The 72,089-nt window shown below is 41.1% G+C and overlaps 1 pseudogene; it reads left to right on the top strand.

The window, feature by feature from the left end:
• Positions 1-33,179: 33,179 nt before the first annotated feature.
• LOC147451501 (WD-40 repeat-containing protein MSI3-like) lies at positions 33,180-34,432 on the top strand (annotated as a pseudogene).
• Positions 34,433-72,089: the final 37,657 nt, after the last annotated feature.

Below are 72,089 nucleotides of genomic sequence, written 5' to 3'. Positions count from 1 at the left end.
GCCAAGATGTAAAGTGCCACTAAGGTAGCGGAAAATCCTCTTGACAGCCTGCCAATGCTTAGACCCTGGGCTATGCATAAATCTGCTGACCTGCGAGACTGCAAACTGAATATCTGGCCTCGTGTTGCATACATAAATGAGGCAGCCAACAGCAGTTTGGTAAAGAGTGACATCAGCAGGATCGCCAGCATCATGTAGACTCAACTTCAAACCTGTTTCCATGGGAGTGGCAATAGTTTTGCAATCCTCAAGTCCAAACTTACATAGCAATGTCTCTATGTAACTTTTCAGACACAAGGCAATACCACCATCACACTGCTTAAACTGTATACCCAAGTAATGATGCAACAACCCGAAATCTTTCATCTTGAAAGTAGCATTCAAATCAGCCTTAAATTCAGCAATATGTCTCTCATTTGGTCCAGTGATCAGCAAATCATCAACATAAAGAACCACAATGAGAAATACATCATCCTCAAACTTTACATACAATGTGCTTTCTGTTGGACTATTACGAAAGCCTCGTTTAACCAAAGGAGTGTAAGCTTTCTCATACCAAGCACGAGGAGATTGCTTCAACCCATACAAAGCCTTCTTACATTTGCACACTTTGTCCTCTTGTCCTTTTATGACAAAACCGCGAGGCTGCGTTACATAAACTTCCTCAAATATGTCACCATTCAAGAAAGCAGTAACAATGTCTGATTGATGTACATCCCAACCAAAATGAGCTGCCAATGCACATAGAAAACGCACAATAGTCATACGACAAGTGGGAGCAAAAGTCTCTTCATAATCTATGCCTTTTTGTTGTGCATAACCCTTTGCAACAAGTCGAGCCTTATGGCGATCGATCTCACCATCCGGCTTGCGTTTCAACTTGTAAACCCACTTCGTACCAATGGCCTTTTTGCCAGGAGGCAAATCACATAAAGTCCATGTGTCATTCTCTATAAGTGCATCATATTCTGATTTCATGGCAGCAATCCAATTTTCTGAATTCTGTGCTTCATCAAAAGACAGAGGCTCCTCAACATCATATAAACTAGACACAGCCAAAGCATAACAATCTGATGCATAAGATGCATGGCGAGAGCCTGAACGAGTACGACTAGATAAAGGTGCATCCAATTTATTGTCACGCAAAGTGTGCACCAGCCATTTTGGCATACCTCTAGCCTGCTCATTTTCAGCCCTTTCCTCATCAAGTACATCATGTACATCTGCATCAGTAATAGGCTGTTCTAAAACATTTTCAGAAACCCCCATAGGCTGTACATTTGCCTCATTGGAACTTACATTCGTATTTCCACCACTGAAAAGAGGCAACAAAGTGTCATAAATGTCCTGTGAGCTTACATTACTGTCTCTAGTACATGACAGCAAGGGCTGAACAGAGTCTTCCACAAACACTACATCCCGTGAAACCAGAATACGTTTTGTTTGTGGATGATACAACCTGTAACCTTTGCTTTCAGCACTATAACCAACAAAAATACATTTGACAGCCTTATCATCCAATTTTCTGCGCTGCACTTGTGGCACCAAAGCATATGCCAAACAGCCAAAAACACGCATGTGCTCAATAGAAGGTTTTCTATCATGCCATGCTTCATATGGAGTAATAGACTGGAAAGCTTTCGTAGGACACTTGTTAAGTACATAAGTGGCACGCATGATGGCCTCAAGCCAAAAAGAATGCGGCAAAGCCTTACTTTTGACCATACATCGTGCCATTTCCGTTAGTGACCTGTTTTTCCTCTCAGCAACACCATTTTGCTGAGGTGTATAAGGCACTGTACATTGGTGTTTTATCCCACGACTAGCCAGAAATGCATTAAATTCATGAGATATATACTCCCCCCCTCGATCGGAACGGAGGGTGCGCATAGTACATTTTGAGACATTTTCAGCCATAGCCAAAAATTGTTTGAAGCACATAAAAACTTTGGACTTCGCTTTAAGCAGAAATACCCATGCATGCCTGGAGTAATCATTAATGAAAGTCACGAAGTACAGGTTATTGCCCAACGACGGAGTTTGCATGGGCCCACAAACATCACTATGCACAAGCTGCAACCTGCATGTGGCCCTAACTGAACCATCCTTTGGAAACTTAGAACGCTGCATTTTACCCAGAATACAGCCTTCACAAACATGTTTGACAGGTGCTTCAAGAGGCGGCAAAGAAGCAACCATATCAGATTTTTGCAAACGCAGCAAACTGGCAAAATTCAGATGACCAAAACGTGCATGCCAAAGTTTTGCATCTTAAATAGCCCTTGAATCTGCAACAGCATTTGCAAAATTTTGTCCACACTTGTCATACAAAGTGAGGCTATACACCCCACGGCACAAAAGCCCAGATGCAACAATTTCATCACCAAAACTGAGATCATGAACTGTACATCTGTCATCCACAAATTTGACTAAGTCCAAGTCTAGCAAGTGCGGATACAGACAAGAGATTCTTCTTGATCCCAGGTACATAAAGTGCATCAACAAGTGTGAAGGAACTGCCATTAGCAGCAGTGAGCACAATCTTTCCAACTCCTTGAACTGGATCAGAGGCGTTGTTGGCACAAGTGACTGAATTCCCATGAGGGACAGACTCGAGAGAGGTAAACAATTCACGATGTGAGGTAATGTGCTTTGTAGCACCACTGTCGAAATACCACAGATTTGAATCTGCAGCAACTGACAAGCATCCATCATGGACAGCAGGGTTGTAAGTGCACTCTGCGCTAAAAGCCCATTCTGCATCAACATCAACATCACAATCTCCTTTCACAGAAGACTCAACAATGGCTGCATTTGTAGTGGAAACAGCATTTGCAGTGGAACCACCCTCTTTCTTCTTAGCCTCTTTGGCCTTCAACTTAGGACACGACTTGATCAAGTGATCATTGGCTTTACAATAATGGCAACGCATCTTCTTTTTTCCCTTATCACCAGAATTGCTAGACGAAGTGCTGCCAGCAGAAGCATTAGGAACAGAATTTTTGCCACTCGCAGCAGAACCATAAGAAGTGGCTGCATTACTGTTACCACCCTTTCTTTGAGAAGGAATAAAAGCCTGTTCAACTGCACGTTGCCTAGTCCTGTTTTTTCTAGAAAGTGACTCTTGCAACAGCAATGTGCATAATGCATCAAACTTGACAACTTCAGGATTTCCTTGGGTCATCAGTCTCCAGGTACTAGCAAAAGTCTGGTAGGAATCTGGTAAGGCATCAAGAACAGTCTGCACAAGGGAACTGTCTGAAATGACTTCACCTGCAGAAATGAGTTGCTCATTGATATACTTGACACTAGCAAGGAAAGTGTCCATATCATCTTCCTCATGCATAATCTTCGACTCTAGCTCTTTACGTAGCAAAGCAATTTTAGCCTCATTGCGGCTTGCATAAAGACCTGCTAGAATATCCCAAGCCTGTTTTGCAGATTTTGCTGAACGGATGTGAGGAATAATGGTGCGCTTCACAGACAACGCAATCAATGCATGAGCCTACGCATCCTTAACATCCCAACGAGCTTGTTCTGCCGTAGGCAAAACAACTCTAACAGCTGCAATCCTTGCAGCAAGACCTGCAACATCCTCAACATCGCCTACATCTTCAGAACCAGGACGTACATCAATGCCCTGCACAATGTTCCAGACACCTTTTGACACAAGAACATGTTGCATCATATAAGCCCACATAGGGTAGTTGTCCCCATCCAACCTGTCCTCAGCAGCAAACATCTTGAACACATCTGTGTTGTTGTTGTCAGCCATGGTAAATGCTGCACCTGATGTGAAAACTGCCCGAAAATAGGAGAAATGGAGCGGGAACAACTTGTGCTATATAGCACAAACCGTAGAAGACTATAAGGCACCTGTTATGCAGAAAACGGCGCTGACAGAAAATCTGCACAAAATGACGAAATAGCCTGTGCAGTACTGCCCGTAGTGGAAACGGAGGCCGAAATGAGCCCAAATCAAAATTCTGAGCAGACCGAGCTCTTCGAGTTTGCCCAAAATATTTGTCGACCTGCGAACGCTCGCCAAAGCTCACTGAAATCGGAGAAAGTGAGCAGGCGTGTGCTAGAGCAGCTGGCGACTAAGCCCGGGAGGACGTGACCTGCTCTGATACCAATTGTTGGAATTAGGGTTGCAGAGAAACACACACAGCTTGGAGAAGACGAAGGAAGCTCAAGGCACACAATAGAGAGTGTGTTACTTAGTGTGCAATGGAAAGATAGATAGCCCTAGAGTGATGGGCGTATATACAATGCACGGGGGAAAAAACCTCCTAAAGAGGGAAAAAATGCCCCGGCGGTCCTAGTGTGTTCACACACATCACTACCACATGTATATGGTAATAGGATTCTCCCTCTTTCTTCTTGAACTTATGGATTTGTGAGACTGTATTATGAGCTACAACTCTTTGAGAGAATTCTTTGATAAACTCATCAAACACCTCGTCCATTGATTCAAAATCTCTACCTTCAATAGAGTCGAACCAAGTTGCGGCATCCTTCTCTAGGGTTAACCCAAATCCTGTGAACTATGTGGAAATGTCCAATACTTCCTCAGCCTTGATGGCACGCATAAAGGTTGCCACATGATCGTTTGGACCCCTATTTCTCGAATATTTCTTGTTAACCCATTTTTGCACTTGAGAAGGCCTAATCCTCCGGTTATCTACCATTCTAAACATAGGATCCTCTATTCCTCCTCTATGAGCAAAATATGGCCTCGGATATGGTACACGATCCTCCTCTAGGGGTGCTCCTAATCCATAGTTCCTGATTGTTCTAGCAAGTGTTTGTTCTTCTGCTCGGCTTCTTTCTTCTCGTTCTTGTTGTGGTATTTCCATCCTAATTGGATTTAGTGTTCTTGTCGTACTCTCATCTTGATGTTTCCAATGGAGTGGTGGTTTTGGTGGTGGTTCTAGCCCTGACACGGCGTGATATCTACCCCCTTTCGTGTTCATGTATGTTGTAGCAAATTGTTTGAGCCACGCTTGAAATGATAGTGGCAATGCTTGTGAGTTATGAGGGGGTTAGGAAGTGGTTTTTTATTTGATTGTGATGTGGTGTCGTAATCATCTGTGAAGGGATTTGTAGATTTTCTCGGGGTTTCTATGGGCTTTTGGCTCCCTATCAAAGCTTGTGCCATCAGTTTTGGTGTTATCACTCTCCCTACATTGTCCGAGTGAATTGGCTCATATTCTCATCCGTACTTATCAACAAAAATAATATTGTTTCCTGTTATAGACTCATATAAAAACAAGTACAAGAACTTGTATATGCTTAACTCATTCATGTGGGGTTCCTGTTACCATATACATGTGGTAGTGATGTGTGTGAACACACTAGGACCGCCGGGGCATTTTTTCACTCTTTAGGAGTTTTATTCCCCCGTGCATTGTATATACGCCCATCACTCTAGGGCTATCTATCTTTCCATTGCACACTAAGTAACACACTCTCTATTGTGTGCCTTGAGCTTCCTTCGTCTTCTCCAAGCTGTGTGCATTTCTCTGCAACCCTAATTCCAACAATTGGTATCAGAGTAGGTCACGTCCTCTCGGGCTTAGTCGCCAGCTGCTCCAGCACACGCCTGCTCACTTTCTCCAATTTCATTGAGCTTTGGCAAACGTTCGTAGGTCGACAAATATTTTGGGAAGGCTCGAAGAGCTTGGTCTGCTCAAAATTTTGATTTGGGCTCATTTCGGCCTCCGTTTCCACTACAGACAGTACTGCACAGGCTATTTCGTCATTTTGTGCAAAATTTTTGTTAGTGCCGTTTTCTGCATAAAAGGTGCCTTATAGTCTTCTACGGTTTGTGCTATATAGCACAGGTTGTTCCCGCTCCCTTTCTCCTATTTTCGGGCAGTTTTCACATTAGGTGCAACATTTACCATGGCTGACAACAACAACACAGATGTGTTCAAGATGTTTGCTGCTGAGGACAGGTTGGATGGGGACAACTACCCTATGTGGGCTTATATGATGCAACATGTTCTTGTGTCAAAGGGTGTCTGGAACATTGTGCAGGGCATTGATGTGCGTCTTGGTTCTGAGGATGTAGGTGATGTTGAGGATGTTGCAAGTCTTGCTGCAAGGATTGCATATATTAGAGTTGTTTTGCCTACGGCAGAACAAGCTCGTTGGGATGTTAAGGATGCGCAGGCTCATGCATTGATTGCGTTGTCTGTGAAGCGCACCATTGTTCCTCACATCCGTTCAACAAAATCTACAAAACAGGCTTGGGATATTCTAGCAGGTCTTTATGCAAGCCGCAATGAGGCTAAAATTGCTTTGCTGCGTAAAGAGCTAGAGTCGAAGATTATGCATGAGGAAGATGATATGGACACTTTCCTTGCTAGTGTCAAGGACATCAATGAGAAACTTATTTCTGCAGGTGACGTTATTTCAGACATTTCCCTTGTGCAGACCGTTCTTGATGCCTTACCAGATTCTTACCAGACGTTTTCTAGTACATGGAGACTTATGACCCAAGGAGATCCAGAAGTTGTCAAGTTTGATGCATTATGCACATTGTTGTTGCAAGAATCACTTTCCCAAAAAAACAGGACTAGGCAGTGTGCAGTTGAACAGGCTTTTATTGCTTCTCAAAGAAAGGGTGGTAACAGCAATGCAGCCACTTCTTATGGTTCTGCCGCGAGTGGCAAAAATTATGTTCCTAATGCTTCTGCTGGCAGCAATTCGTGTGGAAATTCTGGTGATAAGGGCAAAAAGAAGATGCGTTGCCATTATTGTAAAGCCAATGATCACTTGATCAAGTCGTGTCCTAAGTTGAAGGCCAAAGAGGCTAAGAAGAAAGAGGGTGGTTCCACTACAAATGCAGCCATTGTTGAGTCTTCTGTGAAAGGAGACTATGTTGCTGATGTTGATGCAGAATGGGCTTTTAGCGTAGAGTGCACTTACAATCCTGCTGTCCATGATGCATGCTTGTCGGTTGTTGCAGATTCACATGTGTGGTATTTCGATAGTGGTGCTTCAAAGCACATTACCTCACATCGTGAATTGTTTACCTCTCTCGAGTCTGTCCCTCATGGGAAATCAGTCACTTGTGCCAACAATGCCTCTTATCCAGTTCAGGGAGTTGGAAAGATTGTGCTTACTGCTGCTAATGGCAGTTCTTTCACACTCGTTGATGCACTTTATGTACCTGGGATCAAGAAGAATCTCTTGTCTGTATCCACACTTGCTAGACTTGGACTTGTAGTCAAATTTGTGGATGACAGATGTATAGTTCATGATCTCAGTTTTGGTGATGAAATTGTTGCATCTGGCCTTTTGTGTCGTGGGCTGTATAAGCTCACTTTGTATGACAAGTGTGGACAAAATTTTGCAAATGCTGTTGCAGATTCAAGGGCTATTTCAGATGCAATACTTTGGCATGCACGTTTTGGTCATTTGAATTTTTCCAGTTTGCTGCGTTTGCAGAAATCTGATGTGGTTGCTTCTTTGCCGCCTCTTGAAGCACCTGTCAAACATGTTTGTGAAGGTTGTATTTTGGGTAAGATGCAGCGTTCTAAATTTCCAAAGGATGGTTCAGTTTGGGCCACATGCAGGTTGCAGCTTGTGCATAGTGATGTTTATGGGCCCATGAAAACTCCGTCCTTGGGCTATTACCTGTACTTCATGACTTTCATTGATGATTACTCCAGACATGCATGGGTATTTTCGCTTAAAGCGAAGTCCAAAGTTTTTATGTGCTTCAAACAATTTCTGGCTATGGCTGAAAATGTCTCGAAATGTACTATGGGCACCCTCCGTTCCGATCGAGGGGGGGAGTATATGTTTCATGAATTTAATGAGTTTCTGGCTAGTCGTGGGATAAAACACCAATGTACAGTGCCTTATACACCTTAGCAAAATGGTGTTGCTGAGAGGAAAAACAGGTCACTAACGGAAATGGCACGATGTACGATCAAAAGTCAAGCTTTGCCGCATTCTTTTTGTCTTGAGGCCATCATGTGTGCCACTTATGTATTTAAAAGGTGTCCTACGAAAGCTTTGCAGTCTATTACTCCATATGAAGCATGGCATGATAGAAAGCCTTCTATTGAGCACATGCATGTTTTTGGTTGTTTCGCATATGCTTTGGTGCCACAAGTGCAATGCAGAAAATTGGATGATAAGGCTGTCAAATGTATTTTTGTTGGTTATAGTGCTGAAAGCAAAGTTTACAGGTTGTATCATAAGCAAACAAAACGTATTCTGGTTTCACGGGATGTAGTGTTTGTGGAAGATTCTATTCAGCCCTTGTTGTCATGTACTAGAGACAATAATGTAAGCTCACAGGACATTTATGACACTTTGTTGCCTCTTTTCAGTGGTGGAAATACGAATGTAAGTTCCAATGAGGCAAATGTACAGCCTATGGGGGTTTCTGAAAATGTTTTAGATCAGCCAATTACTGATGCAGATGTACATGATGTACTTGATGAGGAAAGGGCTGAAAATGAGCAGGCTAGGGGTATGCCAAAATGGCAGGTGCACACTTTGCGTGATAGTAAATTGGATGCACCTTTGTCTAGTCGTACTCGTTCAGGCTCTCGCCATGCATCTTATGCATCAGATTGTTATGCTTTGGCTGTGTCTAGTTTACATGACATTGAGGAGCCTCTGTCTTTTGATGAAGCAAAGAATTCAGAAAATTGGATGGCTGCCATGCAATCAGAATATGATGCACTTATAGAAAATGACACATGGACTTTATGTGATTTGCCTCCTGGCAAAAAGGCCATTGGTACGAAGTGGGTTTACAAGTTGAAACGCAAGCCGGATGGTGAGATCGATCGCCATAAGGCTCGACTTGTTGCAAAGGGTTATGCACAGCAAAAAGGCATAGATTATGAAGAGACTTTTGCTCCCACTTGTCGTATGACTATTGTGCGTTTTCTATGTGCATTGGCAGCTCATTTTGGTTGGGATGTACATCAACCAGACATTGTTACTGCTTTCTTGAATGGTGACATATTTGAGGAAGTTTATGTAACGCAGCCTCGCAGTTTTGTCATAAAAGGACAAGAGGACAAAGTGTGCAGATGTAAGAAGGCTTTGTATGGGTTGAAGCAATTTACTCGTGCTTGGTATGAGAAAGCTGACACTCCTTTGGTTAAACGAGGCTTTCGTAACAGTCCAACAGAAAGCACATTGTATGTAAAGCATGAGGATGATGTATTTCTCATTGTGGTTCTTTATGTCGATGATTTGCTGATCACTGGACCAAATGAGAGACATATTGCTGAATTTAAGGCTGATTTGAATGCTACTTTCAAGATGAAAGATTTGGGACTGTTGCATCATTACTTGGGTATACAGTTTAAGCAGTGTGATGGTGGTAATGCCTTGTGTCAGAAAATTTACATCGAGACATTGCTATGTAAGTTTGGACTTGAGGATTGCAAACCTATTGCCACTCCCATGGAAACAGGTTTGAAGTTGAGTCTACATGATGCTGGCGATCTTGGTGATGTCACTCTTTACCAAACTGCTGTTGGCTGCCTCATTTGTGTATGCAACACAAGGCCAGATATTCAGTTTGCAGTCTCACAACTCAACAGATTTATGCATAGCCCAGGGTCTAAGCATTGGCAGGCTGTCAAGAGGATTTTCCGCTACCTTAGTGGTACTTTACATCTTGGCTTGTTTTATCCCAAGGGGGGATCATTGCTGCCAGACTTACATGCTTTTTCGGACTCAGATTGGGCTGGTTGTTTTGACACGCGAGTGTCCACAAGTGGTTTTTATTTCATGCTTGGCAGTTCATGTATATCATGGTTGAGAAAGAAGCAACCTACTGTGGCCACTTCGAGTTGTGAGGCTGAGTACAGGGCAGTCTTCACAGCTACGGTTGAGTGTGTATGGCTTAGACGCCTTATGGCTGGCTTGGGTGTTGGACAGGACACTGCCAACACTATCTACACTGACAGTTAGAGCGCATTGGCAGTTGTGAGGAACCCAGTGTTTCATGCTCGCACAAAGCACATTGAGGTGCATTACCACTATGTCAGGGAGAGGCTCTCAGCAGGAGAGATCAGCTTGGCTTATGTGCCAACACAGGACAACCTTGCAGATCTTTTCACAAAGGCATTGTCTCGTGAGAAGCTTGAAGATTTCCGCAAAGCTTTGGGCTTACTCCCCTTTGTGGACTGATCCTGTCCTCAGGGCATGGCACTTCTCTTTACTCATGTGCCAGCTCTCATTCACCGCATCACTCCAGGGGGGATTTGTTACCATATACATGTGGTGGTGATGTGTGTGAACACACTAGGACCGCCGGGGCATTTTTTCCCTCTTTAGGAGTTTTTTCCCCCCGTGCATTGTATATACGCCCATCACTCTAGGGCTATCTATCTTTCCATTGCACACTAAGTAACACACTCTTTATTGTGTGCCTTGAGCTTCCTTCGTCTTCTCCAAGCTGTGTGCGTTTCTCTGCAACCCTAATTCCAACAGTTCCATTCATCGGTAGTAAGAGGTGACTCTTCCTTCCTCGTGCTCGTAAATCCCGATGTTTTCATCGATCTTCTCTATTCTTTCCACTATCTTGTCACATGAATGTAGCAAGCTCCAAAAAGAGTGATTTTAGGAGGTATCTCTCAAGTCTCCATAAACATCTTCCCTTTTGCTACATTTTCTCCATATCAATTGTAATATTCAGGGTCGTTGACAATGAGATAGTGGTTTCCCTCCTCATCGCGAAGCCTATCACTATCATTAGTTACCATGACTACTACTAATCCTCTCGTTGGTCTTTCTTCAAAACATATGTATTGACGTCCTAGAACATCAGCATACATCATGGCTCTATGGTCATTGGTCCCCTTAAGAAAAATTGTAGTGTATTTTGGCATGTTTAAGGGTTTTTGAGAGGTACTATCCCCATGGTCCCTTGCTGTTAGTGTAAGGTCTCTACCGGCCCTAGAAGAGGGTTACCTATGTAAAATTTTAAGCCTAAATAATAGTTTGGCAAAAGATGCTAATTTTAGAAGGTTTCCCTGATCCGATGTCATTTTTATGTTGTGATTCTTGTAGAACTTTTAATTTTGGTCAAATTCAATTTTTATGAAAAATTTCCAAACATAGAAAGTTTTTGATCCCCGGTATGGTCTAGGGTCGACCGGCTCGTCATACTGTGCATCAACCCGGTTTCCTTAAAAATAGGGTCCGGACGTTGGAGGCTGCTGTTTATGGCAGGTATCCGTATCTCTTACCTGCAGGTCTGTCTCCAATTAGCAAGTTTCATAATTGAATTTGGGTTAGTATAGATCACGTTAGCTTAAGGTTAGCATTTTCTAAGGTATGTATGGCATGAATGTGGATGTGCATGCATGGGCATGGATGTGCATGCATGGTCATTGGTATGCATGGGGTTATATCCCCATCATGTATGGCCATGGGTCATGTGTATAGGTAGTCTTGTGACAAGTGTTAGGCTAGGCATGGAAAGTGTAGCATCGGAACTAAGCATGGCCTAGATAGGGTAGAGCATGGGCTAGATAGTGAGGTGTGGGCAATGGAGCATGGGACTAGGACACCACAAACCCTCAATTTGGAAAGAAGCTAGTGCTACCTTCCCTTGTGGAGTTCGATTTTTGCAAGTGTGTGTGTGTGTGTGTGTGTGTGTGTGAGAGAGAGAGAGAGAGAGAGAGAGAGAGAGAGAGAGAGAGAGAGAGAGAGAGAGAGAGAGAGAGAGAGAGAGAGAGAGAGAGAGAGAGAGAGAAAGCGATTATTAGACAAGTGAGGACACCTCACTAGAGAAAACCCCACACTTGGCATGGCACTTAGTGGTATGTGTGTGTGTGTGTGTGTGTGTGTGTGTGTGTGTATGGACCTTCTAATTCCTATTTTAGAAAGCCAAATCGACCCTCCTTGAGGGGGATGCCTATATAAGAGTAACTTAACCCTTTCTCGAGATAGACAATTCCCAAGACAATGCAAGGAAGTGTTGCTGCCGGAGCAATCTTTTGTGAAGCCTTTTCTACATCACATAACACACAAAGGAGATCTTAATTAAGGGTAATTAAATTATATTTATGCTAATCCTATTGCTCCATAGCCTCTTTTCTCTAGAGGATTCCTAGGTCGAGCTTAATTATGCTAGCTGGCTACATCATTAAATAATCTATTCTCTATTATATTCCATAATGGTTTCCATGTATTTCCATTGTTGGATTAAGGATGCACCTTGCTTCTTAAAGATATTTAATTTTCTTTTAATTAAGCATGAGTTTATGCATATAATCATCATTGTCAGTTATGCATGTTGTGCATAATTATGTGGTAAAGCTCTTCACCTATGATTCTCTAAGATATGGTGAGACTTTCTTCTCTTTTTATGCACCCAAATTGAGGATTAATCAAGGAATTAAACCCTTGATTTGCCCATGAAATTAGGGCATAATTATGAGACTTCTCGCATACAAAAAGATGCATAACTAGGGTATTGTGTTGCATTAAAGTAAATTGTGTATGATTATGTAGAAATTAATCATCTATTATATTTGGTATTTGCATGGTTATAGTCTACCATTGTATGTTATATTGATGCATCTAGTTAGTACATTAATCTTGATCTCATGTTGCATACGAGGGAAGTTTTGGTTATGATAGTCTTAGGATGAGTTTATGAGTAATTAAGGCATAATCATCTCGTTGCATCCTTGAGTTAGCTTCCATAATTGCGATTGCGAAGGCCTTGTTATTTAATCTAGTATTATTGTTGGAATTAGGGTTGCAGAGAAACGCACATAGCTTGGAGAAGACGAAGGAAGCTCAAGGCACACAATAGAGAGTGTGTTACTTAGTGTGAAATGGAAAGATGGATAGCCCTAGAGTGATGGGCGTATATACAATGCACGAGGGGAAAAAACCTCCTAAAGAGGGAAAAATTCCCCGGCGGTCCTAGTGTGTTCACACACATCACTACCACATGTATGTGGTAACAAATCCCCCCTGGAGTGATGCGGTGAACGAGAGCTGGCACATGCGTAAAGGGAAGTGCCATGCCCTAAGGACATGATGAGTCCACAAAGGGGAGTAAGCCCAAAGCTTTGCAAAAAGCTTCAAGCTTCTCACGAGACAATGCCTTTGTGAAAAGATCTGCAAGGTTGTCCTGTGTTGGCACATAAGCCAAGCTGATCTCTCCTGTTGAGAGCCTCTCCCTGACATAGTGGTAATGCACCTCAATGTGCTTTGTGCGAGCATGAAAAACTGGGTTCCTCGAACCTGCCAATGCGCTCTGACTGTCAGTGTAGATAGTGTTGGCAGTGTCCTGTCCAACACCCAAATCAGCCATAAGGCGTCTGAGCCATACACACTCAACCGTAGCTGTGAAGACTCCCCTGTACTCAGCCTCACAACTCGAAGTGGCCACGGTAGGTTGCTTCTTGCTCAACCATGATATACATGAACTGCCAAGCATGAAACAAAAACCACTTGTGGACACTCTCATGTCAAAACAACCAGCCTAATCTGAGTCTGAAAAAGCATGTAAGTCTGGCGGCAATGATCCCCCCTTGGGATAAAACATGCCAAGATGTAAAGTGCCACTAAGGTAGTGAAAAATCCTCTTGACAGCCTACCAATGCTTAGACCCTGGGCTATGCATAAATCTGCAGACCTATGAGATTGCAAACTGAATATTTGGCCTCGTGTTGCATACATAAATGAGGTAACTAACAGCAGTTTGGTAAAAAGTGACATCAGCAGGATCGCCAGCATCATGTAGACTCAACTTCAAACCTGTTTCCATGGGAGTGGCAATAGGTTTGCAATCCTCAAGTCCAAATTACATAGCAATGTCTTTATGTAACTTTTCTGACACAAGGCAATACCACCATCACACTGCTTAAACTGTATACCCAAGTAATGATGCAACAACCCGAAATCTTTCATCTTGAAAGTAGCATTCAAATCAGCCTTAAATTCAGCAATATGTCTCTCATTTGGTCCAGTGATCAGCAAATCATGTACATAAAGAACCACAATGAGATGTACATCACCCTCACGCTTTACATACAATGTGCTTTCTGTTGGACTGTTACGAAATCCTTGTTTGACCAAATGAGTGTCAGCTTTCTCATACCAAGCACGAGGAGATTGCTTAAGCCCATACAAAGCCTTGTTACATTTGCACACTTTGTCCTCTTGTCCTTTCTTGACAAAACCGCGAGGCTGCGTTACATAAATTACGAAAGCCTTGTTTGACCAACTGAGTGTCAGCTTTCTCATACCAAGCACAAGGAGATTGCTTCAACCCATACAAAGCCTTGTTACATTTGCACACTTTGTCCTCTTGTCCTTTCTTGACAAAACCGCGAGGCTGCGTTACATAAACTTCCTCAAATATGTCACCATTCAAGAAAGCAGTAATAATGTCTGATTGATGTACATCCCAACCAAAATGAGCTGCCAATGCACATAGAAAACGCACAATAGTCATACGACAAGTGGGAGCAAAAGTCTCTTCATAATCTATGCCTTTTTGTTGTGCATAACCCTTTGCAACAAGTCGAGCCTTATGGCGATCGATCTCACCATCCGGCTTGCGTTTCAACTTGTAAACCCACTTCGTACCAATGGCCTTTTTGCCAGGAGGCAAATCACATAAAGTCCATGCGTCATTTTCTATAAGTGCATCATATTCTGATTGCATGGCAGCCATCCTTTCTGAATTCTGTGCTTCATCAAAAGACAGAGGCTCCTCAACGTCATGTAAACTAGACACAACCAAAGCATAACAATCTGATGCATAAGATGCATGGCGAGAGCCTGAACGAGTACGACTAGACAAAGGTGCATCCAATTTACTGTCACGCAAAGTGTGCACCAGCCATTTTGGCATACCTCTAGCCTGCTCATTTTCAGCCCTTTCCTCATCAAGTACATCATGTATATCTGCATCAGTAATTGGCTATTCTAAAACATTTTCAGAAACCCCCATAGGCTGTACATTTGCCTCATTGGAACTTACATTCGTATTTCCACCACTGAAAAGAGGCAACAAAGTGTCATAAATGTCCTGTGAGCTTACATTACTGTCTCTAGTACATGACAGCAAGGGCTGAACAGAATCTTCCACAAAAACTACATCCCGTGAAACCAGAATACGTTTTTTTTGCGGATGATACAACTTGTAGCCTTTGCTTTCAGCACTATAACCAACAAAAATACATTTGACAGCCTTATCATCCAATTTTGTGTGCTGCACTTGTGGCACCAAAGCATATGCGAAACAGCCAAAAACACACATATACTCAATAGAAGGCTTTCTATCATGCCATGCTTCATATGGTGTAATAGACTGCAAAGCTTTTGTAGGACACCTGTTAAGTATATAAGTGGCACACATGATGGACTCAAGCCAAAAAGAATGCGGAAAAGCTTGACTTTTGACCATACATCGTGCCATTTCCGTTAGTGACCTGTTTTTCCTCTCAGCAACACCATTTTGCTGAGGTGTATAAGGCATTGTACATTGGTGTTTTATCCCACGACTAGCCAAAAATGCATTAAATTCATGAGATGTATAGTCCCCCCCTCGATCGAAACGGAGGGTGCCCATAGTACATTTCAAGACATTTTCAGCCATAGCCAGAAATTGTTTGACGCACATAAAAACGTCGGACTTCGCTTTAAGCGGAAATACGCATGCATGCCTGGAGTAATAATCTTTGAAAGTCACGAAGTAAAGGTAATTGCCCAAGGACGGAGTTTGCATGGGCCCACAAACATCACTATGCACAAGCTGCAACCTGCATGTGGCCCTAACTGAACCATCCTTTGGAAACTTAGAACGCTGCATTTTACCGAGAATATAGCCTTCACAAACATGTTTGGCAGGTGCTTCAAGAGGTGGCAAAGAAGCAACCATATCAAATTTCTGCATACGTAGCAAACTGGCAAAATTCAGATGACCAAAACGTGCATGCCAAAGTTTGCCATCTGAAATAGCCCTTGAATCTGCAATAGCATTTGCAAAATTTTGTCCACACTTGTCATACAAAGTGAGCTTATACAGCCCACGGCACAAAAGCCCAGATGCAACAATTTCATCACCAAAACTGAGATCATGAACTGTACATCTGTCATCCACAAATTTGACTACAAGTCCAAGTCTAGCAAGTGCGGATACAGACAAGAGATTCTTCTTGATCCCAAGTACATAAAGTGCATCAACAAGTGTGAAGGAACTGCCATTAGCAGCAGTGAGCACAATCTTTCCAACTCCCTGAACTGGATCAGAGGCGTTGTTGGCACAAGTGACTGAATTCCCATGAGGGACAGACTCGAGAGAGGTAAACAATTCACGATGTGAGGTAATGTGCTTTGTAGCACCACTGTCGAAATACCACACATGTGAATCTGCAGCAACGGACAAGCATGCATCATGGACAACAGGGTTGTAAGTGCACTCTGCGCTAAAAGCCCATTCTGCATCAACATCAACATTACAGTCTCCTTTCATAGAAGACTCAACAATGGCTGCATTTGTAGTGGAACCAGCATTTGCAGTGGAACCACCCTCTTTCTTCTTAGCCTCTTTGGCTTTCAACTTAGGACATGACTTGATCAAGTGATCATTAGCTTTACAATAATGGCAACGTATCTTCTTTTTTCCCTTGTTACTAGAATTTCCAGACAAATTGCTGCCAGCAGAAGGATTAGGAACAGAATTTTTGCCACTCGTAGCAGAACCATAAGAAGTGGCTGTATTACTGTTACCACCCTTTCTTTGAGAAGCAATAAAAGCCTACTTAACTGCACGCTGCCTAGTCCTGTTTTTTCTGGAAAGTAACTCTTGCAACAGTAATGTGCATAATGCATCAAACTTGACAACTTCTGGATTTCCTTGGGTCATAAGTCTCCAAGTACTAGCAAAAGTCTGGTAAGAATCTGGTAAGGCATCAAGAACAGTCTGCACAAGGGAATTGTCTGAAATGACTTCTCTTGCAGAAATAAGTTGCTCATTGATATCCTTGACACTAGCAAGGAAAGTGTCCATATCATCTTCCTCATGCATAATCTTCAACTCCAACTCTTTATGCAGCAGAGCAATTTTAGCCTCATTGCGACTTGCATAAAGACCAGCCAAAATATCCCAAGCCTGTTTTGCAGATTTTGTTGAACGGATTGTGAGGAACAATGGTGCGCTTCAGAGACAACGCGATTAATGCATGAGCCTCCGCATCCTTAACATCCCAACGAGCTTGTTCTGCCGTAGGCAAAACAACTCTAACAGCAGCAATCCTTGCAGCAAGACCTCCAACATCCTAAACATCGCCTACATCTTCAGAACCAGGACGTACATCAATGCCCTGCACAATGTTCCAGACGCCCTTTGGCACAAGAACATGTTGCATCATATAAGCCCACATAGGGTAGTTGTCCCCATCCAACCTGTCCTCAGCAGCAAACATCTTGAACACATCTGTGTTGTTGTTGTCAGCCATGGTAAATGTTGCACCTGATGTGAAAAATGCCCGAAAATAGGAGAAAGGAGTGGGAACAACACGTGCTATATAGCACAAACCTTAGAAGACTATAAGGGACATGTTATGCAGAAAACGGCACTGACAGAAATTCTGCACAAAATGACAAAATAGCCTGTGCACTACTGCCTGTAGTGGAAACGGAGAACGAAATGAGCCCAAATCAAAAATCTGAGCAGACCAAGCTCTACAAGGTTTCCCCAAGTATTTGTTGACCTGCGAACGCTCGCCAAACCTCACTGAAATCAGAGAAAGTGAGCAAGTGTGTGCTGGAGCAGCTGATGACTAAGCCCGGGAGGATGCAACCGGCTATGATACCAATTGTTGGAATTAGGGTTGCAGAGAAACGCACACGGCTTGGAGAAGACGAAGGAAGCTCAAGGCACACAATAGAGAGTGTGTTACTTAGTGTGCAATGGAAAGATGGATAGCCCTAGAGTGATGGGCGTATATACAATGCACGGGGGAAAAAACCTCCTAAAGAGGGAAAAAATGCCCCGGTGGTCCTAGTGTGTTCAGACACATCACTACCACGTGTATATGGTAACAATTATGTGTAAGAATAAGATTATTCCTTGTCAAGTTTTCTCATTGGTTGTTGTGGGAATTACGCCTAGTCTCTTTGTTTCTCCAAAAGAACTAATCCTAGTGGTGAGATATGGCCCCCAAGAGGACACATTATGGTGGTGCTAACAACCGTAAGGCAGGAACTAGTAACATGGTGAACAATGGTAAATCACCAATGAGAGAAGAAAATCCGGCCATCTCAAGAGGCATCAAAGAGGAAATTCATGAGGTAGGATGGGTTTTATTTTGTACTTTACATAATCATTGCATTACGGTAACATTAAGAATGTCTAAAATTCCCAGAAACATGTTGTTAACCCTCACGGCTCACGGACACCCTATCACCTACGAGACGGACGTTGTAACCTACGGTGGACATTGTATTATTTATTTGGTAGAGTCAGGTACCGGGCTTGTCGGTCCAATAGGAAAGGGGTAAGAGTGATCGCCGATGAGAGGCGCACTCTAACTGGGACATTCAAGGGATTAGTTGGCTAAGCATGGGCGCCCAAGTGTGAATGGGGTGAGCTCATATAAAAGCCAACTAAACCTAAAATTCCTCATTCTCTCATTTGTGCAATAGAAGAGTGCTCTTGCTCCATCTCCATCTCCATCTTCTTCTTCTTCACCTCCTTGTGTGTGTGTGTATGTGTGTGTGTGTGTGAGAGAGAGAGAGAGAGAGAGAGAGAGAGAGAGAGAGAGAGAGAGAGAGAGAGAGAGAGAGAGTGCGATCGAGCATTGCGGCGGCACGACGGCGGTGAAGCGGTTGAGCGTGACGTAGCAGCGTCTCCTTCTTCTTCGCGGCGAGGAATCCTCCACGGCAGGAGCATAGAGCGGTGAGTGACACACCATTGCCCTCTTTTGAGCTTACTAGTTAATCTAGTTGTGTGCTTGGAGCCGTCTGTGGCTCGCACACAGTGGTAGGCAAGTCCCTTGCTTCGACAGTGCGGCAAGGAGCGCACATTTTTGGCGCCGCTGCCGGGGAATCGCCCTGCACTAAGCCCAAGAGGCACTTTGTGCTTCTCCTATGAGTTGTTTGTAGTAGGAAAGAAGAGGAAGAGGAAGAGGAAGAGGAATGAGTTATTTTTCTGCAAGTTGTTAATTTTTGTATCGTCTGCAAGTTCTGTGATTTCTGCATAATGTTGTGTTTTCTGTTTGCATACAGTCTTTGCACGGTTAGTAGTCGTTAGCTTGTACGCAGTGAATGAATAAGTAGGAAGGCAGTTAGCAATTTCTGTTTGCACACAGTCTGTACACAGTTTTCTGTCAAGGTTTGCCTGCACACAGTCTTTGCACAGTAAGGTAGTGAGAGAGGAAGTAGGTGGACAGTTAGCCCAATGTCAGTAAGCAATTAGCAGAGTGGTTAACAGATTAGTTAGTGGTTAGCAGCACTGTTAGTAAGTAGCTAAGGTAGTGAGTTGTCTGTGAGCTGTTGACAGAGAGTTTAGGTAGGTGTTGACAGTGTGTGTGGCCAAGAAAGGGTCACCTAAACCGTGCGCGGTCGTCGACTGGGGGCTACACTAAAATTTTGATCGGGATCGGGATCGGGATCATTTCTTCAAGCCCAAGCCCAAGCTCAAGCTCAGGCCCAGGCCCAGGCCCAGGCCTCAGTCCTCAGACTTATGATATATACTAGACTCACTCTTATATATATACCCTACCCCCTCAAGAGGGAATGAGAGCATGTGGGGCAAGTCCTCCACTCTCCTCTCTTCTCTTCCCACTTACACCCTTAGACTTTCTAATTTGGGCCTAGTTCCCTACTAGAAATTGACGGTTTTAGGGATTCCGAGAGCATAAAGTGACCAAACGGAGGGCTGTAAAGCACGGCACGTCCCTCTGATCGAGACGCTCGTTTTGAGCTATCATACATTCTATTCTGTAGCTGGGTCAGAAAAAAAGGACCAAAAAATCAAAAAATAAATAAATAAGAAAAGACTTGGGTTGCAAAACACCCAAAATTACTAGGTGAGCAGCCTTCACGGGCACTCACTGACACTTCTAGGGGATCCAAGTCATATGAACCTACGCTCTGGACGAGTGTTAGAGCACGAGCATATTGGTAGTGCCTCCATTTACGCGGGCACCCATTATTCCTCCACCCTAGGTTCTGGACCTTCGGCTGGGACTCAAGGTAGCGCGACCCAAGATCCTCATATCGCGTCTAGTGATTCTTCCTCTGACTATGGAGTTATGGAGGGGTATCCTACACCAAAACCTGATAGTTCAAGTCAAGACATGCATGCCATGGGCCCACGGCTCGGGTCCAGCATGTTTAGCCGCTTAAAAGAGAACCTTAGTAGAGCTACTCGCTCCGAACATGCGGTTAATGAAATAAATGAAGGGACTGGGGAAGTAAATTCGTCATTCATGCCTAAAATAGACCCTATGCTTCTTGAGAGTGTGCATGTGAATGTTCCATCCACTGCACTTGCTGATCCTTTAGGACTATCTCCCTCTGAGGTTCTACTACCCGATGGTAGGAGTCTTGCCGAAGTGCAAGAGATCGAACGCTATATGCAAGCAACAAGGGAGAGGGAAATTGAAAACCTACGAAGGCTAGAACAAAGTCAAGCCCTGAAAGCAAAGGCTCCTATGACAACAATCATGCCAGCCGAGCAACCGAGTGCTCCCAAGGTAGCAGTCACGGAGGGGCAAGCGATGGGGAGCAATAATGCTTCCACTTCGAGGGAAACCTCCAGCACGCCAGGCCTATATGGGATATTCCTAAACGAAAATTGGGAGTATGACCTACAAGCAGAAGCTTTAACTGATCGGTACACAGGACACACCTATCATGTGGGTTGGTTAGATATTCTACAATCCACATCGGGTGCTACTAGCATAGATGAGCAACAACAGAAAGTCTGTGATGTCCTCCATAGGATTGTCGAGTTAGAAAGACAGAACACAGGGATCAACATGCCTTCAACAGGCCTAATGAGATTCTTGGATGCGGGAAAGGCCAACCAACCAACCCTGTCACAAATGGAGACTCCCTCAGTGAGCCCCATTGATCCTCCATATGTTCTTTCGCCAGGAGCCTCAGTACACTCTGAGCCCACAAGTGGCAGCTTTACCTTCCCAGATCTAGCTCATCTTTCTCTTAATGACACTACGGCTACCATGCATATCCCAGTAGTGAGCATGACAAGAAGTACACCATGGAGTTCATTTGTTAACACTGCGCCGATGCCTAGTAGCACAGTGCCCCCAACTATACCTACATGCATGTATCAATTGTGTGCACCTGTCGTACCTATGCCTCCTGTAGCTCCTACACCTCCGATGCCATATCAGGCACCCCCTATGCCTAGGGCCACGCCTGTAAACTTTGGACCACCGTCTGGTACACCACCATACGAAATATGGGACCCAAGAGCCGCGCGTATGCCAAGGCCAAGGCCAACTCCCATCTCACATGTGGTTCTAGGAGCACATACACCCATTATACCTGCTAAAATAGGAGATTTGGCAGCATTTGCTCAAACTATCGGTCGCTCTATTGCGGAAAACATGCGTAGTGCACCTGATAGAGAGCCTAGGAGCAAGGCAGTTCAAGTAGCTAAGCTCACTCAGAAATTCAGTGGAGACGGAGATGCTAGAAAGCATATGGAAGTCTTTGAACATGTGTGCGATTCCTTGGAAGAGCACAATGAGATACATAAGTGTAAGGCTTTGAGTTTGACCCTAAGCGGAAAGGCTGGAGATTGGTATAGAACCTTAAGAGTAGAAGAGAAAACGATCTACTCTACTCTTAGGAGACTGTTCTTAAAAGAATACATAGAGAGGGAGTACTTTGGGGTGTAGCCTCTCAGCTCTAGAAAGCCCAACGAGAAGAAGGTGAATCCGTGAGAGACTTCATTAGTCGCCTAAAGAATTTGAATTCTCGATGCAATCCAAACGAGCGATTCAACAACAACCAATTGCTCGATAGATTCATTAGGGGACTACGACATGAAAGTATCTATAATGGCCTAGTCATTAGAGGTATCACTACTTGGGAAGCAGTCACCATGAATGCAATCCAATTGGAGGATAATTTAATGATTGCAGGAGAAAGAGTGTCTGCCGAGCCGAAGTCTAGTAGCTCGCAAGCGTCAGGGCATGAGCCAATGAAGATAAAGCCAATCGTGAAAGAGAAAACGATATCTGAGATGACTTTGGCAGATCTCACCAAGGCCATCCAAGAAAGCCTTAGGGGTAATCGTGCTCCACAAAACACTCATATGTATCCAAGAAGGGAGCAACAATGGTGCTCAATTTGCTTGGGCCCACATACTACGAGTGAATGCCCTACTTTCAGAGTAAATTTTAACGGGACTTGTAACGCGTGTGGTAGGTATGGCCATCAAGCGAAGGATTGCCTAATGCTTAAATGCATCATGGAAAATATACCGCCTATAGCTTGGGCAGACTCACCTCGAGTTCCTGCATTGATGCCTACCCCACCCATGGAGCAACAGTTGCCATTACAGCACATGGTCCCTAGAACCCAAAATGTGGTCCAAACCACACCGTTGCCACCTCCAGTGCTAGGACCGCAACCCCCTCATCCAAGAGTTACACCTATGAACCAAATAGGTTGCGCGTCATCTAGTACTTATGTAGATTGCGAAGAGGACATAGACTCTAGTATCACCTATGGAGGCGACATGCTTGAGGAGTGTCCCATGTACTATATGGAAGACCATTGGGGACAAATCAAACCAGTATATCAAGCTACTGCGCTAGCAGCAAGAGGCCAAAACATTAATAGTTTTGCCAGGAGACCACCTCTTCAGTGCTACGAATGTGGTGGACCACATTGAGTAGCTGAGTGCCCCATTAGAATGCAAAAGAATGCTGCACTAATGCAAACAAGTCAAGGGAGTGCATTGGCAATGCCAATACTAATTTGTAATCGTTGTGGCATAGATCATTTGATCGCACAGTGTCCTAACAATCCAAACGCACCAAAAATCACACCATTGAACATAATAGAGATTGTTGATGGGACACCACGAACAATAAACATAGCACCAGTGAATGCACTCACACGGTCGATGCTCCAAAAGCAAAATTACATCCTCGAAGAGAGAGATGCTGCATCCATTGGCCGAGCGAGAAAGAAGAAAACACGAAGAAAGAAATCCCTTAATGCTTCTAGCTCAAAACCTAGTTCAAAGACTAACATAGGGACAGGAGAGGCTCCCGTGTATATGAATGACCCTGAGGATGACTCAGATTCGATAGAGACCACGGAGACCAAAACTGTTACTACAAAGGAAAAAGCCAGTGAGGAGGATCACGAGAGGGAATTACGACGAACACCAAAAGAGTATTCAAAGTTAAACCACCCAGTTGCGAACCCCCAAGATAACCCAAACATATCCAGATGTCGGACACAGTGTTTCCCACACAAGTTCAACCTCACAAGAACTACAGGCCGTTAGCTATACTCAGTATCATTCGGGAAGAGAGTGAGGGTAGGACATCTGAAAGTGGACACACACCTTTCCTACTAGAGAGAATGTTTGGTGAGGGAATGCCCGACCCCCTTGAGGAAGTGGAGATTCCATCTTCACCGTTCTCTTGTCAGGGTCCTACGTCCCACAAGATGCCATTAAATGTTGCCAAATTGATGAACTTCATGTCTTCAGAAGTTAGAACCACCATCATGTCCAAACTATATAAAGACCCCGAGCTAGTCTCAGCTCTTCGAACCTTCCTCAATGGAGAATTACAAGCGGGATTACCACAGTTTGCACATATGAACAAACCTGACTCGGTAATGAATGATGAGGAATATTTAGCACCACCATCTGACCTAGCGAGACATGAATCTGTAATTGAAGTACCCGTTAACAAGTTGGGGCAATACTTTGAAGGTGATGAATCTAATGCTACTCTACCAATCACTACTAAAGGATTAACTGTAAAGGGGGTTCTTGACGGTGATGCGGGAGTCAGCATGGTGACAAAGAGTTGTTGGGAGTCTATGGGGCGACCTCACCTTGAAGCCACAAGCGTAGTGGTAAAAATGGCTAATGGATCTATTGTTACGCCTATTGGAATGCTAAAGGATCTCAGAATCAAGGTCTTGGGACACAAGTTAAGGCAGACTTTCATTTTTATGGATTTTTCCAAGCATCCTATGTCATTTGAGATGATCTTAGGGCGTCCATTCATGAGGGAAGCAAAAATGGTGCATGACTGGTCCAAAAACCACGTCTACTTACAGTTCCAAGACTCTGTCATTCGAGTTGATCTTTTAAGTGGTCAAACGCATCCTCTAGGAAATAAATTCATCATTGATAATCGATCAGACACAACAATTCACTCAGCTCCATTACAGTATTGTTACACGTGTAACGAAGACACGAATATTGGAAAGAACTCTCCTTATATGGATATCCTACCCGGAATGGCCGAGTCAGACAATGTCGATTAGGTGCACCTAGCGGCAACTATAGATACATGGGGAGCTAGAGGAACAACCTGGGTAACACCACATGGGGAAGAGATACCACACATTGCACCAGTAAACATGTTAGGTGTAGCGCATGTAACATCCAATGATAAGAAAGAGGCACACCTACCTGAGAGTGAAACCGATGATTCCTCAAAGGCTTCAGGCCAATACACATCAAAAATAGAATCTCAGGGAGAAATGGATTCAGAACCCGAGGAAACATCGAGTGAACCAAGTATAGTAACTGAACACTCAAGGCCTAGTATGACCATCTATGGTAATTTATATGAGAGTGAAGAAGATACAAGCGAAGACCTATCAGGCGAGTCGAGTTCAAACATTTACCAAAATCAAAACCTTAACAAGAAACAAAGGTCATATAAGAGACGACGATATCGAGCAAATGTGAGAGCTAGGATAAACAAGGAAAGATCTACTCCAGAATGGCTTAGCTATCTAGGGGCATGTGATGCTCATCGAAAGCTAGTAGACAATTGGGGTGAACATCTCTGGAGTGTCATGTGGTGCAGCCCGCGACCCATTGACCTCGCTCAATTGGAGGTTACAGAGCCAAAATTGAGTCGAACTATAAGAAGACGTCAAAACCAAGAGTTAGCACAACAACAAAAGGAGGCAGAACTAAAAGAAAGGTCTCTGTCAGGACAAGAGCCTGCTGACTTACATACGGCTCCTGAACATTTTAAATCTTATACCACGGGGGAGCGAAAGGTTGTGTATGCCAAAGCCCAACGAATACCTACCAATCGAAGCAGTGGAGTCTATGATGGTCCAGCGGTAGTTAAAGAGATAGAATTAGATGAACCAGGTGAGGAGTCTAAACCAGTCTTTATTGCTCAAGACCTTACCGAAACTGAAGAGGCTGTACTTAAGGAGCTCCTCAAGTAATACAAGGATATCTTTGCTTGGACATATCATGACATGAAGGGCGTTCCACCTTCTATGGTGCAACATACAATTCCCATGATCAACACTGATAAACCCGTCCAGCAACGACCCTATCCAATGAATCCTAAGTACGCCAAAATTGTACAAGAGGAGATTTAAAAACTTATCCAATGTGGATTCATATACCCTATTGAGCATTCAGAATGGATTTCTCCAATAGTCATTGTGCCAAAAAAGAATGGGAAACTAAGAGTGTGTGTGGACCTCAAGAAAGTTAATGCAGCTACTAGGAGAGATCATTATCCCTTGCCATATTCAGAACATGTGCTTGAGAGAGTTGCAGGCAAGGAAGCTTATAGCTTTTTAGATGGGTACTCTGGTTACAATCAAATCAAAATTGCATTAGAGGACCAAGCTAAAAATGCTTTTATCACAGAGTTTGGAGTGTTTGCATTTCGTGTTATGGCTTTTGGCTTAACAAATGCCCCTGCTACATTCCAACGATTAATAAACACTGCGTTTAAAGAATTTCTAAGGGAGTTTTGTGAAGCTTTCCTAGACAACCTTTGTGTTTATTCTTCTTGGGAGAAGCATTTGTTATATCTACGAAAAATATTTGAAAGGTGTAGATTTTATCGCATCTCATTGAACCCTTTCAAATGCCAATTTTGGGTTAAGCATGGAGTCATTCTAGGGCATATAGTGTCCAAGAACGGGATATCCATAGATGAGAGTAAGATTAAAGCCATTGCCGATTTTCCACCACCTACAAACTATAAAGGAGTTCAAAGATTTATGGGCCATGTTGGTTATTATCGAAGGTTTATTTTAAACTTTGCCGAGATAGCGCGTCCATTGTACAAGCTTCTTATCGAGTTTCACTGGACGGAAGAATGTCATCAATCTTATGAGTTATTAAAGAAGGCCCTAACAAGTGCTCCAATCCTGCGAACACCTGATTGGAATGTACCTTTTCATGTGCATATTGATGCATCAAATTTTGCTATTGGGTGTGTTCTAACTCAACCAGGAGAACATAAATTGGACTACCCTATTAGCTTTGCAAGTCGCCAATTAAAGGTTGCCGAGATAAACTACACTACTACAGAGCGCGAAGGTCTAGCTATGATTTATGCAGTAAAGAAATTTCGCTATTACCTTCTTGCTACCAAGTTTGTGTTTTATGTTGATCATCAAGCATTGCTATATTTGGTAAACAAGCCGTGTTCCACAGGTCGAATTACACGATGGTTGTTAATTCTTCTTGAGTTTGACTTCACCGTTGTTGTGAGGCCTGGGAGGAAACATGTCATGGCGGATCATTTATCTCGTATCCCTAATAGCGAAGCTCCTACGGGGGTTGATGATGAATTGCCTGATACTCCTTTGTTCATTGTTGAGACAATGCCTGAATGGAGTGAAAAGATATAGCTCAAAAATTTATCAAGGAATGCGAACCCTATTGCTTACTGGCTGGAACTCTCTATAAGAGAGGAAAAGATGATGTTCTTAGACGCTGTGCCCGCGAGGATGAGTATTTATATATTCTATAAGAGGCACACATGGGCGTAGCGGGTGGTCACTTTTCAAGAAAGTTGACTGCCCGAAAGATCTTACAGTCAGGCTATTGGTGGCCCATTCTGTTTAAGGATCCATCACTTTTTGCAAAGGGATGTGATGAATGCCAACGCTTCAAGAAGCCACAAAGAAGTGATAGGATGCCTCTACATCCCATCAAGGTAACCCAACCATTTGAAAAGTGAGGCTTAGACTTTGTAGGACCGATTAGTCCGGCTGCACGTAACACGCAATCACGATATATCATTGTGGCTACCGACTATGTAACCAAATGGGCTGAAGCAAAAGCAACAAGAAAGGCGGATGCAAAAACAACAGCTAAGTTCCTCTTTGAGAACATTATCACACGTTTTCGATGCCCCTTTGAACTTGTGAGTGACAATGGAACTCATTTTATAAATGAAGTAATAAAAGAACTCACATCAAACTTCATGATATCTCACCACAAGTCTACACCCTATTATCCCCAAGCAAATGGCCAAGCTGAGAGTACCAACAAAACTCTCATCTCCATTTTGACAAAGACAGTTAAGGGTCATCGCACTGATTGGGACCTAAAGCTTACATTAGCTTTATGGGCTTATCGTACTGCGTATAAAGTTGCTATTAATTGCACACCGTTTAAGATGGTGTATGGCCAAGAAGCAGTTATGCCATGGGAGTTTGTCATTCCTAGCTTCTCAAGAAGGTTGGGATGGTAACCCCTTAGTGGAGCGATTATATATCCTGGAAAGGCTAGATGAAGAGAGGCAATTAGCTGTGCAAAATGCTCTAGTGGAGAAGGATAGGAGAAAGAAGTGGTTTGATAGCCATTTAAAGGATAAACACATCAAGGTTGGTGATAAAGTTCTTATGTATGGGGTACGTAATGAAAAGAAGAAATTGAAATACACTGGTAAGGCACCATATCGAGTGTGTGAAATTACCCCGCAAGGTACCATTCGTGTGGAGACTCTAGATGGAGTTGAAACCATTGGATTCCTTAATGGGAGTAAATTCAAAAGATATTATGATCCTCTAAGCCAGGAAGAGTTGCAAGCCATCCATCAAAAGAAGGCTGCCAAGGAACAAGCAAAGCTTTAAAAAATCCAAGCAAGAGTTGAGGCTCGAGAATGACAACAACGTCTTAGACGCCAACGAGAGGCTAATCTGGGAATCACACAAGCATTTTTCAAGGACACAGATGACGACTCATTAGAATCTGAGCCACCCCTACGATACCCAATTGAGCTAAATAGCCCCTATGGGAAAGTACTATACAATGCCTTATTAGATACGGGAGCTAAACACAATTTGTTATCCTATGGAGTTTCGTGTCAATTAGGGAAACCGACCCTATCCCCGAGTACGATGCAAGTCAAGGGCATTAATAAAAAGAAAACTGCTATTCTTGGAGTCCTTCAGACCCCTGTTGTCTATGACAATGGAAGCATAGTGCAGACGTTTCTAGTCATGCCCGCGGGAGCTATGGAGGGCAACGTAAACCTGGGACGCACGTGGATGTTGGCAACCAAATGCACTATTGATTGGGATACTGGTAGTGTCATGACGCGACCACCGACTCTTACCCCTATCATTCAAGCAAAGTCACCTACGTTGCAAACTCTAGCAAAGTTGAAGGATAGACAACATTCACAAGCCAAGGTGGTTAACTCGTCTTTGCCGGCTACCCATGAGCCTAACACTTCAACACTTGTAGTTGCAGCAAGCAGTAATATTGCAAGTACTCAACCTGCACGACCTAAGAGTACATATCAATGGGTCCCCAAGGCCTTACTTCCAACTACCTCAACCCTCCCATCTATTCCAAGAAAAAATTTCCCCGGAAAACCAAGAGCGCGCCCTAGAAGAATCAAGACCAAATCACGATGGATTCCAAAACAACTATTAGAAGCCCAAGGCTACTATGATGGAAATGGGAAAATTTGGGTACCTAAACGTAAAATGTGTCCTTCCCTATCGACAACAAACCCATATGAGTCAAACAGTGTAACGCTAAAGCCAATGGCAGACCGTGGGAAGGGAAAGATCACAGAATGCTACACACCTAGTCTAGAGCTAGTTTGGGCTCCAAGGCAAAACCAATTTATTCCACCTAGCTCAGGAAGGGGGGAGTTCCATGAAGCTTCTAGCTCCTCATGTAATACATCCATAGAGGTAAAAGCTTTTACACAGCCTCCATCTATAGTAGTGGACCTCCATGAAGCTACAAAAGAATCCACACCTCCCAGTGTTCAAGAATCACCTGATGAACCACTTCAAGTTCGATCCTGGGAGAGTACCTTACCACCCTTGCAACTTGACGAGGCACCTACGGTAATAGAAAACTACTGGCAAAAATCCTCACCTATTACCAACTGGAACAATTGGTTTCAAAGGGTGACGACATCATTTCAAACGGTATGATCTACCCAAGGAAGGGGGAGTGTTTGTGGATATCCATTATTCACTTGCTTCCCTCTCAACCTTTCTCCCTGACCTCTTAATCTCCAATCTTAGAGAATGTATATATAAAGCCTTATACTCACAAAAACGAGATAAAAAAGTAAAAGAGCAAGAGCCATAACACAAAATCATAAAAACAAATTATGCACAAGAACACGACCCTTGTAATATTTGCACTCTAACCATCATCTATTTGCGTGTACAGATATGGCTAGTACGCTAGAGTCATCCACTCCTGCCTTGGGTGAGAGGTACCCTCGTTACTTTTCACAAATATTTCACATGGTCTTTCCAGTGCTTGCATGTGAATGGGATTGATAGGTACGCTATCATGTGAGAGGAATTTTGAGGAGTTAGAATGGCTGATACGTCTCTTGACCACTTCTGATCCATACTTAGTAGAGAGTGTTTCTCCCATTGCACAAGCCTACCCTTTTGACCAAGATGACTATAGGCGTCTAGTGACCTTCTTAGTAAACATGGGCACCTATGATGAAGAAGAAAGTTTACAGGACTACACGGATGGCACATATGGTCTCATGGATGATGACTATGTTTATCTCGACGACGAGGATAGGGGTTTAGCCTTAGGGTTTCCCCCCAACCTCTACAATATCCTATTCCCTTGACTCTCTAGGGGGAGTGCAAATAATTAGGTTAGGGTTCCTTATGTTTTTTGTTGTGTTCAATAAGTGTTGGTACCTTTTCCCACTAATGTGCCTCCTGGAGGTATTCCTTTTGTTTCCTAGTGTGTACAGGAGCGTGTTGCTATTGATAGGATTTGGACCTTCATGAAATCTTTATCTCGACTCACTCTTCAAATCAAGAGCGACCATCGACACAAACAGGTGTTTCTTGTCCATTAGCATTGCCCCTTATCTTTTTTGCATCTATGATTGTCTGCTTTAATTGTGATTGGTAGCCTAATATTCACCGCATTTGCTTAGTATCAAACATTTAATTCAATGTAATACTTTGTTATAATCACTTGTCTAGGTTTAAAAATCAAGCAATCCGACTAAGCTAGTTTGACCAAGTTAGGTGTTAGAGATCTTCTCTTAATACCATGGGGAATGCCTTCCTAATAATCAATGGTTACTTAGGTTCTTAATCCGATTTAGTTATTATTTACATACAATGTCTTCCGGCACTCGCAAGGGTTCTTCTCCTTCAACAAGGTCCACAACCCTTGTGGAAAATGATCCTAAATCTCCTAAGTGTGGAGATAGCAACACAACAACCCAACCAACAACATTGGAAAGCATAATCATGGCATACTTGGTATCGTTGCAAGAGATTGTAAGAAAACAAGACCAAGACTTACGAGCACTTGCAATGGAGAATGGCACACTAAGGGTACTTGTGGTTGAGAATGAGAATCTCAAGAGAACACTTGAGATGCAAAAAACACGTTTGATGCAACTTGAAGAGGAAGTCAAGGAAATGTAAATACTCGCTTATGGACTTGAATGCTTTGAAGGAGCGCATGAGCAAAGTAGAGCATGACCATGTATGTAAAGAGGAGAAATTTGACACCATGATCCGGGATGTATGCGATAAGAAAAATGTATGCACAAACAAGTCTTGGGCTGATGTATGTGGTAACAATGTGGTTCCTAATTCCTCACTCATGCAAGCTATGGAGGAGTTGAAGAAATGGGAGCGTCGTTCCAAGAACATTGTTATTCGTGGAATTCCCAAAGAGAAGTTGGAGACACCTCCTTCTCTTGCCATTCTTATCCAAGATTTCTTCAAAACCCACTTTGGCATGTCCGGAGTTATGGTCTATGGAGCACATAAAGTGGGTAAGCAAGGAGCTCCTCACTCAAGAGCACGGCCAATTGTATGCACCATGCCGGATGAGACCAAACAAAAGATTATCCTTGATAATAGTTGGATCTATTTGAGGGATACAAAATGTTTTGTATGTGAATATTGCACTATTAAGCAACAAAACATGCATCACAAGACATATGAGGAAAAGAATAAGAAAAACAAGGAGATCTCTCACGAAGAAGATGTGCCCAAGGAGGAGCAAGTCCCTCGAGCAAATAGGGATGTGTGACCTATGAGACCGAGTTCCCGGGGGATTCACTATGGATTTCCATATGGTATCATGTGAGTGTACAAGAGGGGGGTTTTTAGAGGTCAGAAATAAGTGTATACAATAGGGGTAGCCCCCCATTATTTCATGCTTGTATCGTATGCATAAGGGAGGGGGGACCTACCCCGGGGGGGGGGGGGGGGGGGGGGGGGGGGGGGGGGGGGTGGGAGGGATATTAAGTGCTTATGCCATAAGATACGTGCCCTAACAAGCCAATTAAAGAATCTTTCACATGAGGGTGTTGTTCTTGGTATTTCAAAGAGTTCATTTACTCCACTAGCAAACTAAGATATCTATACCAATGAGAAAATAAGGTACCTCCGTGTCGTCTCCCTTAGCTAACATCTTTAAGACTTGTTGAACAAGATTCTAAATTTGTTGGGGTCGATGCTACCATAAACTTGACTAATCTTCTTCTATGTAGCCACTAGGCATCAATATCTTGGACATTCAGACCCTCATTAGCCTCTTCAACATCATCATCATCAATACCATCATCTGCATAGCCTTTGTCTCCACATCTGCACCCTCATTTTATTTATTGTTGTCTTCTTGCACATCATCCAAGTCACTCTTCTCTTCTTCTTCTTTGTATGCAAACTCAATAGCAACACCAATGGCATGATCAAGAGCTTCTCCTGCACCCACGATACCAGCTTTACAACCATAATTGTAATCAGCTCCTATTTGATACACCCACTCATTCGTACTTTCTGTGACAAAGGCTCAGAAAGCTCAGCACACCTTTTCCAGGTGCCCCCCAAGCTCCGCTAGGTCAGCTGTGTCCATTGCCTTGGTGTGATATGGGCTTACATTACAAAATGATAGAGCTTTATCTTAGGCCCGTGCCATACACGAACGATCGGACATGTCAGAAAGTGCAATATTGGGCAGCATGTGTGTCAATCACAAATCGAAAAAATTAAGAATGTGGAACAAATTGATTTTGACAGGAAACGACTATAGGTCCAAACATTCCTCCCAGCCCATCAGTGTTCGGTAAAAATATTTTTAAAAATTCTGGTTGAGTGCAAAAGGAGAATTTCCATCCCAAAATAGAGAGAAATAGTGTAAAAATTTGAAAAACTAAACTTATTTTTTTGATTTTCCTCTTGACAAATTCAAGAAAAGAAATTTTGTATGTTTGGGAAAATGGTTTTTCCCGCACATTGCAGCCCATGATCAATCTATCATTTGAACACACATCCAGGCGGACATGCGGACGTGTGTGATATGAGCCTTGGCCACAACCTCAATCTCTTAGATTTATAAGCTTACCACCAGTGCTCGAAAAAAATCTAGGTTTAGCCCCACCTAAAAATTATGAAATTTACCTCTGAATTGAACATTTGAAGGTGAGAAAACCTACAAAATTTTGAAAAAATTAGTGTAATTTGGTGTAAAAACCTTCAAATTTTGTCGATTTACCTTTGTTGTCTCACATATGCCTAATTGGGACTACTTAGGTTTTGTTTTGCATTTCTGTCAGGTGGGGATAACTCAGAAGATCTTTCATGCTGGCAAAAAACAAGCACGGTACATGCCCCAGAAGCCAATCATTATTGCAACAAAAACTGTCAGTGAAGAAATTCATGTGTGTGACTACACCATGTATCCACCTACGCCATTCGCGGACAACAACCCTAGCGCCCATACCTGAGGCTAGGTGGGCACATTGTAGAGGGCTATGGTTTAGCATGGAGTGCACGTAAAGAAGGATACTTGCTAAGTGGTTCTACTAATGCAAGGATTTTCTTGTAGTACAGGAATTGGGAATGTCGTTCATCCTCTGCAAGTTTTCCAGGTATGATCCTTTCGATTGTTACAACATTTTTTAAGATATGAAAGTTGCGTGTACGTAAAAGAATTGTTCATGCAGATTTGTAATAATTACTAACGAGGCTTAACACGTTACAAGTTTGTGAATGCAGGGTCTAGTGCGGTTACAGATGTGGGATGGCATTCAGATTCTGATGAGCTATTTGTATCTGTAGGAATTGATGGACAGCTTCTTATTTGGGACCACCATGCATCGACTAAGCCCACACAAACGATTAAAGTTAATGACAAATCATGGGTAACTAGATTTTTCTCTAGTCTTAATCTGGGATCTCTCAAGATTTGAAGGTCTACATATTTGTCTCTCTAGGTAAATTGTTTGGCTTTTGAACCAGTGAATAAAGAATTGGTTGTCATGGGATCTGGCGACGAGACTTTGGCCCTGCATGATTAGCGTCATCTTTTGCAACCTCTTCACAAGCTCTTAAACCACGGTTATATATGCTAATTTACATTGTCATGTTCTGCTTTGGATACGTCAAGAGTATAGATTTTGTGCCAGTACCTTGTATGTTTTAATACGTTTTTGCATCGACTTTGTTTGTGAAAGCATGAAAGCTGAAAGCCTGCATGTACGTTGTCTAGGCTTAATTTGTTTCATCTTTGTATATTTTTCATTCTTCCTTCAATGAGATGTGTCTCTTAACGATGCTCATAACTTTTCAATCATGACAATATTAAGCGAGTTGTTTAATGAAGGGGAGACGTGTACCACGTAGAATGGGATCCAAATTGTGCAACAAAATTAGCCTCATCCAGTGATTACAATACAGTGAAGGTTTGGGATCTTACCAGGTGAAGTCTACGTCTAATTTGTGCCTTTCATTCTAGAAGTAAAGGAGGGAATTTACAATATGCCTTAACTCGCTTTGACAGGTAAAACTTTGTTATGATAGGATTGATACGCAGGAAGATGCTACTCTGCAAGTGGACCACCTCCATGCCCTAAGCCGTTGTTTACTCATGCTGTCCATTCAAGCATGGTACCTATTTTTTCATGGTGTAAGATCTCAGAGGGGATGATTGCAAGCATCGATACTGATGGCAATCTTCAAATTTGGCAGATGGGTGCAAGGGTTTACCACTCTTGAGCATAACTAATTCATCATATCAGTGCTATCGCCCTGTCTTACCAGGGATATAGTCTGAATACGGCTTTAAATCAACCTTGTATCTACCAACATAGTACTCTGCCTTCTCCTCCGACCTCCACACAGCTATGGATTGTGAGCCGCATTTAAATTCAAGAGTATGCTGCGCATCCCAGAAGATCTCTTCTCTCCACTCATTTTTCTAGCGAGGAGGGAAATGTCGTAAAAATCGAAAGCCTTTTGTCTACGGATGGGCTTTCTAAGAGTTTGTCATCGCCATCCATATCAGTGTTCTCCCAATCATTGGTTTTGCGATTCATTGGTTAGTGGTTCTTTTCTTATAAAGTCACTTTTGTTGTCTTCTTTTCTTGCTATTGGTCTCTAGACTCTAGTTCTTTTGTTAAACAAAAGTTATTTGGATCATTTATTTAATTTTCTTTTCAAGAGTTTTGGTTTTGATCTTTTGAATTTTAATAACCCAGCTTGATTGCAAGCTTGCCTTAAAGTGAACCGGAAATGCTTCTAACAAAAGCTTCAAATTTTGACCTATAAATAAGGAGACTTTTAAGTTTGTCTTTATTTTATAGTTCTAATACTCTATTACAAATTGTTTGCAAAAGTTAGAAAGAATAGAAACGTTTGAGTTAGGTACATGATATGTGTGTGTGTGTGTGTGTGTGTGTGTGTGTGTGTGTGTGTGTGTGTGTGTGTGTGTGTGTGTGTGTGTCTGAGTGAGAGAGAGAGAGAGAGAGAGAGAGAGAGAGAGAGAGAGAGAGAGAGAGCTTTTTATAAGAAAGAGATACATTTAGAGAAAAAATTATAAGTTAATACCTTTTGTAACGTGTTTTGATTTAATAAGTGAAGTTTTCCATGGTTGTTTATGAGCATACCATTATTTGTTATTAAGAGAACAATCCATTTCATATGTGTGCCTTAAATTCCATGTGGGAAGCCTACTGAATAGGTGGCTGGTATCATTTGTTCTGAGATTGAGATTTGTATCAATTTACAAGGGAAATGATGTCTTTTTTTTTATAAATCACATTGAATTGATTGGTGTATTTTGATTTAGTATTTATTATATTTGTTGTTTTTCATGGTTTGTTCTCTTAACATCTATTGCAAATGAAAACACACTACAATCTACACTTCTGTTCATTTGCACTTCAACATGTATTTTTGCAAAAGCATGTGCTTCTAAAATTGTTATGTTAGTAGCATACATAAAATAGCAAGTCATTACATTTCGTACAAAATCCGTATGAGGGGGATGGCTCATTGCGAGAATATCCGTATCTTGTCCGTATGTAGGGGGTAGGTTAGCATGTAAGATACCGTATATAGGGGGGTTTCTCTAATTTTGATGCACGCAGGTGACATCTCTCCATTACTAATAGTGAATCCCTTGAGACCGAGTTACAATTGAAATTATGCTTTTGGAATTGTAATGGATACCCATGGAATGCGGGGGTTGGCATTGATGAACTAACAAGCAAAGCTGATGTTGCACTTCTTGTTGAAACTTGAGAGCATGATACACAAAGGATTAACGACTTGGAGGATTACAATGTACATTCATTGATGTGGTCAAAGAATCTCAAGCAACAAAGAGGGCAAGGAGGGGTAGCATGTATGGTTAAGAAATGATTGGAAGATTTTGTATCAATTGTGAAAGATGACAAGTACAAACGTTATGTATGGTTGAAAATTATGACACCAAAAAAAGCACCTATTTTTGTAGCCGGGTGCTACATTCCTCATCCTCACGATCCCCCCTTTTATGCTCGCATGGATAGAGACCGCCATTTTTTTTATTTAGAAGAGGACATTGCTTATTTCAAAGGTGAAGGCGAGATTATGGTATTATGCCATACATTTCAAGGGAGCTAGAGAAAGTTCACATGTATAATCGTACTTCAATGAATGAGAAAGAACTGGATCACTATGGAAAGTTACTTTTGCACATGTGTAATAGCATGGTTGCTCATTGCCAATGGTGTATCTTTGTGGTGTGGAGCCAATGGATTTACATGTAGGAAACATAATGGGGATAGTGTGATGACTATATGCTACTCTCTGAAGCCATCATGTATCGCATAAAGAGTTTTATGTTTGGCCAATGGACCCTGGAATCAGACCATCAGACCTTATGTATTGACCTTTCATGTGGAGAAGCAACTAAGCATGATAATATCAGTCAAAGGGAATAGAAATTATTGCTATGTATGGATTTCAAACGGACACCAATGTACATTGAAATGGTTGAGCAAAAGTTATGGATGCCAAAGCTTCAATATGACACCATTGGAAACTAAATGGGAAGCTTTCAAGAAATGTTACTTGTCCGTGTGCCGAAGAATGCTTTGCCATAAAGCATCTCCATGGTATCAACAAAGATAGATCACACAAAAGGTGGTTTGATAAAGAATTTCAAGACGCTCGAAAGTCCTTGAAAAAGCTTGATGTAACTATGGACAAACAAAACTATCAAAGTCATTTGCATACATACAAGGCATTGATTCAAAAGAAGAGAAGAAGATGGGAATTAAAGCAACAACTTTTTCAAGTCCAAGAAAAGGTACATGTATGTGGAAGATTTTGGAGAAACTTGAGGGACAGACGAGTTGAGAATTTTGGTAACTTGAGTCTTGTGGATATGTACACACATTGTATGCAATTATATGAGCAAGCAAATGCTGAAAAATGTCATTTTATGGTTCACTCCCATGTATGCCCTCTTTTTTTACTATTGAAGATGTATGCGATGGGATTAAAAAGTTGGCCACTTGCAAAGTGGGAGATCTTCAAGGTATCAAGCCGGAGATGATCAAATGGACGGGAGATTTTACCCATGCGTGGATGTGTGATATGTTCAACCTTGCACTTCAACACGGTATACCTTAAGATTGGAGTACTAATTGGGTTAAGCCTTTGCATAAAGGAGAGGATGTTAAGAATGTAAACAACTACCGGACTATAATGATTGGGTCTCTTATGGAAAAAGTTATTTGGGTGCATAATGGACATGAAATTGAGTGATTGGGCTGAAGGGAATGACAACCGTACAAAAGGGCAAGCGGGTTTTTGTCGATGCCATAGCACCATTGATCATCTTGTTACTCTTCGTGTTCTCATGGAGGAAAGTCGGTTGAAAGGCAAGCAATTGTATTGTTGTTTTGTGTACTTTAAGAAAGCCTTTGATATGATTTCACATAAAAATTTGTGGAAAAGGATGGAAGAACTCCAAGTGCCAAGTGAGTTTATGCTCTTGGTTTCTCAAATCTCTGAGAAGGTGATTTGTCAATTGTGCATGGGAAGAGGAATTTCAAAAAAAAATTGTAAGCACTATTGGGGTTAAACAAGGATGTCCGTTGTTACCAAGTCTCTTTGCTCTATGCATCGATCAATTGGAACAAATGGTACTTGACTTTATGCAAGAAGAAGGCATTGAAGAGAGGATGCGGCTTCAAGCAAACACGTCAAACAGGAGCATGCGATGATACCGGCTGAGATTTCAATGCCTTCAAGAAACTCGCACAATATGAATGCCGGCGGCTTTCCAATTTGAATTAAGCGTCACTTCAACCTTTCTCTCCTAAATTCCCTCAGCCGGAAGGAATCGTTCCCTCAACCGGATGCATGAGAAATTGGCACGTGGCAGAGGGGGGGGGGGGGGGGCTGAATCCCTCCCCCTTTTATTATAGTATAGATTATGCAAGGTGAAGCTTCACTTTAACATTCTAAAACATTAGAATGCAAGAAAAGTCAAGACATAACAGGATGCAAAATGAAAGGTGAAATATAAAGATTCGTTTACTATTTTAAAACTAAAATCACATTTAAGGTAAGTCTCAATCATCACTGAAAACATTGTAAGTATGCTTAACCCAACTCTCTTCTAAGGATTCTTTTAGAAAGCCAAAAGATAAAGCGCACTTAATGCGCTTATCACAAGAAATAGCAAAATAAAAGTTTGTCATCATTAACTTGCCATATGGCACTACTCAACCATTATTATCCAATGGTTTTGAATTTCTCTCAAGATGTAACGATTTACTATGACCTTATACACACCAACAAAAGAATACTTTCAATGCTTCACATGAAAAGATAAGAAAGCCAAATAATGTAATTATATAAAACGAAGGCATCGTTTCACAAAGTGTTAAACAAGGTGAGAAGGCACAAAGGCCTGCTAAGGTAAGGGAAATGAGGGAGAGTAAGTTTAAGTAAGCCGCTTACAATCATATGGAATTTTTGTTGTGTTTTAATATAGAATTGTATTATCTATTTTTTAAGGTGGCTCCTACTAGCTTGCTTAAAATAAAAATACAGTGATTGAAAGATTCCTTCAAGATTCCCTCTACCCTCATTGCCTAGTCCTCATCTCCTGCTCTTGTCACCAAAAACCTTTTTTTGTCTGTGTGTTGCCCTTCCCTACCTTTGGACTCGTCCCTACAAGTCTGCAAATTTGCCTTTCCTGTGATCTTACACCTAATCTTCCCCCATCATTCATGGACTTGCACCTACAAAGCAGTCCCCCAAAAAATCAAGATTAGCCGGTTGCAAAGAATAGTAAAGGGAAAAAAACCCGATAAAATATAGTAGAAAATAGTTCGGACATTTTGCAAATTTGAAAATTTCTACTAGTGTTTCCAGTTTGTATTTGTATAAGGAGGAAACTTGCCGCTTAGACAAAAAGACTTTCTTGAAGATTGCATCATAAGATCAAAATCCTATGAATATTTTGTTTAATGTTTTGATCTCTAAAGTCATTTTCAAGTATGCACAAAAAGTAAATGTTGCTTTGGAGAGTAGCTTTCTATTCAAAAGTTTTAGATTTCTATTCACAAGACTTTTGAGTCCCTTAGGGACACTTGTCTCTCAAAGAAATTTGAACGACCTTCACCCTTTGGGTACTAAGACCTTTAGCAGGCAAAAAATGAAATCTTTCAATGCTTCTTATGAAAAGGTCGGTTCAATAGTAAATGAAAAGGACACACATTAGTCTTTCGGAGGAAAGAATCAATTTAGAAAGTAAATAAAAACAATGAAGAAAAGGATTCATAAAATGAGATAGATTTATAGACCATAAAACCAAAGAAATTACAGCGCTTTTGCAAATGGTTGTCATAGCACGAGCATCGAGCTCCTCCCATTGATCATCAATGTAAACATCCACTTTGCTCTCTTTTAAAGGCACTACAAGTCACTTATTGACCAAGATATCAAGCAGACATTGCTTCCATATCATGAAGTTTGTGCCATTAAACTCCTTGATATAATAATCTTCTTTTTTAAATATCCAACCATAACTAACAAGACTAAGAATTTATGGAAAAATTTTAACTAATTTTTTTCCAAAGTCTCCACTGTACACATATAAAAAATGCAACCAAATCTCATCAAAAATCAATGCATAAACCAAAAAAGAGTGCTAATAGGGTATCAACTGGCATATACTACTCAAAAAACAATGTCAAAAGACTACTAACTTGATGTCAAAGCACCTATACTCCTCTATACATATCCATGGCGAGGCCACGAGTAGGGATCTCTAGCAACCTAATCAACCTTACATGTGTAACATGGCCCCGAATTTTTGGCTTAAAAAAAACCTCACATACGACCGTCACAAAAGGCTATGTAGATACAATGACTAATCACAGTCTCAAAAAGGGCTCTTTCAAACCAAGTCTCAAAAACGGTCAAGGCTGTCAAATCAAGCCAAAATAGGCTCCACAATGGTGTACATTGGCAATATCTACAACACAATGTACATGAGTCGTAACAAGCACTGCTAAGTGTGGGCATGCACTCAAATAGGCGCCAACAAGTGTGCAAGCAAATATCACTCTCTTAACAAAGCACAATTCCTCTCAAGAGCTAGTCATACATAAAACCATATGCATACATATCTTACTGGAATTGAAATCACTAATATAATGTCTATAAACACCTCTCAGTAACAGACCTAATGTGCAGTTATCCTTGTACCTATGAAGCTATATCGAGCTATCTCCGAGAAGCCGTCAATGGCTATGCATATGCAATACCACAAAGAGCATACATAATGGCCAAAAACGTATATGGAAATGCAAAACTGCTCTCAAAATGTAGAGACCTCATAAAATATATGTGGACGCATAAGACCACTGCTAATGTCAAGTGATAAGCTACCTTCCACTGTCGACAAGCTCTTTGTCCATCGCTTTCTCTCTACTAGAGAGCATGTATGTATGCAAACTAACAGAGAGACTGATGACCCGCATCTCTGTGAGAATCCAGAGTTGAATGTTGATGTTGTCAAAGTCATGTTGAATATGTCAAGGAGAAGATGCTCGAAGACAAATAGGTTGTTGATGTCGAGATGCAGGGTGTGTGTGGATGTCACACATGCCTCGGCCATATCGCATGCATCGAGTGCTGCACGTCGTTGTCTTATTTCTGTTATGCTAATTTTCAGCATGGAACACCCAACAAAAGTCACCCCTTGGTTTTGAAATATCGGTGCTATTGCTTCTTGTCTACAATTGTGAGCTTTATTGTTGTTTACGCTACCTCACAACTATAAGATCAACCTCATAATGACTTGTGTGTGTGCCACGAGTACTCCAAGGTACACAGGGTAGCTCTTTTGTAGTGGAATGCCTTTCTTGATCGCATCAAAAATTCAACACTACTCTTTTTGTGTTTTTCTTCAAGGCTACTGCAAGGCATTTGGTGCCCATTTGCAAGATTTTCCAAGGCTTTCAAACCTAGATATTCTAAGGTTCACCTCAAAGAATTTTGTCATAAAATATAATATCTAACTTTACCAAATGATTTTCTCATATTAAACTGATCACTTAATATGGGAAGATAAAAGGGGAACAAGAGTAAGGATATATATATGTGCTTCTAGACCTATTTCAACAGGGGATCAAAAGGAGAAATGGTTGCATTTCAATAGGGGTCCAAAAGGAGACGGTCTACCAAAGAGCAATGTGCAATAAATGCTTCTAGATTTACCTCAGCAAGGGACCAAGAGGAGAGATGGTTACATCTCAAAAAGGGTCCAAATGGAGGTAGTCTATCAAAGAGCAACGTGCATCTAATCGATCTTAAAAGACCTTAGGGTTAGCTTCATTAAAGACCTCCAAAAGTTAGCTTTAAAAAGTCCTTTGACCTTATGCAAGCTAGAGCTAACCTCTAGGTGGGAATCTTACCCAAGCATGAGATGTTAAGATGCTTAAAGTGGTTGTGGGAACCTTGCTCAAAGCTTGAGGTGATTTTTATGCTTAAATGACTAAGGTTTTTGAAATGTTAAATTCAAAGATAAATTCTCAAGAGGCATGCACGTTTCCATGCTTGATTGACTAGGGCTTGAAGTATTCAATTCAAAACACAATTCAAAACAAATGACTTAAGAAGCATAAAAGACACATGCTTGCTTGATTGACTAAGTCCTTGAAGTATTCAATTCAATCAAATGACTTAATAATCATAAAAGATACATGTTCAAATGATCCTCCATATGTGGCACTCATGATGTGCTTGAATGCTATTGGATAGGTTTTAAAGGGGTCCAATGAGAACTTAGATACATAAAAATAAATAATTAAGTTCTTTCTCTCAAAGAGGAAAAAGAGGACACATGTCCAAATGAAACAATAAAATAATACAAGAGAGAGAGAGAGAGAGAGAGAGAGAGGTGTGGACCAAGCATGAGAGGGGGGTATACTCTCCCACACACACACACACATATTCTCCCCTCATTATATGGAGTGCAAAGTGCAAGAGCTCCATCTCCTTCTCCAAGCTTGTTGAGAAGTGGAGAGCCTACACCAACACTCTTGGCTATGGAATGCAAATCCAACCAAGAGCCCTACTTCAATGGTTAAGCTTTCCATCTGCTTCATCTTCATTACTATGCTATTATGCTATGCTAAGCAAGAAGAGTGATGATAAGTGAGGAACTATTTCTTTCTCCTATGAATGATTCTTCTTCCTCTTCCCTACCCTCATTCCCCACTAGCTCTCTCCACCTTCGAAGGTGTTTGAGGCCTTGGGACTGAGGCTTGGGATAGTTAATGCTTTTTGCAAAGTTTATGTTATGCTCGTGATGCATGAAGCTGTCCATCTTCATAGCATCACCAAGGTCACAAGGAACACAAAGATTGTATTGGACCAAGTCTCTCTTGATGGGAGAATCTATAATACAAACCCCTTTTGGAGGGGGGACCGGCTCCAAGTAAATCCGGTCCTCAACTATTGTCATGTTCTGTAATACTCTCTCTCTTGCAAAAGTATTGTTCATGTCAAGTTAATTAAGTACTATGTTCATGTTGCTACCATCAATTAAGTTCATCCTCTATGTTCTCAAAGTAATCTTATAAAAATGATCACTCTAATTCTCTTAATCCCGCTATCCTCAATAAGTGGGACTGGGATATTAATGGTTCATAGGCCATTTCCATTACATTGGTATCAGAGCATTTGGTTTCTCTTTTCTTGCTTAAGAAGAGACGTCCTTAAGTAGCCTATTAATGGTTGATTTTGTTAGTTATATTAGGGTAAGTGGGACTGGGATCTATTATCAATTTTTGTTGTGTCCACTATGTGGGATATGGTGCACACCTCGGGAGCTTTGGTCTTAATAATGGAGTCTTTTTAGACTTGCCTACGGCTTTACCATTATTGAGCCATAATAAGTCCGAAGAGAGCTATCCCTTGGCAATTCTACTATGATAGACCCACTCCACTACTCTCTATAATTAACCAATCTGAGCCGTGGGTGTAAATACGTAAGTGCTTATTTTCGAAGGCTAAGAGGAGTAGCAAGTAAGGTTTTGAATTGCCAAAGGATACATTAAGTAAGCACATAAGTATAATTAGCATGGTTAACACTACCCAAGAGAGTAGAATGAACATTGATAACTTTGATTTTGCACATGAAGGTGCTAAGGATAATTCCCCCATGTTTGTTAATTATCTTACTAGGTTGCGTCAAGCTATAGACAACCCTACTTTGCAAGTGGAAGTTACCCAACAACTTCATGCTTATGGGATTTTTCTTCCTCTCCAAGAGGAGAGAGAGTTTAGGAGGCCTCTTGATGAGACTCCCAAAAGAAGACTCTATCCCATAAGAGAGGAGGAATCCAAAGAACAAGAAAAAATCAAATCCCTAAGTTCCTCTAAAGATGTGGCTCCACGAAGACGGCCGTCTAGACTATCGCCAACTCCTCCCAAGAGGAAAGGGTCAACCCAAAGTCCTTCTCCTCGTCACTCTGAAAGGGAAGAGAGGAAACAAAGGAAGAAAAAGGCAAGAAAGAGGTCACCCTCTTCTCCTTCTTCTTCACCTTCCTCCTCTTCCAACGAAATAAATAGTTATTCTCCTAGAGAATACAAGAGGAGAGGACATCGCAAAACTTACCCTACACGGTGAAGGTCCCAAAAGCTTAAGAAATTCAAAGAGGAAGGAAAGAGTATCTCTTTTCTCACCTTTGATGGCACCTTTGGTGCCACCAACAAGGTATTGGCCTTCATCTTACAATTTGATGCGGCCTTTGGAGACAAGGGCTTCACGGAGTCCTCCAAGCTACACCATGTAGATATGCACTTCCAGAAATATGCTTGTCAATGGTGGACTAGCTTTCGTGGCAATGGTGAGGCCCCAAAGACATGGAAAACTCTATAAGTTTCCATCATGAAGCAATTCCTTGCAAGTGATGCAAATGACAAAGTGCTTACCGAACGGCAAAGTTTGAATCTACTCTTCAACAAGTCTATCCACAAATATGTAGACAAGTTTTGGGATTTACATCTCAAAGCTACAGTCTTTCAAAGGATAGACTTCGTCAAACAAAAGCAACAATTTTGTGGGGTATTACTTGAAGAAATGGCCGAGTATGTTAGCTCACAACAGCCTAGCACTATCACCAAAGCCATCCACTACACTATGGTTGCTTCGAGGATCAATTTCCAACAAGGGGCGAAAAGAAATTTCAAGCCCATGGAAAACAAGGATCGAAATGAAGCTAAAGGGAAGAGCAATGCTCAAATCTTTTCCCAAGCCAACACCAACAACAACAAGGCCAAGGAGAAAGAAGCTTACAAAGGTAAAAATAAGCTTTCCCTTGAAGAATTAGAGGCCTTTCATAAAGACCATAAATGCTTTAAGTGTGGGGAGCAAGGACATGGTTATCGTTCTTGCCCCAAAAGAAATGTATGCAATGACACTCCTAGAGCTTCCATGGTTAAAGCTCCAAAAGAGGATACTCATTGCAAAGGCTCATTCCTCTCCTATGCTTGGGGAAAAGTAAGGGAGCATGATGCCCTCATCTTGTTTGACCCTAGCTCTACTCACAACTTCATATCAACGGAGTTGGCCACCAAGTTGGACATTCAAGCTTTTGAGATGGGAGATATTGTAACTGCTCACACAGCTTTTAAGGGATAGAAAGCCTCCGTTACTCCCTTGATTGGGAAGTTGAGGCTTCATGTCCAAAGCTACGTCAACAAAGAAGATTTTTTTTATCTCTCCTCTCCAACATGAGAATGCTATCCTAGGGCACCATGGTTCAACCGCATGGCCTACAACATGAAGTTCCCTGAAAGGAGAATCTATTTCACCTACAAAGAAAAGAGTATGTACATAGATGCTAATAATTTGCGGAACACCATATCCCTGGTAATATGCTTGCTTTTGATAAGTCAATGAAAAGCTCTATTTTTGCGTATATGATTTTTGTTAAATGATTCTAATGTTTTCACAAGTAGCAATAAAGGGAATCAAGAGGAATTAGAGTTGTATAATTTCCTAAATGGATTCCAAGATGTTTTCATTGATGACATCCCTAGAGAACTACCTCCAAAACGAGGGGATGATGACCATGCAATAGAGCTTCTACTAGGAAGCTCACAGCCTAATAAACCTCCTTATTGAGTTTCACAAGCTCAACAAGAGGAGATCATGAGGCAAGTGCATGAATTGGTGAAAAAAGGAATGGTGAGGGTTAGGTCCTCTCCATTTTGTTCACCAGTACTTTTAGTGCAAAAGAAAGATGACATATATCACATGTGTGTCGACTATAGAGCACTAAATAGGATCACAATTAAAAAAAATAAAAATCCGTGCCTAGAGTAGAAGATCTATTTGATAAGTTACAAGTTTTGGCCTGACAAATGCTCCAACCGCATTCAAACTCACGATGGACAAAAATATTCATGCCACTCAAATTCTCTTGAGGAGTACAAGTGACACCTCCAAGTAATCTTTCAAGTTGTGAGAGAAAATAATATTTTCATTAATCAAAAGAAAAGTGATTTTTTTCTACAAGAGATTCAATATTCAGGTCACATTATCTCTCAAGATGGTATCCGTATGGATCCATCAAAGTTGGAGGTAATAAAAGCATGGCCTAATCCAAGGAATCTACATGAGCTAAGAAGCTTTATTGGTATGTGTGCATACTATAGATGCTTCATATCAAAATTCTCTCAAATAGCAGGACCATTACATGACTTAACAAAGAAGAACGTTAAGTATTCATGGACTGCTAAGGAGCAAAAAGCTTTTGACAAGCTCAAAGAGAATCTTACCTCTCAACCAGTCCTCATGCTTCCAGATCTCTCAAAGCCATTTGAGGTCCAATGTGATGCTTGTGGTGATTGCCTTGGAGTAGTTTTGCTTCAAGAAGGGCATGCCATGCCAATGAACGGGTCTTGGGCATTTATGGGAAAGAGCTTTTAGCTGTTCTACATGCCCTAAACACATGGAAGCACTATTTATTGGAGACTCCATTCATCCTACAAATGGATCACAAAGCCTCAAGAACTTCATGACACAAACCAAGCTTTTCAACAAACAAATGAGGTGGGCAAATTCTCTTTCGCAATTTAAATTTCATATTGCTCACATTGCTGGCAAGCACAATCAAGTGGTCGATGCACTTTCACAACGGCCAAGGGTTAATGTGGTGTCTATAGCAACTCACAATGATCTATCGTTTATGATAGATGAGTGTGCTACTGTCCGAGACTTTAAGTAGGTAATTACAACCTTTGCATTAGGGAAGAAAAAAAGAACCATTAACCTTGAAGGATGGTTATCTTCCAAACGGCCAGCATTGTGTGAAATGTACTAGGGCTTTCTAGTGGGCTTGACCCTATTGACCTTTAGCTTAAGTATTATAAAGGGAGTTTACTAGTGTGATGAGCCTGTGGAGGTGTATCAGTGTTATATGACCCCCCAAAGTTACAAAATTAAAATGCTGAAAATGAACAAACAAAAAATCAAAGTGCCACAATGTAAAATCTTAAGCTGGAAGAGAAATCTCAGCTTGATTTGGTACTTCACTCACATGTATTGCCTATGGTACTAGAGCCCTAGAGGTTCCCAGTGTGGGCGCTTTTCCTTGAAAAGCAAAAAAGCCCAGGCATACAAAATAAGCACACACATCAAATTGAATCACTGTGAAAAGACTTTGGGGGGTCAAAGAAAAGGTAATCAGTCAGGCAATGATTTCATAAGAAATTCCTTTTATCGTAGCTTAACTACAAGGTCCTCTAGGTATAGCCTCTAGTCAGCCCTCGAACATGAAATACTTGGCTCTCGCGATTAAACAACTTAATTAACCAGAGAAAATTAAGAAGCTTACCCATGGTATTAATAGTCGATCTCTAGTGCCTTTCGACCGTTAAATTAGCGACCCCAGACTTGTTTAATTTTTTACCTTTACATCTGTTTATGCATTTGATTACATTGCAATTTAATTCTTATTGCTAACAAATTGTTTAAAATTCTGTTACCAATCAATTGTCTGCCTAAAATTGCATATGCTTTTTAATCGCTTATGAGAATGCAATTACTGTGCAATGTTGTTTGATTTTGCAGTGACTGAAGAAGGCTAAGGACATTCATCTCAAATGCTCTTCCACCTCGACCAACGAGCTTCAGCTCAATAGCTTCCGAGGACGGAATCTACATCAGGAAGGGGGGCATGTTAACCCTCACGGCTCACGGACACCCTATCACCTACGCGATGGACGTTGTAACCTACGGTGGACATTGTATTATTTATTTGGTAGAGTCAGGTACCGGGCTTGTCAGTCCAATAGGAAAGGGATAAGAGTGATCGCCGATGAGAGGCGCACTCTAACTGGGACATTCAAGGGATTAGTTGGCTAAGCATGGGCGCCCAAGTGTGAATGGGGTGAGCTCATATAAAAGCCAACTAAACCTAAAATTCACTCATTCTCTCATTTGTGCAATAGAAGAGTGCTTTTGCTCCATCTCCATCTCCATCTTCTTCTTCTTCACCTCCTTGTGTGTGTGTGTGTGTGTGTGTGTGTGTATGTGTGTGTGTGTGTGTGTGTGAGAGAGAGAGAGAGAGAGAGAGAGTGCGATCGAGCATTGCGGCGACACGACGGCGGTGAAGCGGTTGAGCGCGACGTAGCAGCGTCTCCTTCTTCTTCGCGGTGAGGAATCCTCCACGGCAGGAGCATAGAGCGGTGAGTGACACACCATTGCCCTCTTTTGAGCTTACTAGTTAAGCTAGTTGTGTGCTTGGAGCCGTCTGTGGCTCGCACACAGTGTTAGGCAAGTCTCTTGCTTCGACAGTGCGGCAAGGAGCGCACACATGTTGGAAATCCAACTGAGACAACGGCATAAGTACTTTAATGGTTTTATTCAAATTCAAGTCTAAATTAAGTAGGAAAGAAATGTTTTTTGGAAAGACTGTTTTGAGACAGGAAAGAATGGTTGCTAAGAAAAATTATCTCAACCAGATTTCATTTATTATTCCAATGTCGAATTAGTCTAAACCCCCTACTGATCACAGGGTGGTAGCTCGTGAAGTTATCGCAGGAGCTAAATCCACGACTTGCGTTCTATGTGGTGGATATGTCCATGGCTTGCTTTTGATGCAGTGGATATATGATTTTACCCGAAGAGTTACTCCAGGAATTGGGTCAATCATGGACTGGTTGTATGGGCGGCCAATTGACAACGGGTGGAGTTAACAGATCCTCACGACTTTAGGACATTGGAGCTTTTAATGAAGTATTGTTTGTTGATTTTTCCTAGGAAAGATATGTTTTTGTGCTGATTTGATAATGTTTGAAGGGCCATTTTAACGAACTTGTGATGGAAATCATAAAAAAAAACCCTAAGTGTTGAGCAACAATGTGTTAGTAATTAGGCCACACTAAGACTCTGTGTGAGTGCGGGGTGGAAAGTGGGGACTTGGCTTAGGTTGCCAAAGCCTACAAGACGGGTGGTCCCGATCAGTCAGGAACTCTTTGCCATGTGCAATAGAGTACGAAATTAGATATCCCATTACACCAGAGGATAGGTCCGATAGTACATATTTACGCTTCCCCTGTGGGGTGGAGCTAGACTCCTTTCACTGGTGGCTTGGACTTAACTCACTAAGTGATGAGAGACCATCCACTGGTCTTCTTTTTCTTCTTAGCCAATTTTTGTTTGCTTCCACATAGGATCTAGCGACCGTCAGGTGTCCTACAGTTCTGTCAAGGTGAGATGGGGAGGGGACCTTACAGCTAGAAACCTCCAAGTAATCGGTTAGCCATCCAATGATGTGATCCTTTGAAAGAGGTGTTTGTATTACTGCCCTCTTCTATGATAGGTGCTAAGGGATCTACCTTGCTTGGTTTACAATCTCTTTAGTCAACACTAAGCTAACCTGATCTCCGGCCACTCCCTATTCTCTTTGAATACACCTTTTGGATCTCGAATTCATCAAATTCTTTATACAACAACTATCAACCCCAACCTCTTACCTTAGAAGTCTGCTTGAAGTTGTTCCTTTGTCCTCGTTTTCTTCCAAGTAGCTTTTCAAACTGGTAGAGTGCTTTGCAATTTCAAATGATGACCAATTTCCAAGTTCCTTGGTTCTGGCTATCTGTACAAAACTTTGAGTTTGCAAATCTTTGTCACATCAATACTCCTTACTTATTGATGTATATAAAGACAAGATCTTTATATGAGATCCAAATCCCAATCTGATAAGACAAATGGAATGCTAAGATATCATCAAAGGTTTCTGGACCAGTAGATTCCCAATTTAAGCTCTAAAATTGGTCAGTAGACATCATACGTGTATGATGTCTATTCCTTTAGAATTTGCTCAAATTTGAACCATGCACTCTCCATGATGTTTCTTATCTGGACCTAGGCTCACTTTGAAGCTCTAACCCTTGTAGGTAGGTTATTCTCTCTATGTTGGCCTTGGTCATTGTCGGCTTATCCAAGAGGTTAACCACGTCAAAATTGATCCAAATTGGGTGAAACTTGGTCCTTAGGCTTGCCTTGAGATGTTTCACACCTTGGTAAGCTCTATTGGCAATTTTGGTCACAAAATATGCCCCTGAGACATCATGCACGTATGATGTCTATCTAGTCAGAATGGAGTAAATCTCATTCCAAAAAATACGCACCACATAAAAAACTCACTGCCACTTGCAGAATGTGATTTCAATACCTATTGTGCTAGATATAGTCAAATCAAGCATTTACTTTGCTTAACTCCGTCTCTTGATCTCAATTAGCCTTAACTTTCTCCAAAGTCAATGAGACTTGGCCTATTTACTCCCTAGATACTCTTGAACACAATGGCCCAAAACCTGGCCTCCTGGACATCATACACATATGATGTCGAAGTTGTCAGAATGCATTTATGTTTCTAATCCTAGCTGTACCTTGATGTGTATAGCATGCACAAGTGCTTGCATCACAGTTTGGATATCGGAAGTGCATCTTACCGCCATGCTTTTCCCAAGAAGTTTCTTGAAAAGAGCAAAACTCCTTCAATATTTAGTTCATATGCACAAATGAGATGAAAGTTGGTGTATATGCCCTATATAATATGTAGACTAGGGGTGTCAAGTCAAATGCCCATTTTTGCTGCCAGATCTACTCTTGAGACATCATACACGTATGATGTCTGTTGGGAAGACTTGGCCCTCAAACACAAGTTTCCTCAAGTTTTCAGCACTGATCCAAGGCACTCTTACAAATTTTTAATGCAAGAATATGCACTGAACCACAAATTTCCTTTTTTTTTTCCGTGTCCACACTTGACTTTTGTCTTTTGGGGACCAAATGTTGGTCAAAACCTTAGTCCCAAGGTATACTTAGGGTATAACACCTCTTTAGAACACTCTGGTGCAGTATGTTTTATCAAATTTGATCTCCTGCTAGGCCCTAAGACATCATATGCGTATGATGTCTGCAAATGAAAAATTGCAGATTTCTCAACCAGATCTCTTGTATATGTATTCTTTTATGCTCAGCTTCACTCAACCATGCATAAATGTCTACTGAAGCTTGTTTATTTGCAAGTTACCTTTAAAATTTTACTTTTTGCAAGCAAGCATACAAGCAAATAACATCAATGATGGATACATCAATGATGGATATCCCTAGATCACAATCACATGTCATATCTACAACTACTCATACTCATCATGTGGGGTTTTGCAATCGTGGGTAGAAACACACTTTACTGCCACACACGGACTAGTAAGCCCTTTCATACAATCACAACCAATTAAACACCAAAATCATAACTATACCAAACTAACTAAAATTGTCTACCACAAAAGACCCGAGCGAGACACACGCTCCTTAGAACCTCTTTAAAACCTCAAGGGTCCTACTTAGAGTAAAATAACAAGGCTCCGACAAACCAAAGGAACTTTCACCTCGTAGGACTAGTCTAAGGTCACCTGCCTAGGGCTCTCGTCTTCGGAAGTGGTGCCAATGTTGTTGGAATGATTCACTGCTCGAGGTTGCTAGCCAGGTGAGAACTAGACCAACAAACAAGATATCAACCAAGGACGGAGCATGACCCGTAAGTGCATGGAAACAAATATATGGGTGTCAATCATCTACTCGACCTTCTAAAGACAATCACTAACAAGGAAAACCAACTTCAAAGCACACTATGCATGTGCACAAGCTATCATATCTACGACGGACACACTCTCCGAAACAAGACTTCACGTTATCAAATCGTTGTGAAACTCAAGGTATGACCTCTACACACCTAAAGGACACTAGGTCCTAAAGTCTCTAACCCAACTCACTATTTGTAAACACTTGGTGCTAAAATCATAGGAAGACATGCCAAAAATTACAGGTCACCGATTCTAGACGTGTTTAGGTCTAATGTGTAGTTCTACTTGCCGTGAACGCAATGAAATATAGCAATCTTTAATTGTATGCACGGTTGGAGAGAAAAATCACCTCAAATCTCATGGGAGAGCTCTTTGCAATCTTAGTCACGCAATATCTAGTCGGATGCACGGTTGGAGAGAAAACTCACCTCAAAGCTCGTGGGAGAGCTCTTCGCAAAGAGACCAAAATCGTGAAAGTTTGGCATTGGGCGTGTAGCTCTTGCCGTTTCTAACACAATGGTAAAGATTCCTTTGCAATGTAGCCTTTGTAGCATGCGTAGAGAGTAGAAGAAGATCACTCACTCTCTCACACAAAGCTCACGGCACATTTAGTTGAGCTCAAAAGTTGATTAATTCAAAAGATGTCATTAGGGTTACAAAAATTAGCCTTTATACCTCAGCCTTGAAGGTTCTAACTTTTTAGAATCACCTCCTACTTTCTCCCATGGGTTTGCCTTATCTGCATATTTTGTATATTACAATCTGGAAACTCAACCGAGTCCCGAGAAATAATGACATGGAGTTTGATGAAGTAAATAATAAAAATTGGGCTTTCCTCGTGTTCAATGGTTAACAATCAGGAACTCCATTGACAAGATTGCATTAAGGCCAAACACCATGTTGTACAATGTTGTTCCAATAGATGTTTTGTAGGCTACTCTATAAGTCCACATTGTAGCATATAACTGCTGGTCCCAATTTGCTCTTGAATCTGAAACAATTTTGGTCAAGACACTGCATAGAGTCTTATATGTAGCTTCAGCCTGCCCATTAGCATGTGGATGGTATGGAGAAGACTTCTTGTGAACTATCATGAATTCGTCGAACAAATTTTCAATAACTTCATTAATGTAATGTGTGCCACAATCACCTGACAATATCTATGGGTAGACCATATCTAACAAAGATATTTTCATATAGAAATTGTGCAGTGATCCTTGCATCTACTTTCAGTATGGCCTTAGCTTCAACCCATTTTGTGAGATAATCTGTAGCCACAATGATATATTGGGTATGAGTTCTTTAAGATGGGGGTGAAATTGGTCCAATAAAATCTATACCCCAATTAGCAAAAGCTCTAGCTCCGATCATTGGCCTTAAGGGAAACTCATCTCTCCTTGTGGTACTTTGGTACATTGACACGTATCACATCTCTTAATGTATTTTTCAGCATCCATGTGTAATGTAGGCCACCATATTTGAGCAGTTAAGACAATTTTTGCCATCTTTTCCCTTGAAAAATGGCCTCCACTGAGTCCTTCATGTGTTTGCTCAAGGATTGGCAAATACATGCTTTTTGTTGCACATATCTTGAGCTGATTGTCCTTTCCTCTCTTATACAATTGATTTTCAATTAGTTCAAAATCATGAACCTCTACTTCTATGGCCCGTTGTCGTACTCTAGAGGTATTTTCAAGAAACTTCCTCGTTGTCAAGTAATCAATTATTTAATGGCTCCATTTTGGTGCAGGTGTTACCTGGAACAGTGTTGCATGTTCTACCAGTGGTTTACACCTACAGGTTTGTTGCATAGTTAGTAATGTACTCCTGAACATCAGTGCGCATATTCAGCCAATAAACTCCTAATTGTTGCAAGCACTGGTATGTTTTTCTTTGAGAGCAATGAATTATAAGTCCTGAACATGTGCTTAAAAAATATAACAGCTGTACTCCTTCGAACTTATGGATAAGTGCAAAATGTTTTCTGAGCCTAAATGATACAAACGTCCGCCAAGTAATTGGAAATACCTTGATTGTTGAACCATTCGTCTTTTCATTTCCTGCCATGTTCTATCGAATTGACCTCCATAGGATAGTAATTCAACTATCTCTTGAGACCATTGTGGTATCATTTCAACATTGAAAAGATATGTGTAAGGGATGTCATCGTCTACCCCTTCTAGAGATTCTCCATTTGGAAATCTGGAAAGTATGCTCGTAGATGCGTCTTTCCTTTTTTAACCACGATAGTAATATCAAACTCTAGCAATATGATAAACCATTGTACAATCCTTCCGGTATTGTAGGGTTTGCTTACAAGGTATAAGAGGGCTTGATGATCGGTGAAAAACACAATTTCGTTTGCAAGGAGATAATGTTGGAATTTCTTCACAGCATATATCATCCCTAGTCCTTCTCTATCCGTGGTTTTGTAGTTCTTTCCTTCACTATTAAGCTGCTTACTTGCATAGCAGACTAGAAAATTTATATTTCCTTCTCTTGGTTGTGCCAAGATGCATCCATAACAAATGCTGAAGCATGAATATGAACATGAAATATTTTCCCCAATCTGGTGCTTTCAATACTGGAGCGGATATGAGTGCCTTCTTCAAATTTTGAAATGATTCCTCACACTCATTTTTCTACACAAAGGCTACTATAAGTCTGTACAGGGGTTGGGAAATGATTGCATACATGTGTATAAACCTCCTGTAGTAACCACAGTTTCTCATAAAGCATTCTACATGCTTTGTGTTGTTTGGTCTAGACATCTCTACAATTACTTTTATCTTATCTAAATCAGTAGATATGCCATTCTCCGAGACAATATGTCCCAGGATTTTGCCTTGTCTAACCATGAATACGCACTTTTTTTGTTAAGACAAATCCTATAAGTCCTCCATTTCTTGAATACTTGTTTGAGGTGCTCTATATGTTCACCTCTCAAGAGAGAGTCCACACATAAGTCATCCATGTAGATTTCCAAGAATATTCTCAAGCATTCCTTAAAGGCATGTGCTATCAATCTTTGAAAGGTTGTTGGGACATTGGTCAGGCCAAAAGGCATCACCCTATCCGCGTATATACCCCATTCTGTGATGTTAGCAGCAAGCTAACACGGACACCGTTCTCTTTGCAAAACATTTATTATTTTGATAAATCGGGAATATTGTAACTCCTATTTTCTCGGATAAACTCTATAATTAATGAGCCGGGGATACAAGCTTCCATATTGTATCAGCCAGTTATTACCCAGATTTGGTAGAACTCCAGATTATTAGTTTTGACCACCCAAAAACCTTGGCTAAGGTATAAAAGCCAATTTTTGTAAGTTTTTTATAAGTTTTTTATAAGTTTTGGATAATGAAATACACAGTGTGAGCTAACGGCGCTCACTCCTCTCCTTCTCGCGCTTCCTACTCCCTCCCCGGTTATCAGTTTGCAGACGCGTTTGTCGCATTGCAACCGCAGGTAAGAGCTCTACGCATTAAGGTAAACACATCACGGTATTTCGTAGCTTTTGGTGTCGCTGACCCGTGGCCTAATTTCATCATAACTAGAAATTTACACTTTTAAATCGAAAACTAAGCATAGGTGGGGTATTGGGGCATCATTGCTAAGCATTTAGATGCATTCTGGGTCGAAAACGACTAGGTCAAAAATCCACTACTGTCAATAATCGTGATTTTGGAACTTGAACTAAAGTGGGGTTTGAGACCATAAGCATGTGTGCTTAGGTCTTATAAACATGTCCTAAAAGTTTCGTTATGTTTGGATGTCATTTGATGCTGTAACAGATTTGCTTTGTTTTCCGCTGAGCGATTGGCTTTTGGTGATTTCAGTCACTTGAGTGTAGCTTGAGTTAGATGCGAGTTGTTAGTTTTTTTTAGAGAGATTGAAAACCTCTTATAGCCTCTATGCACTAGCCGAGTCAGCTTCGTCCCATGGATTGACAATTTAATCGTGGTTCTCGCTAATACTGCAATAAGATAGGATGGTGAGGTTAGACACGCGTCCCACATTTGGCGCCATTGCCAGGGATCGAAGAGACCTAGACAGGGGAAAAACACGAGCGTCTTGTGAAGTTGTTCTTTAACTTCCTCTAGGTTCGCCTAGAGTTCAAAACTTTCTTTTAAAAACCACATAGCTTAAGATTGTCGTCTTTTGCTGTGTAGAGGTAGCTTGGAAGTAATTGTACTTGCTGAGTGCCTTTAGGATTGTAGGATTGTAGATTTAGATTAGGATTTGGAGAATGATTGAAAGGCGAGACAAGTCTTGAGATCAGTGCTCAGAAAAATATAAAACACAAGAAAACGAGTGTTTGTGGATACTTTCCACAACCCCATTGCATGAGAATCTAAGAGTAGGGTAGGTAGGATCCGAGGTGGATTTTAGAACCTTGCTCTCTCTGAAAGAATTAAGTGTAAGTTGTTATTGGAAGTTGCAGAATTTCAGGTCTAAGGCTAGAAATAGCTGGAAAAGGCTCAACACCACTCAATCCGATTGGAGAGTAAGCTTGACAACCAATTAGGCCACAAAAAAGGTGTGCAATCGAGGGTAAATGGACCGAACATGAGACCCATGAGTGCTACTTCAGACCAAAGTATGATGGGAATGTTCAGTACATGCCCATGAGGCCACAAGGACAACCCATGTACATATATCAGCCTAATATGGCCCAAGCTCAAAGGCCACCAATGGATATGGAAAGACCTCAACCTGTGTTGCACTCTATGCAGAGCCTAGCTCCTCTACTGTAATGGTAGAAGGAGATTGGTATAAACCACACCCACCACCAATGGAAGAAATAGTGACTTATGCTCCACCAGAGCTTGCACCAATGTATTATGTAGCTAATCAAGATGTCAAACCTCCCATGGTAGGACCCATGATGAAGCCAAGAATAGGAAATTGTCATAACTGTGGTGTTGATGATCATTGGAAAAATAAATGTCCAGAGCCTGACAAAAACCTCAAACCAGTCGAAGCCTATTGCATACAATGTTGCAAAAAGGAGGGGCATTTTCTGAAAGATTGTCCTAAAAATCCTTTGAACAAGGGTAAAACCGTAGTAAACGTAGTCCAAGTGTTACCTAGTAGCCCATCAGAGAGTGAACCCATTGTCCCAATCAAGGTAATCACTAGAGCCCATGCCAAGAAAAAGAAGCACAACTCCTCTGATGATTCGGAAAATACGAAAGTTTCCTCTCAAAGAATCAAAAGGAGCAGAAGCAAAAGATATGAGATGAGAAAACAAAGACAACGGGTTGAAATCGAGGAGAAAGCAAAGAAGCTATTCCAGGAAAAGTTGAAAGAAAATGAAACTGAATTCAAGGAAATAACCGTGAAATGTGGAGGATCCATTCTGGTTGATAAAATTTTTGAGCCTATTAATGCCGCCTTGGAAGCCTACCAAGCGGGACTTAAAGCAGGCCAAAACATGGAAAACAAATGGAAAAACTATCCATCTCCAAACATGGAAGCAGCAAAGCTGGAAGCTTATCAAAATTTGGTAAGAATCACGCAAGAAATGTTGGAAAAACAAAAACCCAAGCTTGAAAGTATTGCACAACTCGAAGAGCTTGTGGTAAGAGACACTAAAGACAAATCCAATGTGGTGGCAGAACCCCACCTCGAAACAAAAGAACCAGAGCTTATAGTGCCTGAAAACAAAGATAACTTAGAAGGAATTCCATTCGTAGAGGAAGACTAGCCAGGACACTTATGGGAAAAAGTGAGAGAGATCAATGATGGGAGCCTAACTCTAAAGTCAGCTCCTATAGAGGAATTCTGGTTGGATAACCTACCTTCTGATATGAACGTGGATGTACAATCCTTGTATGGGGATTGTGGATCGGAAGCTTCATGAATGTCAAAACCATTGACCTTGAAAACATTACCTTCTTACTTGGGAGATAACGAAGATGAATCCATCGTGTGTAAGACCACTCAAGTAAAAAGAGCTGAATAGATCCTAGAAGTATACAAAATTCATTCAATCATGTCTACACCCATCCAATGCACTCTTACCTTGGGATAAGTGCTAAAGCTCAGACCATACTTATGGAATGATTTATAGAAAACCCTAGAGAAGGTGGGGATAACGGGGTTAATTTCAAAAAAATTGGGAAAATGAAAAAATGAAATGGACCACAAAGAGATTCGATCTGTTCCAATGAACAAAGTCGGAGAATATTATGAAGGAGAGGAAGGAAACACCACCCTCCCAGTAAAATATAATGACATTGAAACCATGGCAATACTCGATAGTGGAGCTGGCATAGCCATAGCCACTAAAGCAGTATGGGAATCCTGGGGATAGCCAGCCATTAGACAAAGTCGAATGAAATTGCAGTTGGCTGACGTACACATTGAGAGACCATTAGGACTTCTTGAAAAAGTGATAGTCAATTCCTATGGAATTGAATATCAACACACTTTTGCTATAGTAGAATTTGGAAAAAAACTCAACTATGAAATCATATTGGAAAGACCTTTCATGCGACAGGTACAGCTTATCCAAGATTGGCAAAACAATTATCTGTACTTGAAGCAAGTGGGATCGATAACAAGAGTCAATCTAAAAGATCACACTTATAGAGATGTCTTGAAAACACCCATCCAAGAGTTTGATTCAGTCTCTTTGGCTGAAACTAAACTTCCATCCTGGTTAAACAAAGACACTCCTATTTGGATGTGTGGAGCTTCAGAAAATGGAAGCTTAAGACGAGAAGAATGTATCCTAGAAAGGGACTGCACAGACGAAGCCTATGTACCTGAACCCTTTTCTGAGCATTTGTTTGAGCCATTCGAGTGGACTCAAATTTTAGCGACAATGGATGTATGTGTGAATACGTCTATGCCTACTCAATTTTGCAATGAGGATGGCTACGACATAATTCCCATCCAAATGATTTCAATCCTCAACATTGAAGACGAAGATGAGGAACCCAAGGACTTAATGAAAGCTCAATAATTCTTTTCAGACCTCTATTACAATGCAATTGATGAGTTAGATGAACACTCAGCTACCTCAGAAGATTCGGGGTCAAAAAAAGAGCATATGAGAGCTAAGCTACCTTTTAAAAGGAGGGGAGGAAAAGTTTTTTGACTTTCCGAACCAGAAATCAAGAAGACAAAAATAGTATATGCAAAAGAGAGACGCCAGAATTGTGAAAACGCGACCTATGCCATCAGTCTCCAGTAGAACACAATTCTTGATGCAAATAGATGCAAATGATTGTGTCAAGGACAAAATCCTTGGCAGATATCCTTCAAACAAAAACTTAGAAATGTCTCAGACATCGAGGAAAACAAGGAAGGGTACTCAAGCAAAATCACAGGATAAAAAACCACTCATGACCAGAGTCGAGCGGAAAAAAAATATCAAGAGTTGAAAAAAGCTCTAAAGGAGAAATACACAACCGAAATGGAAACCACGGAAGAGGATGGTAAGGATGTAATGTGTGTTCCATCCCATTACAAAATGTATACTCTCCAAGATCGGAAAATCATAGTCAAACAACCTGCTAGGGAACTACGAAAACAGGGCGAGTCTTATGAAGGGCCTGAAAACGCTAAAAAAAATAGACTTGGTTGAACTGGGAGAATAGCCTAGACCGGCTTACATTGCAAATGACCTAACAGAAGAAGAAGAAGAGCTCTTGCTAAGCTTGTTAAAGGAATACCGAGATATCTTCGCTTGGTCTTACAAGGATCTCAAGGGTGTTGATCCAGAAATGTGTCAACATTCCATATCCTTGAGAGATGATGCAAAACCAAGTAGACAGAGACCACACACGTATAATGAAACATTTTCTAGGAAGATAAAAGAAGAGATTGAAAAACTAAAGGAAGCCGAATTCATTTACAAAATTGAACACACAAATTGGGTGTCTCCAATTGTGGTAGTACCCAAGAAGAATGGAAAATTACGAGTGTGTGTTAATCTCAAAAAGGTGAATGCAACTACCATTAGAGACAACTTTCCTCTTTCGATAACTGAGCATGTTTTAGAACGAGTTGCAGGAAAAGAAGCTTACAGCTTCTTAGATGGCTTTTCGGGATACAATCAACTTTTGTTGACCCAAAATATCAGCATGAATTTGCTTTTGCAACTGAATGGGATATATTTGCCTATCGTGTTATGCCGTTTGGCTTAACTAATGCTCCAGCCATGTTTCAAAGGTTGATGAGCCATGCTTTCAAAGAATATCTTAGGAAATTCTTAGAAGTATATATGGATGATCTATAAGTACATTCATCAATCCGGGCTGATCATTTTGTGATGGGCTTGAAACTATGGAGGGTGCAGGTGGTGCAGCCATGGCTTCCCACCTGCACCCTCCATAGCTTCAAGCCCATCAAAGGCTATGGTGGATGCCACCTTGGGCAAACCATGGTAGCAGTGAGAAGGTGCAAAAGAACGAGATGGAGAAGAGAGAAAGAGAACTACACAGCATGAAGCAAAACACGCTATGCTATTGTTAATCATTTCTTTTGTAAAAGCTTACAATATATAGAAAAGGTTTCCATGCAAACTAAAACAAGAGCTCGAGTTCACCTACATGCTCTAGGAGTTTTTCCCATGGCTAATACTGGGCTTGAAAAACCTAACATTTTGAACACCTCAAAAAGGTATTCGAAAAATGTAGACTTTATAGGATTTGCTTAAATTTTGAAAAGTGCACATTCATGGGTAGACAAGGAAAAATTCTTGGACATATAGTGTCTCAAAATGGCATAGCTACGGATATTGAGAAGATTCATGTCATTGCTAAGTTGCCTAGACCAACAATAGTCAAGGGGGTACAAGCCTTCATGGGACATTGTGGATATTACCGACGGTTCATCTACATGTACGCTATAATTGCAAAACCCATGTATAGCTTGATCACACACTTTGAATGGACCGAGACATGTGAAGAATCCTTCATGAAGCTTAAGCAAGCTCTCACCTCAGCTCCAATATTGAAATCACCAGACTGGAATAAGGTATTCCACGTACATGTAGATGCTTCCAATTTTTCTATTGGTTGTATACTAACTCAACCAGGAGACGAAAAAATTGACTTTCCTATTTCTTATGCTAGTAGACAATTGAACATGGCGGAAAAGAATTACACCACCACCAAAAGGGAAGGATTATGAATGATCTATGCCGTTAAAAAGTATAGACGTTATCTATTAGCCAACAAATTTGTGTTCTTTGTGGACCACCAAGCTTTGTTGTATTTGGTCAACAAGCCATGCAGCACAGGAAGAATAGTGAGATGGTTCATCATTCTTCTTGAATTTGATTTCACTGTGGTTGTAAAAAAGGGCACTACACATCAACGAGCAGATCATTTGTCAAGGATTGTTTCAGGAGAATCACCTAAAGGGGTAGATGATGATCTACCAGATGCCTATTTGTTCTCCGTGGAAATGATACCTCGATGGTAGGAAAACATTGTGTCATTGATGACAATTGCTCAAGTGGATTCACAAATACCACTTTCTATCAAAATCAGGTTAATTGAGCAATCATCTATGTATCAATTACTAGCTGGTAGGCTATACAAAAGAAATTGGGATGGGATATTGCTCTTATGCATTAATCCTGAAGAGAAATAACAGTACCTAAGTCAAGCATATGTTACCGTAGTAGGACTTCACTTTGCAAAAGACCAAACTATGCAACAAATCTTGAGACTTGGAGTATTTTGGTCGACTATGAGGAAGGTGTTTGATCTTTTGTAAAGGATTGCCCTCAATGTCAAAAACAAACACCCATAGCTCATGTAAAATTGTTTCAAATGTCACCTGTTCCTAAGTGGAGTAATTATCTGGTTACTTACTTATCGAGCCGAACATTTCCTAAGGATATGAGTAAACGCAATCAATGAGCAATTGAAATCGAAGCAAGAGACTATGCTCTTATTGGGAACCAATTGTATCGGAGAAGTAAAGATCAACATTTGCGTCTTTGTGCAAATGAAAATGAGTATATTTCAACTATAGAACAAGCACATGCTGGATTAGTTGGAGGTCACTTTTCTAGTGAGACCACCGCAAGAGCAATCTTGATGGCAGGCATATGGTGGCCAACACTTTTTGCAGATGCTAAAGAATATGTTCGAAGGTGTGATGCTTGTTAACAAGCAAAAATGCTAGCACGAGTAGATAGCATTCCCTTAAGACCAATGATGGGGGCTAGAGCTTTCACAAAATGGGGTATAAATTTTGTTGGACCAATACAACCACCTGCTTATAGAACCCAAGCTCAATATATCATTGTAGGTACGGACTATTTGACCAAGTGGGTTGAGGCTAAAGCAACTCAAAAGAATGATGCCAGAACCACTGCTGCATTCTTATATGAGTATGTACTCACGAGATATGGACTGCCAATAGAGATTGTCAGCGATCGGGGAACTCATTTCCTCAATGGAGTGATCGATTATTTGCTTAATGAGTTTATGGTTATCCATAACAAATCAGCTCCCTATCACCCACAAGCAAACGAAAAGGCTGAGCATACAAATAAAATTCTTAGCTCGGTGATGACTAAAGTGGTTAGTTTAGGAAGGACAGACTGGGAAATGAATCTCCATTCTACTCTATGGGCTTATCATGTTTTATTCAAAACAACTTTAAATGCTACATCCTTTAACCTTGTCTATGGTCTTGATGCCATACTTCCAATAGAATTTCTATTGTCGACATTAAGGGTAGCACAGAATCTTGAGTGGACTAGACATGAATTGTAAGAAAGACTTGAAGATTTGTAAAGCTAGATGAGCAAAGGCTAACTGCTGTAGCTCACATCTATGCACAAAAGCGGAAACAAAAACAGTTTTTTGATTCCCACTTAATCAAAAAAATCTTCAAGAAAGGGGACTTAGTTTTAGTCTATTCCCTTAAGCAACACATTCCCAAGTTTAAGAAAAAGGAAAATGGACCGTTTATCATTGAAGATGTATCTGCAAGTGGAGCAGTAAAATTTTCCACCCTAGATGGTGAACCAATGGCTAATTGGATTAGTGGATGTCATTTAAAGAAATACAATTTGCCACTAACCAATGAATTTCTAGAAAGAATGCATGCAACCAAACAAAGAAAGATCAAACGACAACAGGTTATTGATGAAGCCCAAGAGGAAGCTCGGCTTTGGGTACTCAAGCAGAAAGATGCTCTCAAGAATCAACAGACACCGATTCCCATCAATACTCTAGAAATAGATGACCGACAATGGGAATTACCTAAAGATGCAGTTTCAACAGATGATGACTCGCTAGATGGAATGGACCTGCACATCAAAGTACAGGATCAACAATCATAGCACCAATGCTTTGGTGGACACAGGAGCTAGAAGGAATACAGCCAGTTATTGCACATACAAGAAGGCAACAAGTCAAGCATTGACAGGTGGAATAGTGACAATCAAAGGATGCAACAAGAACCCAACCCCAATAGTGGGAGTAGTCAACTTGAACGTGATAGTACATGGATGTTCATGTCCTCATCAGTTTGTATGCTTACCAGATGAACACATGAATGAGACGATGATTCTTGGAATTCCTTGCATGCGAACATACAAATCAGTACCAGATTTGGATACAAATCAACAAAAGCTATCACCTAAAGGAGGGTAACTCATTGTTCCAATTGCACCAAGCAAGGAGGAATGGAAAAGAAGCAATCATCATACCAAACCACAAAATAGTCAATCTTCTCCATCCCCTCGACAATCAAATGCTACCAGTAGCATGCAAGGAGTCAGAAAAATTTGGGTACCAAAAGCACAGCTTAAGGATAAACCAATTCAGATAGGGGTGCCTAAAACTTCACCGACAAAACAAAAGAAGGTTCCAAGGGTTAAAACACAGAAACGGGCATCTTCGAGCAAGGAATCTAACATAGAAATGGTTTGGAAGAAAAATGAGCATTTATCTTCTCCACAAACCGTAAAACCAATCAAGCAATGGCGAGTTAAGTCTCTAAAGACTCCACCACACCATGCAGCACCAAGCAGACCAAGCTATCAATGGCGGAAAAAAGCTTGACAATAGTCAAAAGTGCTACCAACAACTCAAGAAATCAGTGTGCTAAAGCATCCTGATGGTACAATTAAGCAGAGAGCACACAAGCTACAAGATTTGCTCTTTGGAAGACATCAGCAACAAACCTCGACATCAGAAACCCTTGAGTTAATTACTCAAGACCCAGCTCTTGCACATCATATTGGTTTGAATTGCATTGATCTTCATAGAATGGTAGAGCCAACCAAGGCTATACATAGACACAATTGTTCAATCCATGCACACAGTCGTCCCGGAGTACGCCATTTAGGAGGGGTGGAAGAGCACTAAGTACTAAGTAATTAAGGGCAATGTTTGAAGAGGGAGGAAAAAGTTTGATGTTAACGTGTGATTTTTTGCAAAAGTACCTAATAATGCCCTTATAATTCATCATCTAGGTAATATCTTCCCGATGAGTGTAAATAGTGTATATACTATCAGAAAATCATCAAAAATAGTCCTTTTTTGGGTATTGTTTTATCATTTTTATTGATAATAAGGCTTAAAAATAGAAAAATCCAACAAAAAAACAATAAAGCGTGTTTTTTAATGGATTTTCACTTTACTTTTTTAGAGCATTTTGCTATTTTCTTTAATTCTTTCAAATAAACAGATCAAAATTAATAATAAATAGCAGGGAAGCTCATATGGAAAAACAGAAGACACGATAGTGATTAGAAAGACAAGGCGGACAAGGACAAAAAATTTCAATGAAATCAGAAGATGGAAGCGGGAAGCTTAAATTAAGCGGCCATACCTACTTTTGCAAAATTCTTGCAGAATGAGCTACAGTAATCCGATTAAGGAAATTTTGGTGTCTAACATAGATTTCACGGCCTAGTAAGACTAACGAGGGAATCTAGGGAAAATTGGTTCGGGAAGTCCTGGTATAGTTATCCAAGGTAAGCTAAAACCACCTCATTTCCCCTTGCAGCCTTTGCAGAGAGAGATTTCGGTCCCTTTCGCGCGACTTTTCTGGAGCCCACAGTTGACCATTTTCAGCACCGTCTCACACAAGACATGAGGGGTAAGTTCTTTACTCATCAATGATCCATTGTGTAAGGCCGGTAGCTAGTCTAAAGCCCTAGAAAAAACCCTAGAAACCGAGCAGTGCACGAAGACCTATGACCAAATTAGATGGGATTAGAACCATAGCATGCTTTAACATAATATAACCTTTTTATATCATCAGTTGACCATTCGGCAGGGGTCGAGGGGGTCCCCAGTAGAAAAGCTAGGTTTTTGGCAAATGCCAGAATTCCGATATGACTCCACAGATGGATTGCTTATGAAATCCATATACAATGTATATGATTGGTGTGGAGAAATCCATCACGCAAAGCCCTTGAAAAACAGAAAACGGCTCGAAGGTTACAAAGCGTCAAATTCGACGGAGTCAAACTGACTTCAAATGAGCCAGAATTGGACAGGTTGCTTCACGACTCTGTTGTGGACAAGTCCAAAGCCTCACAGTTGACTGACCAACCCAACCCAACAGGCGATGTAGTCACAAAAAACGGTGATTTTAGAGTCAACAAGGCACAAAGTGATGCCGGCATTACCAAACTTGATCAAATCCAATTTAGGACTTGTATTAGGTGTTTGGAATATGTCTAGGTCAAAATTTGTGAGTTTTGCAAAGAATTTGTCATTGTTGTAAATAATCATGATTATTTATTTTTACATCAGTTTTGCTTGGAAATTGTCACCTCACCTCACCTATCATATGTACACACCTATTACATGCCAAAAATCAAGTATGAGCCAAAATGAGCACCCATTACTTAGAAAATTGTCAAAAAATGCAAAGACGTCTTTGCAAGCCAATTTTTGGGTTATAGACATCATTTCTTGATCCAAATAACCTCATATTTCATACCCAAGGTCTATACAATGCATAGAACCAGTTTGTACCAAAAAATGTCAATTTTGGAAGAAAAGTTAATAATCACGATTATTTACTTTCTTGTCAAAATTGGAGAGTTTTGATATTTTGCCATCATACATCCAAAGTACATGATGTGTTGAGCCCACTAGCCAAGTTTGAACCAATTTGGAGATCAAAATCTCAAATTTCCGTTATAACTACTGTTTCAGAGACCTAAAGCCAAAATCTGATACTATTTTCACCTTATGCATCCAAATGAGCCCATATTTCACTCAGAGCATGTATTTGGTATATACTTCAAGCCTATGAATCCAAGTTTGCAAAAAGTTGAAAAATTTGCTCAACTGTAAATAATCGCGATTATTTACTTTGGTTGCAAATATTTGTTTTGACTTTGCAGTTTTGTTCCTTGCATGTTTTTATGCATCTATGCTTGTTCAAAAATTGATTTGAAGCAAATTGGACCAAAATTGTCAGCATTTCAGCCTAAAGGACATTTCAGAGAAAATTCCGATAAATCTGCTAACTTTGCACTCTATTCACTGAACAGGAGCCATGCAAGCAGAAGAGAGGGCCAAGAAGAAGCTCAACCAAAAGGAAAAGCTACAGGAATTTCCCGCATATCAGTTGGATCCATAATCAGTCAAAGCCGCCAAGGCAGCTTATCTCTCCAAAGAACAACTAGAAGAGCATCATACCACGGTCTTCACCGGTATGTTCAAAAGTGAAGAGGTGTCACATCAAGTGGAGTTGCAACTCTTACCGAAGGAAGTCTATAATATAGCCGCAAAGCCAGAGACCCAAGAGGCTAACTGCAGGCTGGGACTCAGGGATTTTTACGAACAAGAGCCTTGCGGAGTGGATTTTCAGAAAGCTTGCGAGATTTTATCCACCATTAAAGAAGATGGAACTGCACAGATCACTGACCGCCAAGGGAACAAGGCCGAAGTAGTGATAACAAAAGATATAGTAGCAGAGGCACTCAGACTGCCCACAGAAGGAATGACCATGTGAGAAAGGGACAGGAAAACAACATGAACTTTTACCAAGGAAACCACCGTGGCCACCTTTGCTGATTTAATTCACAAACAAATGAAAGAGCCCGCCCGCTTGTACCACTAGCACTTCCATTTTTTGGCAAAAAGGCCACCAAGGTACACCACTCCAAATCACGCGGTGGCCACCACATTTACCCAAGTTCTAAAGTCAACAACCAGGCAACCAGTGGACCACATGCAGTATGTCCTGACTACCTTGAAGGGCACCAAGAAAGAAGGCAAAAGCACTTACTTGGGTGCACCAGAAGTCTTGACAAGGATAGCATACCATGCCATTGGTATGGCTGACAATTTACCACCTGCTCTTGATCAAAATACATGGCTTGGACACATGGTGGAGCTTGCTTCTACCTTATATTTCAATAGAACTAGCTTGGACAAGTTGTGGAGCTTGGAACAAAACCCCCCATGTACAACATACCATGGATTTTCCAAATGGTGAGAAATATTATTGTAGCTTGGACAAGTGGTGGGCCTTGTAATAAAATTCTCCATGTACAAACAAATCAAGGGTTTCCCAATTGGTGAGAAACAATATGATTTATGGTTGTCCCTAGCTTCAACAAGTGGTAGAGTTTTTCTTAAGCTAATGTTTCAAGGGATCCTAGCTTAGACAAGTGGTTTCCCATGTTTCAATGTTGCCTAGCTTGGACACATGGTGGAGCTTTATTCTATACCATGTTTCAATAGAGCTAGCTTGGACAAGTGGTGGAGCTTGGATCAGAACTCTCCATCGAGAAAGTTAGAATCTATTAGAAACCAATTAAGACTCTTTTGGAGCCTAGATTAGACAAGTGGTGGACCTTCAAAAGTTCTTGATTGAGTTAGAGATTAGCTTAGACAAGTGAAAAGCCTTCAAATCAACACTTGAGTTTCCTACTTAGATCATTTATTTGTACAAATGGAAGCTAATATCCAAAGGCCCTGTAGGCTAACACATTAAATACCTACTTATAGCTTAACTTGGATGATTAGTTAGTGTTTCTTCTCATTATGTTTGGGTAGGCTCACCACCTACCCAAACCCTAGTCCATTGATGCTTGAAGAGAAGCAAGGTCCACCACTTGTCCAAGCTATGCTTCCTTAAAACACATAGAGAGTAAATTCCATAACTTCTCCAAGCTTGAAGAGAAGTAAGGTCCACCATTTGTCCAAGCTATGCTTCCTTAAAACACATAGAGAGTAAATTCCACCACTTCTGTAAGGTTTTTACAACGAATGACTACAAGATACACCACTTTTACAAACTATAATCTCTAATAGAATGGCTAAGAGACTAATATACAAGGTTCCCCACTTATTGAATCTTGTCTCCAGTGATCATAGAGAGGAAAATGGTCTACGAGTTATTGTATCTTGTTTCCATTGAATCATAGAGAGGAGAAAGGTCCACAACCTATCCAAGAAAAGTTTCATTGAAACATAGAGAGAAGTAGAAATGCACCATCTATCTCAACTAGGTTTAAAAGAATCACTCTACAAGGTCCATTACTTTTCTAGTAATCCACTCGATCTTGTATCATGAAGAGGTCAGTTTCAAAGTCTAGCACTTGTCAAGCTAGGCTCTAATGGATAGTGGAGAGAAGCAAGAGCCACCACTTGTGCATGTTAAGCCCTATTGAAGCATAGAAAGAAGAAAGGCCCACCACTTGTCCAAGCTATAAGGAAAAACACTTGATATAAGGTCCCACACCTATGCTATTTTATAGAGTTGATAGTGTTTTTTTCTATCATTTGCTCAACTTATGATATGTTATAGTATGGGGGGTTCAATTTCAGTAACATTTAATGGCCTAGTAACTTGTGTGTAGTGGAAAATGACATAAACATAGTGAGCATTTCATTACAATAGATTCATAATGAGCATAACAAGAGTGCTTGGGTGGAGAGAGCAACAAAAATCATAACACCTATTTAGATAGGCATGAACAATATTTCAAAAGAGAGAGAAATTCAGCTATTGACAACAGTTGAGGACCATATTTACATGGAGCCGGTCCCCCCCTCCATAAGGCTTTGTATTATAGGTTTCTCCCATCAAGAGAGACATTTTACAATACAGTTCTTTGTGTTACTTCAATAACTAGCTAGTGCAATGAAGATGGAAGCTTCAAGCACTAAGAAAAACACTTATAAAACACAATATCAATTCCCTCATGGTCTTAGACCCAAGACCTCACACACCTTCAAAGATGGTGAGAGCTAGCAAGGTATGAGAGTAGATTGAGAGGAAGAAGGAGTAGTCTTACGACAAAGATGTACATCTCCTCACATAATCACTCATATTATCATAGCATAGCTTAGTAATTAGCATGGTATAGGAGATGAGCATGCATTGAAGCTTGGCTCTTGGTTGGATTGGCATCACAAAGCCAAGAGTTGTTGTGTAGGCCTCCCTTCTTACAAGCTTGGAGTAGGTGATAAGCTTTCCATTAAAGCTTGAGAAGGAGAGAGAGAGAGAGAGAGAGAGAGAGAGAGAGAGAGTCTTCTTGCTTCACACAAGAGCTAGTGTGAGTGTGTGTGGGATAATGACTTGAGAAAATCATTCCCCTCTCTTTCTTGGTCGACCCCTCTTGCTATTTGCTCATGCTGACACCCCATTGGACCTCTCCAGGCTTAGCCAATAGGATTTAAGGAGAATAAGTGATAGCCTTTTGACATGTGTCCCCCTTTCCCCTTTTGTGAGAGCTTTATGTAATTAGGCAATGCAACTAAACTCTCATTGGACCCCTTTGTCTCCTGGCCAATAGGTATTAGCCAAGCCATTGGGCTACTGAATGCTCATTGGACCCCTTGGGAGACTGTCCAATAGTCTTCTAGAGAGCTTAATTCTTATTGGTTCTTTTATTAAGTGTTTTAAAACTAATTAAACTAGATTTACTCTAGCCTAATTCTTATTGGTCCACCTCCATGGCCATCCAATAGGATTTGAGTACACCTTGTGGGCATCTGGGCTAGGGAGATGACATGTGTCCCTCATTCATTTTGTGTAAAGGAGTCTTGTGAGTGTGTGTGTGTGTGTGTTTCTCTCTCATCCCCTACTTGCAAGACTCGCCCCCTCCTATATAGGAAGCATGAAGACTTTTTGGTACACACAAAGCATCCAATTTTTACTAAGCTTTGACCATTGGACCAACCTTTGAATTTTGGAACCTTAGCATTTTGGAAGTCTTAATGGGTTGAACCTTAGGGTCTTTTAAGCCCATTGTTTCATCTTTCTCTTTTGCAGATGGCCCCACCTTTAAATCCCTATTTTCCCTCCTTTGGATCCCTACTGTGGTCGGTCTGCCGGCTTAACCAATATTCTAGCTTTTTCTCCCCTGGCACTTCCCCATATTAAATGATCAGTTTAACATGAGAAAACCATTTAGGAGAATTAGATATTAGTTATTATGACATTACCTCTCTCTTGAAATCATAGTCGTCCTCGACTATGGGGTAGAGAAGATAAAGCCTATTCATTAGTCCTTTTTCTAGCGGGTAGAGGATCCCTATTTTACCCCACGACATCGTTCCAAAATGGATGACTAATCCATTTGGTGCTTGAGAGCCTAAGGTTGCAGCGAGCATGTCTGCACATTAGTCCTATCAATGTTCCATAACAGAGTGACAAGCTCTACTTGGTGTTTGGGTGACGTCGTCTTCGCAAACTTGATCTAAGCATGCATACTACTTCATTTTTGTGCACAATAAAGAAAAAGAGAGTCTTATAAGACAAAAAGTTTGTTCATTTTAAACATTTGTACATTTGCTTACTCTAGGGAAGCATTGTAAGCATTGACAAAGTTTAGGTTATCCTTTAATTGTATGCCTTGCATCCATCTAGCATCTTCAAAAGGATAATTCTTAAACTTAATAAGATATCGTCGGATAGTCTTACCGCCTCTTAATACCTTGTCTTTATGTCAAAGAACGGACTCAGGATGTAGCACCTCTTCTTGGTCCTTAATATCCGGTGGGTCTTCAACAGTTGGTTCTTGAGGTGGCTCTCCTTTGTAAGGCTTTAGTAGGCTCGCATGAAAAGCATTGTGTATGAGACAATGGCTCGGCAACTTGAGTTGATAGGCCATCTCATTGATTCGCGTAAGAATCTAGAAGGGACCATAGTACCTTTTTGCTAACTTAGCATAGTACTTTTGGTGTCCCTTAGGATTCTTGCCCGTCGTGTGCCTTAATTGAGCCTTGGGAAATTTTAGTAAGACCCAATCATTTTCTTTAAAGTCTTGGGCTCTTCTGTGCTTATCAGCAGCAGCAGCCTTTTGCCTTTGCTATGAGATAGAGATAGCATCCTTAATCTTTTGGAAAGATTCTTGTTGGTCTCGGCTATACTCATCTGCAGCGAAGATCTTCCCGTGTACCTTAAGTAGCAGGGGACTCTTTGAACTTCCCTCAATTACCTCAAAAGGTGCTTTTTCCATGGAAGTATGTACAGTGTTATTGTAAGAATACTCCCGTAAGGTCATTACTTCTCCCATTGGGACCTTTGATCTACTTCCATTACATAGGCTTTTAGTAGATCAAGGATTGTTAGGTTAGCTATTTCACTTTGGCCATCCGTTTGTGGGTGATAGGCCGAAGAGAAATTTAGCCTTGTCCCTAAATTCTCAAAGAGACCCTTCCATAAATTACTGGTCATTCTAGGATCTCTATCTGACACTATGGACGTTGGCAAGCCATGGTACTTGAAGATTTGTGAAATGAAGAGGGTTGCCATTTGATAGGCTTGGATAGTCTTTTTGACAGGTATAAAATGAGCTTGTTTATTGAACCTATCTAGTATCGTCCATATTCCCATGGATAGACTTAGGCAATTTAAAGATAAAATCCATGGATATGCTCTCTCATGGTGAATCAGGGATTGGCAAAAGCTGAAGCAATCTAGGTTGCTTCCCTCTATCAAACTTCGTCTTTTGGCATACCACAGATTTAAAACATACTCTTGTATGTTTGCTTTCATGGTAGGCCAATAGAAATATGTTTCAATCCCTTTTAGGGTAGACTAAATCCCTCTATGCCCTGCATAAGGATCGGAAGCATGAGATTCAACATTACTTTCTCACGTAGCGAGTTAGTAACGCATAGTCTATTTCCATAGAGAAGATAACCACCTTGTAAAGCAAATGGTTCCTCCTTCTTCCCTAATGCAAGGGCTGAAATAACATCTCTAAAATTGGGATCAATAGCATACTCATCTATCATGGAAGATAGATCATTACGAGCTGCTATGGAAAATTCACTCTTGGTCGTCTTGAGAGTGCATCAGCTACTTGATTATGCTTGCCAGCAATGTGAGGAATATGAAAATGAAATTACAAAAGGAAATTTTCCCACCTCATTTGTTTTTTGGAGAGCTTGGTGTGCGTCATGAAGTACTTAAGACTTTGGTAATCCGTTCGCTAAATGAAAGGAGTCCCCAATAAATAGTGCTTCAGAGAGTCTGAAGCATGTAGAACTGTGAGGAGTTCCTTTTCATATATTCCTAGAGCTTGCTCAACAGGGTCGAGCCTTTGACTATCATAAGCTATGGCGTGCCCTTCTTGGAGAAAAATAGCTCCAAGGAAATCACCACAAGCGTCACATTGGACCTCAAATGGCTTTGAGAGATCCCGCAGTGTAAGTACATGTTGAGAGATAAGCTTTTTTTTAAGCTTTTTGAAAGCATTGTTCTCCTTGGCAGAC

This window comes from Adiantum capillus-veneris, chromosome 9 (genome assembly GCF_014529385.1).
Source record: "Adiantum capillus-veneris isolate H3 chromosome 9, ASM1452938v2, whole genome shotgun sequence".
NCBI lineage: Eukaryota > Viridiplantae > Streptophyta > Polypodiopsida > Polypodiales > Pteridaceae > Adiantum > Adiantum capillus-veneris.
Note: the sequence above shows the minus strand (reverse complement) of the source record. Positions and strands in the feature narration are given on the sequence as shown.